The following is a 72,089-nucleotide window of genomic DNA, read 5'->3' on the forward strand; positions in this document are numbered from 1 at the left end:
CCTTGCAAGCGCATGGTTGTGAGTTCGATCCCAGGTACTGATAAATATAAATAATAAATAAAATAGTATCTTAGTTACTTTTTTCATCACTGAGACACAGTACCCAAAACTCAAGTTAAAGGTGGAAAGGTTTATTTGGCTCACACTTTGTAGAGGTTTCAGTCCATAGTTGGCTGTCTCCAAGGCGTGGTGGCATGGCAGAGGGACATCACAGAGGAGAAACAGTTCATGGCAGAGAGAAGATAGTAAAGTGGGGAAGCAGCAGGCGCGTGACAGCAGTCCTCTTTCTGTTCCTAATGTTCCCTCCAGGCTGCGGTCTTAGGGCAGGTAGCACTTGTACCAGGGTAAGCCTCCTCATTGTCCACACCCAGAACTATTCCAACCAAACCAATTAGTGAACTAATTCAGTAATCACACTCTTCCCCCCAGCATCACACACTCTAGATCCAGCCACTTTTGTAACAGCCCCACCTATGACCACATGAGGCTTCGGGGGACACTTAGACACAAGCTACAATCAATAGAAAAATCATCTTTCTATTTGCAGGAAGTCTACTAGTTGTACTCTAGTAAACCTCAAGCAAAAGAACCTGTGAACTCCGTCCTTCAACAGGAAGTATCTTGGGTTCATTCAGGTTCTATTATCAGTTGGCTATCTTAACATTTAGAAAAAGATGTCAGTTATGACAGTGCTTTGATCACCACAGTCTACTCACACTAACTATATTAGTTTCCTATGGCTGCTATAAAAAGTACCGCAGACTTGGTGACTTAGTATCAACAAAAATTTATTTTCTCACAGTTTGGTAGGCTAGAGATCAGAAAACAAGAATTCAACAGGACCACATTCTTGAGGAATTTCCAGGAAAAATTCTTTCCTTACTTCTTTTGTAGCATTCTGGTGGCTGCCATGACCTTGACTTGTAGGCTATTAACTCTGTATCTGCTTCTGTTGTTACTTGGTATCCTCTCTGTGTGTCTGTGTTTTCATGAGATGCCCAACAAATGTCAGTCAGTGAATTTAGGGTCAAAGCTATCTAGCATGATCTCATCTTAACTTGAGTATATTCCCAAAGACTGTTTCCAAATAAAGTCATGTTCTGAGATTCTAGGTGAGTGTGAATATGGGGAATCTATTCAACTATGTCAACTAATAAATGATTTTAAAAAGACATTCTTTAGTAACCAAATATCTTCTGAGAAGCTGTAATTTTTTTAATATATGTGCTGTGTTTGGAGTGCAAATAGAAATATCTCAAATCATCCATTTAAAGTTTCTGAGGAATATAGTATTCTGAATGATCTTAAGTGTGACTGCTATTCACAAATCATTTGTTTTGTTCAAGTAAACTCTGCTAACTTAAAAAAAAGCCTTGATTCTCAGTTGATTGAAATCCTCTGTAAGCATCAGATAATTTCTCTTGCTCTGGGTACAGCAATACAGAGTGTTGCTCTTCACTTCCTTTTATTCCCAGTCTTTCTTCCCTTTTAAATCTAAAGATAGTTCCTTTTAAAAAAAAAAAAAACATTTTAGGCTGCTGGATAAATCTACCATACTTTCCATATGTTCTCAAACTTTGAGAACATGTCCTCAATTTATGTCTTTCTTTTTAGGGTGTAGTAAACTTTTTATCCTATATTCTGTCATCCTGCTATACACAAACTCATATAAAACTTGATGGGTTCGGTTATCTAAAAGTATCATAATAAAACAAATGATATAGCATCATTATTTTAAGACAAAAAGCAAAAACGTGATTAAAATGCAAATTTGAAGAAAGCAACACTTATGATTTCATATAAACAGTGATAATCAAATATTTTATATTCAGAGATTGACTTGTTTCGTATAAAGGTCTTTTTTTTAATTACATAAATTTGAGGCTTGGGCTTGAAGCATAAAAATGTTGTATTTCCCCCAAATAAGAAATACTGTGAATTTTTCACTTTAGTATTCATTTTATGGAAGTCCAGATGTGCTAGTCTTCTATGTCTCAGGCCTAAATATGTTGCTTAAAGACATTTGAGCCCCTAAAATAGGCAGAATTTTGAGGAGAGGGCAGATAGCCACTGGAGATTGAACCAGGGGCCTTCCTACATCCTCTGAGGTCCATTCCCAGTCAATTTTTTAAATGTATTTCTTTTATTCATTTAATCTTGAGACAGCGTCTCACTAAATCACTGCATTGCCCAGGTTGGGCTTGTACTTGTGCTCCTCCTGCCTCAGTTTCCCACAGTCCATGAATACAAGTGTCATTGAGCCAAGTTTTAGAAGGAAATATTTGAAATCACACACAAGTGTTGGATTCCCACCTCAGATTCATGAAGTGGAAGTCTTGACTGGGTCAGCTCAGGTTTTCACTAAAGACTGGTAAGTGTACTGTAGCAGAAAATGCCTCCCCCACCAGTCAGCACACTTCAGTTTGTTAGTTGCCCAGATAGTAAGTAGTTCCTGTTCCAGAGCCAGCTGCTCCTGGAATGCATAACTGGCCACTATGATGTACATTGTATAAGCCAGTCCCCAACTGATGGGCCATTCTGCCTCTGTGCTTCCTGCTTGCTTATCCAGTATAAGCCCTAGAACACCACCAGTCAGGGCCTGATATTCTTGGAATGATCCTGATCAGTGCCGGTCGATTAAATAAATCTGCCTCCAAATCGTGGGTGTCGTTTTGGTGTTTCTGCTTGCCATTGAATACTGCACCGAAAATTAAGAAAGTAAAGCAACACAGCACATGGTGCTTGCCCTAAACATTCAGTCAGTTCCTCAGATTCTGTTTACAAATGACTATCAGATTCTAAGTAACAAATTACTATTTAAACTTAACATTAAAGATACTTTTGCATCTAACTTTAAAGCTGTGCTTGAATGTGATAGTAAGCAACTGGGTGTGCCTAGAAGGAATCTGCTAGGTAGCTTTCTTGCCTACAAAGACAAAACAATTATATTAGCCTATTCTATCTTAAAAGGATCTTACCTAGAAAGACTCCCTAGCTGATACCTTGTGAGGTTTTACAGGAAAAAAGGCAAATTCAACTAGCTTTGGCTAAAATGTAAAACATTTTTTAATCTTTAGTGTTTAATCATTAGTGACATCTGTATGCTAGGTACTATAGTACAGACCTCTAATTCTAGCTACTTGGGAAAATAAAATAAGAAGATTCCAAGTTCCAGCCCAGCCTGCGCAATTTAGTGACTTATCAAGGTCCTACCTCAAAGTTTAAAAAAAAATAAAAATAAAAAGGATGGGGATGTGGGGTCAGTCAGGGGATTGAACTTGGTCCCCTATACCAAGTTCAATCCCAAACACCACCACCAAAAAAAAAAAAAAAAAATTACAGATATTTCTAACTAGCTCTTCTAGAACCCATATTTCAGTAGCAAGACACTAATATATTACCAAACAACATTTTGAAAGATATCACTCATTAAAACTTGCTCTTAGACAAGGAGTATAGCTCAGTGGTAGAGTATTTTTCAAAGCTGCCAAAAGCCTTTGATTCAGTTTCCACTACTGCCAAAATAAAAGAAGTGTTCTTTCTAAAACTTTCGTTATTTGCATTTACTAATTACATTAAACCGTGTGGGTTGTAGCAAGTATAATACAACTGCACTGAAATAGTCTAGATTTCATTTCTACCTGCCCCCAAGTCAGAGTTTAATTTTCCAGTTTGCTAAATTGACACCATGCTTGCTACATGGCAGTATCTCTTACTTTTTTACTTATATAACATACAATTTAAGTCTATGAAAAAGTGTCAATACAATACAGCAAAAAGCTGGTTAGTACCTTTTTCTCTGTTAGACAAATCTACATCACTGAAAAACATTTTGTAATACAAGGGATAATCAAAATATACCGTGGGTGCTTAAATTTTTTAAAAATTCTATTTTAATGAAATACACATTACCATTAATCCCCCTCAAAGTACTCTCCCTTACTATGTTTTTAAATTTTTTATTAATACATATTTGAAGCACATAATGATTATATTTATGACGAAGAAACACATCTGAATTGTTTTTTATTTGCTTGTTTAGACTCAGTATTCTATTACATGTTGGTACCAGTATATATAAAATACCCTCGTGAAACAGAAATTCATGAAAATTTAGAGAGGCAGATGTTAAGGACCGATAAAAATAGAAATTTCTTATGGCACATGTTAAGAAAACAGAAGTTTTTTGTACAGGCTTCAATTTTCTTTTTTCTGAATAGTCATCAGTTGGTTAAAAATGGTCTGGGGAACTCCCAAAAATTCATTTGACTATAAAAAGGAACAGACTTTTCTACACTCTGAAGAGATTTGTACTTGAGGATACTTCGATCAGCAGAGGGTCATGCTGAGCATTCTTCAGGCAGAACTGTTTTAAGTCTGCTGCTGCCTAAGAAACCTTCACGCAGTTGAGCACAGCCTGTAGCAGGAGCTGCCGAACCACTTTCAACACAGCGAAAACGCTGGAAAACCCAGACACAGCACACTCTGGGGCCAGGCGGACTGGGGGACCAGGGTAGCGGGGTAAGGGTCAGCTGGACCAGGCGGCTAGGTAACACACTCTTAATGTCCCCTTCTCTTCCCTCCTGCTCCTCCCTCTATCTCTCAGTCCCCTTTCCATTTGCAAAAGATCCATCTCCCTGATTCTTATTATCTGTCTTTTATTTTGCTCTATTTCTCGCCACTTTTAAAAGCAGTTCCAGAAATCCTCTTTCGTATCCTTACAGAGTATGATTTTTTAAAATACAGTGGATGTCACCGCTGAGTGCCATCTAACAAAAAGGCAAGCTCATAAATATATCACGGTGTGTCCTCATCCACTTTATTCACCAGATCTGGTCCCATACAGTTTCTGGCTCTTCCCTTCAAATCACAGCCATGAAAATTAAATGTCTTGGGCTAGGGAAGACTGGAGGCAGCACTGGTTGGTACTCGCTTTCTGTGTCGCTCACAGCCCACATAACTAACTGGCATCCTCATGTGAGGGCCCATTTTCTCAGAAGCAAAAGAGCTTATTGCTATTTACACCTCTGGAACTGGAAAATTTGCCTTTCATCCAACCAAGTCAGTACATGTTTCAAGTAAAAACAGAGACTTTGAAATTATCATTGTATCTGCTCACAGCTCATGTAAAAGCATGCTGCTTTCACACTCCTTGTCTGTGCTCTTCAAAAAACTAAACTCGGATCAACCTACATCGTGTCAGTTTCCAACACGTGGAAATTTCTCATGGCTCAGTGTTTCACTGAGGAGGATGCTAGGAAGAGGAGAAGAGAGACACCCACAGGACAGGGAAACCTTCCCCTGGCAAGGGAAAAGTGTTGTTAAGCTTGTAGTCTCTTGGGTGTGTCTAGCAGACTTCAAGAGCATTCTCTGCAGGTGGCTGATGATATAGCTCAGTCAGTGATAAAGTGTGTTAGCTATGGTGGGTGAGGTTCTAGGTTCCATCCCCATCACCACAAACAAAATCAAAAAACAATTACTTGTAGGAAATCACGAAAAAAAGGGTCACCTGGTGACCTTTTTGTCACCGTCCCAATCTCGGTCACCTGCATCCAGGAACAACTTTTACTTTCAGTCCTAGAATCAGAGTCCTAGACACTCCTACACATACTTAGCAAGTTTTGGCCTCAACCTCCAGACTGAGTAGATACTCAGGTTGCCCTTAGTCTTTCTCACCAATTACTGCTCCCTTTCTCTATGTATTAAAACAATGCTACTTTCACTCAGAAGGGAAATTACAACACCAGGCCTTCCCCATTGGACAGGTCTGGAGCCCCAGGCAAAATCCTGCAATTAGGACAATTGATTTTTTTTTTTTTATTTAAGGAGAAAAGAAAAGAAAGAAAAAAAAAACAGTGAAGGTGTACAAGTTATACAGATTTACAGAAGAAAAAAATGCGCAGTAGGAAATCACTAGTTAATGGATTACATATTGCCATCTTAGAAATAATTGTTCAAGTCACAAAATTAAAGCTTGTAGAGTGGACATTCCAACAATGATACTGCAAACAGTTCTGTTCAATGATCCAATAAAACTCTGTGATATCATTTTCTATCTTATACATTTAAATATACATGCAGTTATATAGTTTAGAGCACTTTCTTTTCCTCTCTTTTGTACCGTGACTATTACACATTTTGGGTTTCATTGCTCCCACGGTTCTTATTGCTTTTTTGGAAGAGAGTAAAACCAAGTGTGACATAACAGAACAGAATCAGTCAAGTCAAAAGGGTGGACACAATAGATAATATAAAAACATAATACAAGGTGATCAACAATGGTTACCATAATGCCTCCCGCTATTTCTAATAGAATTGCCTATATCATTAGTTGTAATACAATTGAACAAAACCGTAAAGAATAAAACCAACAAAACCAAAACGTTGGAGATATTGAAGGTCTTCAAAAGTAGATAAAAGTCAACGAGAATGGGCGTTATAATGAATCTCATTATCTTCTCAGCTGATGCCTAAACTTTCGAACCTGATACTATCCAGCAAAACAGAATAGAGGAACCTCAGTCAAAAACAAGATGGTGAGAGTAATACAGGGCTTCAAATCGAGATAATAGAAAGTCAAAGTGGGTTACTATATTATATCCTGCTATATTTTTCCCTTTAATTAAATGGATAAAAATAAAAAAGTAAATAATGGAGTGGAGATTGAGAAAAAAGAGGGCATAACAGCAAAACAGGGCAGATCAAAACATAACCATTTAAACAGAATAGTGTTTCACCACCAGATAATCCTGACCCAAAAATAGTTACCATATTGACTCCCTCCCTGAAGTCCTTGAGTACAACTTCATATACTGTAGCATTAAGTATATCAAAACAATGTAAAACCATTTAAGAGAATGACAGCATTATAGAGCATTTAGAATCGACTAACAGAAAATGAACAATGGTCTCTGTATAATCTCCTTGTCTTTAAAAGGTTTTTACTTATACTATCGTACATAACAAAATCCAATAAGATACAACCTGTTTAGACCATTGGAGACAGAAGAACAAAAGCTAGATGAGACTTCAAAACAAGATGGTACTAAATCAGCATTACCTATTAAGATGTCATTTTCTCCAAAAAAAGCTGTTCCTATCATCCAATCTTCTCTGTCTCATTTCTGTTGAGCTCTTTTTCTGTCAGTAGCTGTCAGTTTGTCTTCTTCATTTTGTTCTCTGCTCCATTCATTGTGGCCTCCCCGCCACTATTTCTGGGTTCTTTGTATTTTTCTTTTTTTAGAATATCCTGCAATACTTTCTGTAGGGTTGAATTGGTGGTTGCAAATTCCCCCAGTTCCTCTTTATCCTGGAAGCACCTCGTTTTTCCATCAATTTCCAGGGACAGTTGTGCAGGATATCTCAATCTTGGCTGGAGATTATTATCTTTCAAAGCTTGAATTATTTCTCCCCATGCTCTTCGTGATTTGATGGTTTGTGAAGAGAAATCTGCTGTAATTCTGATGGGTATTCCCTTGTAAGTGATCTGTTTCTTGTCTCTGATGGATTTTAATATTCTGTTCTTGTATTGAATTTCTGGAATTTTTATTATTATATGCCTGCAAACAGTTCTGTTCAATGATTCAATAAAACTCTGTGATATCATTTTCTATCTTATACATTTAAATATACATGCAGTTTCTCTATTAGGGTTGTAGGTAGCTGGGGTCCTGTATGCCTCATACATCTGAGTATCTTTACCTTTTGCTAAATTAGGAAAATTCTCCTGGATTATTTCTGTGAGTAGCTTTTGTAGTTCACTTGTTTGTGTCCCTACTTCTTCTTTTATGTTCTTAATCCTTAAGTTATGGCTCCTCTTATCATCTTCTTGTCTTTGTATTATTGCTGTTTGTTTCTTTGTTATTTTTAAGAAGTTTTTCATTTCATTCTCCCATGTTTCAAGTCTGCCCTCCAATTCAGATAGTCTGTCCTTAGTTTCTTTCAAGCTGTTATGCCAGTCTTGGATAGACTTCTTAATTTCTTGATAGTCCCTTTGAACCTGCTTCACATACTCAATGCTTTCTCTGTTTTCTCCATCAAGCAATTCTCCCCTCTTTTTCTGTTCTTCCATTCCACCATCTGCTTTTTCCTGGGTGGTGCTTAGCATTTCTCTAACTATTCTGCATACTTCTAGCTTCAGGTCATTGATAACTTCATTCCTGAATTGGTCTATGAGGCTCTCTAGATGGCGCTTAATGTATATTGGTGCGGTGTCCATTATTGCCTGATTCTCAGGATTGGGGGCCAAGGAGCCTTTTTTGTTGCTTCCCTTCCCCATATTTTCTGTTCCTTATAAAATGCAATCTTACATAGGAGGCCCGGCTTCCCTGCCTGTCAGCCACAGCCTGATCAAATTGCGCTGGCTAGTTGTTCCCGCCCACCGCTGCGCCCCAGGGAGTCGCGGAGGAGGCAGCCTACGCGGGAGTCGGTCGCTCCTCCGGGCCACCGTCAGGCTCTGGGATCTGGGTTAGGCCAGCCTAGGGAGTCCGCCAGCAGCGTCACTCAGGCCAGGCACCTTTCACCAATCCCGTCTGAGAGGGGAATGTGCGGCTGCATTTGCCACCGCGCCCTGCTCTTACAGGACTGCCTGAGCCCAGAAAAACCTCCGCTGGAGTCAAACTGTGGTAGGGAGACAGTTTCTCGCTCACCTCGCCACCAGTCAGTTCACCTCCTTGTCCGCCCTGTTTCCGACTCCGTTCGCAGACTCCCGTTCCCAGAGCTCGGCGGGCGCGTCTCTCCTTGCCGAGCCGCTGTGGAGGCAGCCAGCCGCCGGATGGTGGGAAACCCAAATCGCGGTTTCCAATGGCGCGCAGTCGAGCCTCCACACCGAGACTTCTCTGTTCCTATTTTAGCGCCAGGACCGCATTCTAAGTTGGATTCTCTCAGCCCAGTTCGTTCCTGAGTCAGCAGAGCCCATCTCTACTGGTTCGTATCTCCTTAGTCCGCATCATTCCTGGCCTCTGAGCCGAGTTTTTCAGAGAGCCTTCAGTAGCTGCTGCTGTCTGTCCGCCATGTTCTCCGATCTCCGACAATTGATTTTTAACTGTGAGTCTTTCCTAGAGGAAAAGAATTTCTCTGTTAAGAAGTCTGCCTGGACTTGTGCATCTCCAAGACAGACACATATTTTCCTCATTACTGTTCTGTTGTGCAATTGTCCTCTTTTTTTATTAACATATTGATTTTCTTTACACTAATAGTTTTTACTCTTTTTACAAAATGTATTGTTAAAACAGAAAACACAAGAAGATGTGTATCCATGGAAGATGATAATGTCTCAGTAGGTACTGATAAAAAATAATACCAAATACGTAAGTAGCTTCTACAGTGTGCTAGACACTGCATGAAGTTCCTTCCAAGTGTTAATTGTCTGCACAACATGCAGCAACCCTGTGAGATGTGTTCCATTATCCTGCTTAGTTCATAAAAGGGGAAAACAAGCCAGAGACTGCCCTTAACTAGCACATCTTCGTTTCCTGTATAATATACCGTATTTCTGAGTTGGGCCCAATGACAGCAACATTCTGAAGCCACCATGGAAACCATGAAATCTCCCATTCTCAGATCTCAGAAATCTCCCATTCTCCAATAGACATAGCTGACCCCAAATATAAACGCAAGAATATTGGGTTACAATGCAGCTCCATAATATAGAACTTGCCTATTATGCATAAGGCTCTGGTATTAATCTCCAACACCTTATATATTTACTTTTACAAAAGGGCTTTTGATCAACTATTTTTTTCTAAACATCTTTAATATTGTACTTTTTATGAGAAAGTGTCCATATATATTTTTAAAGAAAGTGTCCATATATATAGGTTTGAACGGCAGGGATATAGCTCAGCAGCACAGTGCCTGCCTGGCAAGCACAAGGTTGTGAGTTCGATCTCTGATACCAACAAAACAAAACCATATAGATTTTAAAAGCTATTGGAGAAAAGATGATTAGGTTAAAGAAATTCAGTTTGTTATTTTCAGAAGAGTCTTATATAAAGTCCAAATAACTTTAATGTCTTCTAAGAATATACCTAATTTCCCTTAATAACAGAATAAGTATAATTTGTAATTTGTGTGTCATTTATTTTTATCATAATAGTCTCAATTGTTGTTTAATTACAAATTTAAGCATGAAAGAACAATACTGTAACCCACAAAAAAAAAAAGAAAAACAAAAAAAAAATACCTATATAATTGTCAAACCACATGAGATATTTATCTAAAAGAAAGTAGGGAGATTGTTTTTCCCTTCCCCACTTTCTAACTCAGGATTCCTAAAATCAGAAGAAAAAAGAAAGAAAGAAAGAAAGAAAGAAAGAAAGAAAGAAAGAAAGAAGGAAAACTGTTAACCTGTCTATTAGACTACCTGTACTTGGAGTATGGTTTTTTATTTTGTTTTGCTTCGTTTTTCAATTCTTCTCACTGTCACATACACTGACTATATCACAGTGTTCAAAATATACATGAACAATTTAAAGAATAATTATGACTGAACACTTAGGAAACTACCACCACTTGTGACTAGATTCCTGGCAGCGGATGTACATGGAAAAGAAACACACTGCTTACAACTTAGCCCATAAAGAGTTTCCAGATAGGACTCTTTCTCCCTTCATCTACTCTAAAGTGTCTGTATTACCAGCATTATAGCATCACCCCCACAACAGAACTATATTCTCTCAAAGTTGTGGAAATGGAAATCTGAGATCAAAATGTCAACAGATTTGATTTCTCCAAGTCCTCTCAGTTGACAGATCACTGACTGCCTTTTATCTATGTCCTCACAGGACTTTTGCTTTTGAGGACACACCCTGGAGTTTTTCTGTGCATCCCATTTCCTCTTCTGATAAGGATGCCAATCAAATTGGGTTAGCATCATTTTAACTCAAAAATACTTTAAAGATTATATCTCCAAACACCATATTCTGAAACACTACAAGTTAGTGTTTCAGCAGTGGAATTGGAGAAGACACAGTTCAGCCACCAACAGTAAACCTGACACCAATAACTGGTGAAGTCACTAGATGAAACGTTGGGAGAGGGAAAGGGCAGGAAGTTTCTCAACCAGTAATTGTAGCATTGGATTTATCATGAGCAAGAAATAAACTTTTAATTTTGTTAAGCCATTTATGTTTGGAGAATACAGAAGTTAGTCTACACTAGCCAGATATGGTGGTGCACACCTGTAATCCTGACTATTCAGAGGATTACAATTCAGAAGTCAGCTTGCACAAAACTTAATTAAAAGGGCTGAGGATGTAGCTCAGTACTTCCTAGATTAAAATAAAATAAAATAGTTTTCTATACTAACAAAATCAAGTGAAAGAATACTCAATCATCCATTACTCATTTCATCTAATAAATCAAGTTTTTTTTTTTTGAAGGTAGTAAAATACAACAGAACAAAGCCAATTGAGACAGTGTAGTGAAATTGGTACAGAAACTCAGCTGCTGGCTGGGATTAGTCCTGTGTGCCATCCTGACCCCCAGGAGACATTCAGGTCATCACTCCCAGTGGTCAAGGACCCGCCCAGCTCCCAGCCAAACTATACTAGCCTTGGGAGGTTTAACCACCCTACTGGATTACACCCAGTGACCTTCAATCAGGGGACTTGAGAGTACATGAAGTGAGTTCCAGGGAACTAGACTTTGCCCAGGAAGAGATTTAGACCATCATCCACAGTGGTTAGGCTCCTGCCCAGCTTCCCGGAACATGGCAGGTGGCATTGGAAGGCCCAAGGGCCTGACTGGACCACACTCAGCAACCGCCATTCAGTCCCAGGAGCCCAGGGCATAGGAAGACTATTTCCAACACACCCAGAGGAAGCTGTGTAACAACACGTGAAAAAAGAAATATAGGAAAATGAAAAAAAGAAAGACCAAAAGGCAATATCAAACCTCCAGCCCATCCCAAGAAAGCTTAGGACTCATTAAGACTCATGTATACAGAAGAAAATATAGTCATACACGTGAAACACCTGAAGTAATAACAACTAAAATAAAGAAGCAACTCCAGGAAGCTTTAAAGGAATTCAAACTAGAAATAATCTCCCGGGTAAAAGAATAAATGAAAAAAGTAATGAAAGAGATGCTGAACACATCTAAAGAAGACACAGTTAAAAATTAGAAGAACAAAACAAAAAATAGAGTCGCTAGATGAATAATATAAGAAACAAACAGAATACATGAAGCATATTCAATGAAATATACAGGAAATCAAAAATTCCATTGAAAATTGTCAAAAACAACTCAATGAAAGTAAAGACAAAATTTCAGACCTCGAAGACAAGATCACAGCTAGTGAACAAGAAAGGAAACATCTTTTCAAAATAACAAGGAATCAGGAAATAACAATTCAACAGGTACATGATGATGCAAAGAAAAACAACATATGACTGATAGGAATAAATGAAAAAGAAGGGGACAACACAAATGATATCAAGAGGATATTTATAGAAGTAATAGCTAAAATTTCTCAAACATGAGAATGGAACTGACATTAGGATTAGTGAGGCATATAGAACTCCAAATAGCCATAAAAAAATAAAACTACACCCAGACATATAATAATCACCATCCCAGAAATCAAACACAAGAATAGAATATTAGGGTGCTGTCTGAGGCGCAATGGGAATCCTCGTAGTCCTGTGCCATGGCTTCTCAGTTGGAATTCGAGGACTGACTGCTGATGCTAGGGTAGTAATAAACAGAGCCTGGGTGGAGTGCCAGAGCCATAAGCTTATGGTTGAGGATTCGGTCACCATGTAATATATAACTCACTTCATAGCAACTTTAAAGCAGAAATTACAGTCGAGACTTCCGGAAGAACATAGCGGATAGATAGCAGCAGCTACAGAAGCTCTCTGAGATACCCCGGTTAGAATCCCCGGTTAGAACGCTACAGTATGAGGAGTCCTAAGCAAGGGGAAATACACCCTGCCAACCCAGCAATGAACTAAGCTAAGAGAAACCACTGGAAATCCAATCCTGGTGCTATAAGAGGAACAGAGAAAATCTCAGTGCTGAAGCTAGAACCCGAGACACTGGAAGCCATGATTTGAATTTCCTATTGCCACTGCTGCATCCAAATCTGCAGGGCAGGGCAATAGATGTGCGAAAGCTCTGAGAGCAGGAATCTGCAAACAGAGTTGAGAGTGGGACTAGCAGGGAGCCCTGCATCGACCTGCGGTGAGTGAGTGGAACAGGACCCTTTCATAGAGTAGGAAGCTCCAGCAAAGGACATACTGGGACCAGGCAGACTTGCCAGAATAGGGCACTGCAGAGACTTCAGTCACATATTCCCCACTCAAGTGGGATTGGTGGGAAGTGCCTGCCTGCGTGACGCTGCTAAGACCTAGTAGGCTAGCCCAAACCAGGTCCCAGCACCTGGAGGTGCACCCTAGTGGTGAAGCCTTCGGTAGACTGACCTGGAGGGGCAGGCCCAGAAGAGGCTGCCCAGGTCTGTGTCTCCCTAGTAACTGCAGTGGGCGGGAACACCTAGCCGGCACAATTCAAACAAACTGTAACCGACAAAGAAAAAAATTGGGCCTCCTACATTCGCTTGCATGGAAGGAACAAAAAGTATGGGAAGAAGAAGCAACAAGAAAGGGTCCTCAATCCCCAATCCTGAGAACACTGATCCAGGAAAGGAAAATGCAAAGGAAGACAGAAAACATGCAATATCAGACACGGCACCAATAGACATAAAGCAATATCTCCAGAGCATCATAGACAAGTTTAAAAATGAAGTAGTTAATGAAATAAAGCAAGATATAAGTAGAATAGTTAGAGAAATGCTAAGCACTGCCCAAGAAAAAAACGTGCAATGGAAGAACAGAAAAAAAGGGCAGAATTGTTTGATGGAGAAAATAGAGAAAACATAGAATACATGAAGCAGGTTCAAAGACATTACCAGGAAACTAAAAACTCTATGGAAAACTGGCATAACAGCTTGAAAGAAACTAAGGATAGATTATCTGAATTGGAGGGCAGATTTGTAATATGGGAGCATGAAATGAAAAACTTCTTAAAAATATCAAAAAACAAACAGTGATAATACAAAGGCTAGAAGATAATAAGAGGATCTATAACCTAAGAATTAAGAACATAAAAGAAGAAGTAGGACACAAACAAATGGACTACAAAAGATATACACAGAAATAATCCAAGAGAATTTCCCTAAGTTAGCAAACGGTAAAGATACTCAGATGTATGAGGCATACAGGACTCCAGACACCTCCATCCCAAACAGAGCTACACCCAGGTATATAATAATCAAAATTCCAGAAATCCAATATAAGAACAGAATATTAAAAGCCATCAGAGACAAGAAACAGATCACTTACAAGGGAACACCCATCAGAATTATAGCAGACTTCTCGGCACAAACCATCAAATCACAAAGAGCGTGGGGGGAAATAATTCAAGCTTTGAAGGATAACAACCTCCAGCCAAGATTGATATATCCTGCACAACTGTCCCTAGAAATTGATGAAAAAACAAGGTGCTTCCAGGATAAAGAGGAACTAGGGGAATTTGCAACCACAATTCAACTCTACAGAGAATACTGTAGGACATTCTAAAAAAGGAAAATACCAAGATTCCAAAAACAGTGGCAAAGAGGCCACAATGAATGGAGCAGAAAGTGAAATGAAGAAGACAAACTGACAACAAACGACAGTAAAAGAGCTCAACAGAAATGGGGCAGAGAAGATTGGATGGTAGGAACAGTTATTTTGGAGAAAACGAGACATCATAATAGCTAGTGCTGATTTAATATCCTCTTGTTTTGAAGTCCCATCAAGCTTTTGTTCTTCTGTCTCCATCGGTCTTAACAGGTTGTATCTTATTGGATTTTATTATATATGATAATATAAGCAAAAACTTTTATAGACAAGGAGATTATACAGAAACCATTGTTCATTTTCTGATAGTTGGTTCTAAATACCCTGTAATAATGTCAGTCTCTTGAATGGGTTTACATTGTCTTGATATGTTTGGTGCTACAGTATATGAAGTTATACTCAAAGATTTCAAGGAAAGAGACATTATGGTAACTACTTTTATGTCGGGATGTCTTGTGGTCAAACATTATTTTGCTTAAATGGTTATGCTTTGACCTGCGCTGTTTTGTTATTGTGCCCTCTTTTATCTCAGTCTCCTTTTTTTAATTATTTACTTTTTTATTTTTTTTTCTTTTTAATTAAGGAAAAAATAAAAAAATAGCAAGATACATTATAGTAACCCACTTTGATTTCCTATTAACTTGATTTGAAATTCTGTATAGCCCTCACCATCTTGCTTTGATTGATTTTCCTCTATTCTGCTTTGCTTGATAGTACCAAGTTCGAAAGTATAGGCAACAACTGTAAAGACAATAAGATTCATTATGATGCCCACTCCAGTTGACTATTATCTTCTTTTAAAGCCCTGTAATGTCTCCAATGTTTTGGTTTTATTCCTTACTGTTTTGTTCAATTTTATTATAACTGATGATATAGCCAATTCTTTTTAAGATAGCAAGAGGCAGTATGGTAACCATTGTTGATCACCTAGTATTTTGTTTTTACATTATCTATTATGTTCATCCTTTTTGACTGACTCTGTTCTGTTATGTCACATTTGGTTTTACTGTCTTCAAAAAAAAGTAACAAGAACTGTAGCATAATAAAACCCAAAATGTGTAATTGTCATTGTACAAAAGAAATGAATAGAAAGTGCTCTAAAGAATATAACTGCATATATATTTAGTGTATAAGATAGGTAACCATATTACTGAGTTTTGTTGGATCATTGAACAAAACTGTTTCCAGTCTCACTGTTTGAAAGTCCACTTTATATGCTTTAATTTTATAACTTGAACAACTATTTCTAAGATAACAAAATGTAATCTATTAACCAGTGATTTCCTTTTGTCTATTTTTTCTGAAATTCTGTATAACTTGTACCCTATTTCTGTTTATTTTTTTCTTTTTCTCCTTAATTAAAAAAAAGGGGAAAAAAGAATAGAATATTAAAGGCTGTTAGAGAGAAAAGACAGATCACTATAAAGGAAAACCTATCAGAATCACAGCAGACTTCTCAGCACAACCAATTAAGTCAAGAAGAGCATGGAATGTCATATTTCAACTCCTAAAGGAAAATGATTTTCAACCTAGACTGATGTACCCTGCAAAACTGTCCTTCAAAATGGATGGAGAAATAAGATACTTCCATGACAAAGAACAGCTGAAGAACTTTATGATCACAAGCCAATCCTGCAAAGTATACTGAAAGTTTACATATGCATAGGAAAAAAACCACTAAGCAAGGTAGACAATTAAACAGAATGGAAAGATAAAGGTGCAACCACAGAAAGATAACAGGTCAACAATAAACCAATATTTAACAGTGATAACCATTAATGTAAATGGTCTCAATTCACCAATTAAATGAAATGGACTGGCAGAATGGATCAAGAAACAACATCCAACCATAGGCTGTCTACAAGAAACCCACCTAACCCAAAAGGAAACTCATACACTGAAAGTCAAAGGATGAAAAACAATACTTCATACAACAGGAACCCCCCCCCAAAAAAAAAAACAGGATAATGTGAACTTTGCAGACAATGTGAACTTCAAAGCAAGAATGATCTGAAGAGACAAAGAAGGTCATTACATACTGGTTAAGGGAAAACTTCAAGAGGAAGAGATAAATATCTTAAATATATATGTACCAAATTCTAGAGCACCGAGTTATACAAAGCAAGTATTAATAGAAATGAAAAATCAAACTAGCAATTACATGATTATAACAGGAGACCTTAATACACTATTGACACCAAGGGACAGATCAACCAGACAGAAAATCAGCAAAGGAATACCACACCTGTGAACAAATGAACTTGATAGAGTGTTCCATCCAACAACATCAGAATACACATTCTTCTCAGCAGCACATAGGACATTCTCTAAAACAGACCATATATAGGCTCATAGAACATATTTAAATAAATGCCAAAGAATTGAAATTATCCCATGTGTGTTATCTGCTTATAGTGCCATGAAACTAGAAATTAATGATAACAGACACTGCAAAAAACCCACAAACACATGGAAATTGAATAATTCACTCTTGAGCAGTGAGTCACAGAGGAAATTAAAGAATAAACAATACCTACACGCAAACAAAAGTACAAACACAACTTACGGGAATCTGTGGGATGCAATGAAAGCAGTCCTCAGGGGAAAATTCATTGCACTCAGTTCCCACATCAGGAAAACAGAAAAAAAAAATAAACAAATAAACAACCTGATGCTACATCTCAAACATCTAGAAAAAGAGGAGCAAGTCAAACCCAAAGCCAAAGGAAGGGAGGAAATTATAAAGATGAGAGCAGAAATTAATGCAATAGAGACTAAGAAAACAATCCAAAGAATCAATGAACCAAAGAGTTGGTTCTTTGAAAGAACAAATAAAATTGATAAGCCCCTTGACAACCTTATTTTAAAAAGGAAAGAAAAAGCTCAAATTCATGCAATAATGAAGGAAAAAGGTGAAATTACTATAGACTCTGTAAAAATACAGATCACCAACACCTATTTCAAAAACATCTACTCTCACAGACAGGTTCGATAACACAGAAGAAATGGACGGATTCCTAGAAACATATGAACTAACAAAGCTGGGTCAAGAAGATGTAAAACTGCTGAATAACCCACTTTCTATTAATAAAATTGACAATGCAATTAAGTTCTTACCTGCAAAGAAGAACCCAGGCCCAAACATATTCACTGTGGAATTCTACAAGAAATACAAAGAAGACTTAACGCTGACACACCTCAAACTCTTCAATGAAATCGAAAGGGAAGCAACCCTTCCTAAGTAATTCCTGGAAGTAAATATCACTCTAGTACCAAAACCTGACAAATACTCAACTAAAAAAAGAGAATTATAGGCCAATCTCCTTAATGAACACAGATGCAAAAATCCTCAATAAAATACTGGCAAACAGGATGCAGCAAATCATCAAGAAGATTATACACTATGACCAACTGGGATTCATCCCAGGCATGCAGGGTTGGTTCAACATACAGATATCAATAATTGTAATCCACCATATCAATAAAGTCAAAAGAAAGAATCAAATGATCATTTCTATAGATGCAGAAAGAGTTTTTGATGAAGTCCAACACTCATTCATGGTAAGAACCTTACAGGAAATTGAAATAGATGGTCTTTACTCAATATTATAAAGACCATCTATGACAAATCAACATCCAGCATCATATTAAATGGCCAAAAACTGAAGGCCTTTATGTTAAAATCGGGCACAAGAAAATGATGTCCCTTATCACCACTCCTATTCAACATAGTAATGGAAATACTAGCCAGAGCAATTAGACAAGAGAGAGAAATAAAAGGAGTAAAGATAAGAAAAGAATAAGTTAAATTATCATTATTTGTGGATGACATGATACTCTACATAGAAGACCCCCAAAACTCCATTGAAAGATTCCTAGATATAATAAATAAATTCACCAGTATAGCTGGACACAAAAATCAGTGCTCAAAGATCAATAGCATTTCTGTACACTAACAACAAAATCAGTGAGAGAGAAATAAGAGAAGCCACATCCTTCATACTAGCATCCAAAAAAGTGAAATACTTAGGAATTAATCTCACAAAAGAAGGAAAAGATCTATACAGGGAAAATTATAATACACTGAAAAAAAGAAATTGAAGATCTCAGAAAACAGAAAGACATCCCTTATTCATGGATAGGAAGAATGAATATTGTAAAAATGGCCATTCTTCCAAAACTGTTATACAAATTCAATGCAATCCCAATGAAAATATCATCAACATGCGTCAGAGGTCTACAGAAATCACTCCTCAAATTCATCTGGAACCAGAAGAGATCTAGAATAGCATAGGCAATTCTAAGCAGCAAAGGCAAGGCAGGAGGCATCACAACCCCTCACTTGAAGTTATACTACAAAGCTACTACAATAAAATCAACATGGTACTGGAATTAAAACAGATCTGAAGATCAATGGAATAGATTAGATGATACAACCACAACTAAAAACACACTCAACTACCTTATCTTTGATAAAGGGGCCAAATATGTTCACTGCAAGAATGACAGTCTCTTTAATAAATGGTGCTGGAAAAACTGGCTCTCCACATGCCAAAAACTAAAAATAGACCCATGCCTATCACCATGTACTAAACTAAAATCTAAATGGATCAAAGATCTGAATATTAAAACAGAAACACTAAATCTGTTGGAAGACCAAGTAGGTAAAAATCTTGAAGACATAGAGGTAGGTAGAGAATTCATGAACAGGAATCAAATCAAAAGGGAAATACTTCCCAGAATCAATAACTGGGATCACATCTTATTAAAAAGTTTCTGCATGTCAAAGGAAATCTCCAGCATAGTAAAAAGAAAACCCACAAACTGGGAAAAAAATCTTAGTGAACTGCCCCTCAGACAAAGGACTACCATCTAAAACACATACAGAATTTTAAAAAATCAGACCCCTGAAATTCAAAGACCCAATCCAAAAATGGGCATCTGAGATGAATACACAATTCTCAGATGAAGAAATACAAATGGCAAGTAAATACATGAAAAAATATTCATCATCCTTAGTCATTAGAGAAATGCAAATTAAAACAACACTGAGATTCCATCTCACTCCAGAAAGAATGGCCAGGATCAAGAAAACTACCAACAACAAATGCTTGGGAGGCTGTGGGGAAAAAGGAACTTTCCTGCACTGTTGGTGGGAGTGTAGACTGGTGCAACCATTGTGGAGGTCAGTCTGGAGATTTCTCAAAAAGCTGGGATTGGAAGTCCCATTTGTTCCAGCTATTCCACTTCTAGGCCTACTCCCCGAAGAACTGAAAGCATCATACCACAGTGATATATGTGCACCGATGTTTATAGCAGCACAATTTGTAATAGCCAGATCTTGGAAACAACCTAAGGATCCATCAACTGAAGAATGGATAAAAAAGTTGTGGTATTTTTATACAATGGAGTACTGCTCAGGTATCAAGAATGATCACATTGAGATATTCATAAATAAATGGACACAACCTGAGACTATACTCATAAGCAAAATAAATCAAGCTCACATGTATAAATATCATACAGTCTCCCTACTGTAAAAAATGGTAAGAGTGCCTAAGAGTTTATGGTATCATGATTCCTTATTACATTGCTTTGAAGCCTTATAATGTTTTCATTCATTAGTTGGGATGGTTTTATCCTGGTTTATTTGATTTTATTATCTGTGATAGTATGAACAGTTATTTTGAATAAAACAAGACATTATAATAGTCAGTGCTGATTTAATATCATCTTACTCTGAAATCCTACTATGTTTTTATTCTTCTGTTTCCATTGTTTCTATCATACTATATCTTAGTTGGATTTTATTATGTGTGATAGTATAAACAAATTTTCTATTGGAAATGAGATAATATTTTCCGTTCTCTGTTATTTGGTTCTGAATGCTCTATAATGCTTTCATTCTCTTAAATGGTTTTATACTGTTTTGGTATGTTTGGTTCTATCATATATGAAGTTATGATCAACAATTTCAAAGAAAGAGACATTATAGTAGTTACTGTTAATTATGGGTTGTCTTGTGGTAAAATGCTGTTTTGCTTGCATTGTTCTGATCTGATCTGTTTGTTATGTCCTCTTTTGGCTTAATCTCTTTAAAATAAAAAAAATTTTTAAAAGAAATTGGTACAGAACTTCACACCAGGATATCGGGAGGTACCATAGTATATCTTGTTATCATCACAGTAGTTGTTCATTCAATCAGGTATGGCAAAATCAAACCACAAACAGAACATTATAAAACCTATCAAAACAGAATATTGAATAGATCAAAACAATCATAACAAAACAAAACACTGAAAACAATATTTGCCTTCAAAGAGATGGTAGATGGAAATCCCTCATATTTGCTGAATTGCATACAGTCATCCTCCCATGAGACACTCAGACCCCTGACTCTCAGTTGCTAAGGGGGTGGGGTTGCGATGTTTGATTCTCAGCTCTCAGGCCAGTAGCCTCATGGGTGATGCTGACTGGTTCTCTTCCTGGCTCGCCCACCACTGTCTCGAGCCATGGCTCATAAATCAAGTTTTAACATACTAAATTCAGATTATAACAAAAGAGAACAGGTAAAGAGGAATGATTGTAAATTTTTATCCTCTGAGATTGACTTGGTGGTACTTTATGTTCTATAGTGAATTGACATGTTAATTAATGCTTCATGGTATAAACAATTTGAATTAAGATTTTTGGGTTTTATTTTTGTTTTTGAGACAGAGTCCCACTGTGTAGTTCAAGCTGACCTTGAACTCACTGTGTAGCCCAAGATGGCCTTGAACTCACAGCTTTGAATTGAGCCTCTCCAGTTGGGATTAGAAGTTTATGTGACCACCACGCCAGACTAAATTAAGTGTTCTTTACATCCAGTGAATAAATACTTCTGAGTCCTAAGAAGATTACAGAATCAACACCCTGTGTTTGGTATATTGATGAAGCCTGATTTTCTGACAGCTCTGTTTTCTCCTAGGTCTGTCTTCCTGGAACTCCTACAAACAGAGGCCGGGAAGCACCAATTATTCTTCTGCTCAGTAAATCAGGATTTTAAGGAAAGAGCAAAAGGAACTAAAAAGCCACCTTCCTGATCACCTAAATGTGCTCACTTGGTGAAAGGGATCGCACACAGTGAGCAGTGAGAAACACTGAGCAAAGACTCAGATTATAAGCAAGTGTGTCTCAGGGGCAACCTCCCAAGAAAGACCCAGTGTGGCAGGCTCCATGTACACTCACTCACAACTTCCTAGTGCTGAAGATGGACAGGGTCAGGGCTAGCTTCAACTCACCCATCTGGTCCACTAGTACACCTCTCTCCTGAACTCTCTTTGTTCTTTGAGCCCGTCAGGCCTTGGAAGTCTTTATCTAATTCTCCATGGTGGGAAAACTGACTCTGCCTGACCACCTATTCTTCCAAATCTTTTGCATCTTACACCTGACTGTTGGCTTTTGAAACTAACAGCCAAGACTTTGATTCTTGTTTCTCTGATGCTGCCATGACAATTCTCTCTTGAGACAACAGTTTGGTTTCCATCTGCCTCACAACAGAAGGTTCATGAAGCAGCAGGAATATCATACCCAGCAAAACCTTGATTAATACATCAAAGTGACTTCCTGCCACACTATCAAAATAAAGACCTGGAAAACCCTCATCCTCATTTTTATTTCTTTTGGGGGAGAAAGCAATTTGTAAAACTGAATGTTATGTAAGAAACCATTTACAGCTAAAGGCAATCTGTCCTCCTGTGGGACTCCTTGGCAAAGAAACAGATCAGATCGTGTGACCACACTGTACATGACAGAGAGGTTGCCTGCTATCAGGTGAAATTAAACTCTCCTCAGAGACAAATGAGGCTTAGGGGTTACCAGGTGGGTACCCGTGTTCTCTTACAAACAAAGTGTGGTCATGTGTGGTGGCTTTTCAAAGGCATATGTCATCTTGGGTGTTCAGGTCAGAGCAACAATTATGAAGAAGGGTTCTCCTGGGCTGATTACAAGGCAATATCAACCAAGGTTTAGAACTAAACATTTGACACAGAATTAAATATTAGCTAATCAAAGATGATCATTTTCCTGCTTCATAGAAAGTTCATCTAGCTGACAGTGGCCCAAGCCTGAACTTCAGCACTCTGGGAGGCTGAGGCAGGAGCATCAAAAGTTGAAGCCCAAGCAACTTACAGACACCCTGTCTCAGAATAAAAAATCTGCTGCAGGTGCATTAAAAAGGCCATGGGTTCAATCCCTAGTATCACAAAAGAAGTAGAAGAAAAAAGAAAAGGAGGGGAAGGAGAAAGAGGAGAGGGAGAGGGGAGGTGAGAGGGAGAAGAAGGGGAAGAGCAGGGGAGGGGCGCAGGAGGAAGGCTGAACTAGAGAAAAGTCAACCCACATCTGTTTGTTCTATTTCATTGGTTCTGGGGACCAACCCCAGGGCCTTGTGCATACTAAGTATGTTCGCAACCACTGAGCTACACACCTAGCTACCTCATGTATTGAAAGCATTGAAAAGTTAATATGCTATGACAGTAACTGATGAAGCTTCAAGACCAGAATACACTGAAAGGGACTTATAATTTCAAGACATTTTCCAATGGAGACATCAAGAAGCCACCAAGTAATCAACATTTGACCCCAGCTTGTAGAATCATTTAAGGTTGCTCAAATCCTTTGGTTTTTTTACCCTTCTTCTGCAGATAGAAGGCTTGAAAACAGACCTGAGAATTTGCTTCAGATTCAGAAGGAATAGGTTGGCACGAGCATACAAAAGCAATAGTGAGAGTGAGTGGTTTTTCACTGCTAGAGTATTAGGGAACGTGAGTGGGGACCAAAAGCTGCTGAAATAAACTTTCCCTTGAGCTGATTGGGTTAGTCAGTAGGCAAGAGGTTTGATTTAACCTTTTCCTGCGTTCAATTAATACAGAAGGTGACAAATCACAAGATTACCCTACAGCTGGGTATGTAGCTTAGTCAAGCACATGTCTAGCATGTATGAGGGCTTGGGTTCAATCCCCAAAACATAAAGAAAGAAAAAAGGGAGGAAATGGGGAGGGGAAAAAGGAAGGGAGGAGGAAGGCAAAAAAGGAAGCTGAGGCAGGAGGATCATTGCAAGTTCAAGACCAGCCTGGGCTACAAAGTGAGCTCAAAACCAATCTGAACTGCATAGCAGGATTTTGTCTCAAAAAGCCAAAAAAAAAAAAGTGTCTTTCTGATGTTCTTGGGCTTTATGGCAAAAGCTGCTGACAGCCATGACAGCCATGACCATGCCATCCCCCCTCACTACTGCTACAGTGATGGCTTATGCATAGTGGACCTACAGTATCAGCACAATGCAAACTCATGAAAAGGACAACAGCCTGGCAGAGCAAGGCTTCAACTGAGATGAAAAAGTGGATTCCAGCACCACAGCAGTGATAAAGACATGCTTTATTAATGCATGAATATGTGGGTGAAGTATGGCATGCTTGCAAGGCATTATGCACATAATGAGCAGCCCATCATGTATGATGCATTCCCCTTTGAGTCTAATATTCTCAAATAATGACAAAAGGAAGGTAAAGCTAAGTATGTCCATGATGATATGTATGAGCCCCAAATTAAGGTCATAAATGTTTAACACATTTAAATTTATTTAAATAAAGTATCAAAATTCAAAACAGATGGGAGAAGACCTGGGTGTGGTGTGCACAGCTGTAATCCCTGCACTTAGGTGACTGAGGCAGGAGAATCTCCACGAATTCTGGACTACTTAAGAAGTTCAAGGCCGGGGCTGGGGATTTAGCTCAGCGGCATAAGCACCTGCCTTGCAAGCAGGCGGTTGTGAGTTCGATCCCTGGTACCGAGAAAAAGAGAAAAAGAAAAAAAAAAATTAAAAAAGTTCAAGGCCAACCTGAACTACTCAGTGAAATCCTGTCTCAAAAAACCAAAACAAGAAAAAGAAATTATTAAATGAGAGTTGATTAACCTTCATAATTACATTACTCTTATAGGATTATATTAAAGTATCAAAATAGTTTCAAAATGTTGACAGTGATGGATGAATTTCTTCTCTTATTCTCTATGCCCTTCTGTATTTTGAACCTTTTAATATTAAAAATTTGAGAATAAATTTAAGGACTCAAGTAGGTGACAGCACTGGTCATATGCCAGGCTCTGAGTCCTGGAAATACAGCAGTGCATGACGAGCCGCAGCTGCTGCATTCTCTAGAGGGGATCAGACTACTAACAAATCAGCACCAAGTTGCAAGGAAGAATAAAGCAGGCTGGATACAGTGAGTGGTGGCAAAAAACAAGGGCACGATTTTCTTTTTCAGTAGTGAGGATTGAACACAGGGCTACATTTCCAGCTACACTGAGCCACATTTCTAGCTTTGTCCACCTTAAAAAAAAAAAAAAAAATGAGGTCTCCTTAAATTGCTCAGGGTGGGATCAAACTTTAATCTCCTGTATCAGCCTTCCAGAGTGCTGGTTTAGGTGTGCACCACCACACCTGGCTATGGGAGCACAATTTTAAAGTAGTCCTCAACGGTTTCTCAGATAAGATAAATGAAAGTCTGAAAAGGGGGCCATGGCAGAGCAAAAGACCAGTAGTAAGCTATTATCCAGCCCCAGTGAAAGATCATGATGGCTTGAGTAGAATGAACGGGAAGGATCATATTCTGTCCATATTTGGGAGATACAGCTGTCAGGATTTGCCAATGAAGTAAATGTGCAAGGTATAGTAAAGAGGTTTTCCCTGTCCCACTTTGCTTCAGAGGCCATCTAGCTGTAGTCCGGGTGGCATATGAAAGGCAGATGATGAAGCTTCACTTGGGGATCGAACTCACACAACCTCATACTTACCAGGCAGGTGCTTGTGCCGCTGAGCTTTCCCCAGCCCTAAAACTTCACTTCTGCAGCACCTTTGGCATGCCGTCCCACCCTTTCTCTTGTCTGGATTCACAAGGTCTTGGCATCTCCGTCACCATCTCCATTTCACTGAAAGAAAGTCCTAGACTAAGTAAAGCAGCCATGATCACAGCACTGGTGAGGGACAGAACAGAGCCTGACATGAGCCTTTTCCAATTTAGCTGGGTAGTTCTGGGGGCTGCTGACCCCCAGAGAACAGTGACCATGTGAGTTAGAATAGTGTTCTTCACCATACCTGGCTAAGCACCTAGCATACTGTGGGCCTTCAACAAATATTTTCTGAAGTCCCTGTGGGCAGCAGTATTGTGAAAATCTAGGGCACAGGCTTTGTTAACACAATCAAAAAGAGAAGAGAAGAGATAGAAAAAAATCCATTTTTTAACGCATGAGGATAATCACACTTGACCTTCATAATGGTTAGAAGAGTTAAATGAAATCATATTTGTAAAACTTTTAATATAAGAACTGACACATGTCAGGTAATTGTATTTAATCTATTATTTAAACAAGGATGCAGAGACTAATCTCTTCTCACTCTTCAGTGTCACTTCCTACCAAACCAGTTAGAAGACCCTGTAGCTTAAAATAGAACACTGGGGACATGGATTCCACTCACCACCCAGGGCAGGCCTGAGAGGCCTGCTGTGCTGGCTGAGGAGCACAGGCTGAGTCATCCCAGCTGCCAGGGGGGAAATTTTAACTCCCACGGGGCCATGTTTCTGACCAGATTCACAATAAACTCACAGCTAGCTCTCCTGTCTGTGGGGAGTTTAATGAGGAGCAAAAGACCTTGTGTGTTTCTGGGGTCTGCACAGTCAGCTGCAGATGCTCATCTTGTCTCAGACCCAATCGGCCTGGTGCCAAAGAGACATCTGGTTTTTACAGTCTACAAAGGAAAGTAGAGAGGCATGGGTTGTTAGATTTTTGTGGGTAGCTACATAATTAATTAATTAATTAAACAATTAAAATCATTTCCAAGTTTGACTAAAAAATTAACATACTTTTTAGTTGTCCTAATTTCCTCTTTATCCCCTCCACTGCCTCATCTAAGAAAACTCTTCAGTATTTATGAGCCATCCTACAAGGGCATCTCTGCCTACTGTCAGGAACTGGCTCACTGTTCAGATCCACATTGGTCTGTCTAGTCCTCAGCACCTCTGGCATGGCACTACCTTTCCCTTTGGCATCTCACTACCCACTTGGGAGCCTCCCTCTGCACTCCTTTGCAGTGCCTTTCTCTATCAACCTGATTGCAATGTGATATAGCAAATGTGGAAGACGGAAGCACCCCAGGAGCCAGCCAGCCACCTGGGTATAGCAAAAAGTTCCACCAAACCCTAAAGGAATGTCTTGTAATGTCCATCCAGAGGGTACTCATTAGTCTAACCAAGCCCTGACCTTGACACTGACACTGGCTCTGATGGGTATACCATATTGTTTATAAATAAGGGCACTAAAATCTGAAGTTCAGTGCCACAATGGAAGTGAAGGAATCATCTGTTGTTGGAGTTCCTGCCCAGCTGCTCTTCATGTTCTACTAGAAGCTTAAAATGTACAGTGTGTTGTGGCGGCAGTGGCAGAAGGGAATGGATCAAATCAATCACTCTGAGGAGTCAGAAGTCATGTCATGAGTTCCAGAACAGGAGCTTGAACCCAAGGCCCCAGGGGTGCTCTCTACCACTGAACTATACAACCAACCCAAAAATCTTACATTCTGAAATGGTTCTGGTAGTCACTCATTTGGTTGAGTAGAACCAATCAGGTTGAGTAGAACCAGGTTGACAGAGTTGCTGGACTTTATGGTGACCTTTGGGTCCTTAGAAGAAATTATTTGTGATATCCTGACAGACAACAAAGATAATTGACAGTGGTTTAGAAAAGACTGGGAACAATATGTGGCCTTTGCTGGAGCAACTTCTGAAGCAACTCACCAGGCTCACTACTTGAAGAGAAGTAGAGAAAGACATGGTCAGGGAGTTTAATTACTGTTTATTGTCTGTTTGGCAATCATGAACACCTTGGTTATTTTACACACAAAGTTCCACTCCTCCTGAGGATTTTTCTAAAAATATTGTTATTAACATCTCCTCTTCAAAGTGTATAGACAGAAATAATACTATATACAGTCTGCTATGGTGTGTGTCTAGATATCCCCTCAAAGCCTCATGCAGTCATAGGTGGGGATGTTCAGAGGTAGCTGGATCTAGAGGGTGTTATTCTGGGATCAATGGTGTGTGATTATTTTTTTTTTAATTTTATTTAAGGAGAAAAAGAAAAAAAGCAGAGAAAGGGTACAAGTTATACAGATTTACAGAAAAAAATAAACAGTAGGAAATCACTAGTTAATGGATTACATATTGTCATCTTAGAAATAGTTGTTCAAGTTACAAAATTAAAGCTTATAAAGTGGACATTCCAACAGTGAGACTGCAAACAATTCTGTTCAATGATCCAACTAAACTCAGTAATATCATTCTCTGTCTTATACACTTAAATATACATGCAGTTATATCATTTAGAGCACTTTCTTTTCCTCTCTTTTGTACAATGACAATTACACATTTTTGGGTTTTGTTGCTCCCACAGTTCTTATTACTTTTTTGGAAGAGAGTAGAACCAAATGTGACATAACAGAACAGAGTCGGTCAAATCAAAAGGGTGGACATAATAGATAATGTAAAAGCATAATACAAGGTGATCAACAATGGTTACCATAATGCCTCCTGCTATCTCTAATAGAATTGCCTATATCATCAGTTATAATAAAACTGAACAAAACAGTAAAGAACAAAACCGACAAAACCAAAACATTGGAGACATTACAGGTCTTCAAAAGTAGATAATAGTCAACCAGAATGGGCACCATAATGAATCCCACTATCTTCACAGCTGTTGCCTAAACTTTCAAACCTGGTACTATCAAGCAAAACAGAATAGAGGGACATCAGTCAAAACAAGATGGTGAGAGCAATACAGGGCTTTAAATCAAGATAATGGAGAGTCAAAGTGGGTTACTATAATATATCCTGCTATTTTTTAATTTATTTTTCCCTTAATTAAAAGAATAAAAATAAAAATAAATAATAAAATGGAGATTGAGATAAAAGAGGGCATAACAGCAAAACAGCGCAGATCAAAACATAACCATTTAAGCAGAATAGTGTTTCACCACAAGATAATCCCAACATAAAAGTAGTTACCATATTGTCTCTTTCCTTAAAATCTTTGAGTATAACTTCCTATACTGTAGCATCAAATATATCAAAACAATGTAAAACCATTTAAGAGATTGAAAGTATTACAGGGTATTTAGAATCAACTAACAGAAAATGAACAATGGTTTCTGTATAATCTCCTTGTCTATAAAAGTTTTTGCTTGTACTATCATACCTAATAAAATCCAATAAGATACAACCTGTTTAGACCAATGGAGACAGAAGAACAAAAGCTTGATGAGACTTCAAAACAAGATGATACTAAATCAGTATTACCTATTAAGACATCATTTTCTCCAAAATAGCTGTTCCTATCATCCAATCTTCTCTGCCTCATTTCTGTTGAGCCCTTTTTTGTCATTAGTTGTCAGTTTGTCTTCTTCATTTTGTTTTCTGCTCCATTCATTGTGGCCTCTCTGCCACTATTTCTGGATTCTTCGTATTTTTCTTTTTTAGAATATCCTGCATTATTCTCTGTAGAGTTGAATTTGTGGTTGCATATTCTCCTAGTTCCTCTTTATCCTGGAAGCACCTTGTTTTTCCATAAATTTCCAGGGATAGTTGTGCAGGATATATCAATCTTGACTGGAGATTATTATCTTTAAAAGCTTGAATTATTTCCCCCCACACTCTTCATGATTTGATGGTTTGTGCCGAGAAATCTGCTGTAATTCTGATGGGTGTTCCCTTGTAAGTGATCTATTTCTTGTCTCTGACAGCTTTAATATTCTGTTCTTATATTGGATTTCTGGAATTTTAATTATTATATGCCTAGGTGTTGCTCTGTTTGGGTTGTAGGTGGCTGGGGTCCTGTATGTTTCATACAACTGAGTATCTTTACCTTTTGCTAAATTAGGAAAATTCTCCTGGATTATTTCTGTGAGTAGCTTTTGTAGTTCATTTGTTTGTGTCCCTACTTCTTCTTTTATGTTCTTAATTCTTTTTTTTTTAATTTTATTTAAGGAGAAAAGAAAAAAAAGCAAGAAAGGGTACAAGTTATACAGATTTGCAGAAAAAAAAATGAACAGTAGGAAATCACTAGTTAATGGATTACATATTGTCATCTTAGAAATAATTGTTCAAGTCACAAAATTAAAGCTTGTAAAGTGGACATTCCATCAATGATACTGCAAACAGTTCTGTTCAATGATCCAATAAAACTCTGTGATATCATTTTCTATCTTATACACTTAAATATACATGCAGCTATATAGTATAGAGCACTTTCTTTTCCTCTCTTTTGTACAATGACTATTACACATTTTGGGTTTCATTGCTCCCATGGTTCTTATTACTTTTTTGGAAGAGAGTAAAACCAAATGTGATAGAACAGAACAGAATCGGTCAAGTCAAAAGGGTGGACATAATAGATAATATGAAAACATAATACAAGGTGATCAACAATGGTTACCATAATGCCTCCCGCTATCTCTAATAGAATTGCCTATATCGTTAGTTACAATACAATTGAACAATACAGTAAAGAATAAAACCGACAAAACCAAAACATTGGAGACATTGTAGGTCTTCAAAAATAGATAAAAGTCAACGAGAATGGGCGTTATAATGAATCTCATTATCTTCACAGCTGATGCCTAAATTTTCGAACCTGATACTATCCAGCAAAACAGGATAGGGGAACATCAGTTAAAAACCAGATGGTGAGAGTAATACAGGGCTTTAAATCGAGGTAATGGAAAGTCAAAGTGGGTTACTATAATATATCCTGCTATTTTTTCCTTTAATTAAAAGGATAAAAATAAAAAAGTAAATAATGGAGTGGAGATTGAGATAAAAGAGGGCATAACAACAAAACAGTACAGATCAAAACATAACCATTTAAGCAGAATAGTGTTTCACCACCAGATAATACTGACCTAAAAGTAGTTACCATATTATCTCTTTCCTTGAAATCCTTGAGTACAGCTTCGTATCCTGTAGCATTAAGTATATCAAAACAATGTAAAACCATTTAAGAGAATGACAGCATTACAGAGTATTTAGAATCGACTAACAGAAAATGAACAATGGTTTCTGTATAATCTCCTTGTCTTTAAAAGGTTTTTGCTTATACTATCGTACATTATGTTCTTAATTCTTAAGTTATAGATCCTCTTATCATCTTATCATCTTCGAGTCTTTGTATTATTGCTGTTTGTTACTTTATTATTTTTAAGAAGTTTTTCATTTCATGCTCCCATATTACAAATCTGCCCTCCAGTTCAGATAATCTGTCCTTAGTTTCTTTCAAGCTGTTATGCCAGTTTTCGATAGACTTTTTAGTTTCCTGGTAATCTCTTTGAACCTGCTTCACGTATTCTATGCTTTCTCTATTTTCTCCATCAAACAGTTCTCCCCTCTTTTTCTGTTCTTTCATTCCACCATCTGTTTTTTCTTGGGTGGTGCTTAGCATTTCTCTAACTATTCTGTTTATCTCTAGCTTCAGGTCATTAATAACTTCATTCCTGAACTTGTCTATGAGGCTCTGGAGATAGCACTATTGGTGCTGTGTCTGCTATTGCCTCTTTCTCAGGATTGGGGGTCGAGGACCCTTTCTTATTGCTGCCTCTTCCCATATTCCTTATTCCTTATATATGCAAGTGTATATAGGAGGCCCAGCTTCCTTCCCTGTTGGCCACCGTCTGATTCAATTGTGCCGGCTAGGTGTTCCCACCCACCGCAGCACACCAGGAAGTTGCAGACCAGGCAGCCTATGTGGGGCCCGCCCCTCCAGGTCACCTTCAGGCGCTGGGATCTGGGTTCTGCTAGCCTACTGGGTCTCATCCAGCAGCCTCACATAGGCTAGGCACTGCTCACCAATCCCGCTTGAGAAGGGAATATGTGACTGAAGTCACTGCAGCGCCCTGTTCCCGCAAGTCTGCCCGGTCCCAGACTTGTCCTCTGTTGGAGTCTCCTAGACCATGGAAGAGTCCCAGTTTCTCCCACTCACCGCAGGTCAATGCACAGCTCCCAGCCTGTCCTGCTTTCAACTCCATTCACCGATTCCCATTCTCAGAGCTTTCACTGGTCTCTCTCCCTGCCGAGCTGATGTAGACACAGCAGCGGCCGCGGGAAACCCAAGTCGCGGCTTCCAATGGCGCGGGCTCCAGCTTCCACACTGAGGCTTTTCTGTTCCTGTTATAGCACCAGGATTGCAATCCCAGTTGGTTTCTCTCAGCACAATTCGTTCTTGGGTCAGCAGGGCATATCTCCATTTGCTTATGATTCCTTACTCCGCACCATTCCTGAATTCTAAGCTGGGTCTTTCAGAGAGCCTTCGTAGCTGCTGCTATCTGTCCACCATGTTCTCCCCTGGCGTGTGATTATTAAACAGTGCACTGATTGGCTTGGCTTAGTTCTGGGTGTGGATAATGGGAAGTCCTCTCTGGGTGTGAGCACCACTCCTCAACGGGTAGGTAGCCTGGATAGAATATAAGGAACAGAAAGAGGGCCGCTGTGGTCACTTGTTTGTTGCTTGCTGCTTTTGCTGCCCTCTCCCTGCCAAGAACTCTTTCTCCTTTGTGATGTCTTCTGCCTCGTACTCTGTCTTGGAAACAGCTGATTATGGACTGAAGTTGAGGAAAGTATAATTTTACTTGATAAGAATATACAGATTCAAAGGATTAACAGGAAGTAACTGTTTTCACAAAAGTGATCTATATAGGAAAAAATATGAAATTTGGTTACTCAGCTTTAACATCATTTGCTTTTCTTTTCTTTTTTTTTTTTTTTTTTTAATCAGTGCTGGGGATTGAACTCACAACCACCTGCTTACAAGGCAGGTTCTTATGCCACTGAGCTGAATCCCCAGCCCCTGCTCTTCTTCAATATACAAGAAATTTTTAGATTCTTATAGCAAAGAACATATTTCCAAATCTAGATGTCTAAAAGGAATATTTTATTTTTATTAAACTTTGGGTAAGATCATAAAAGAAAAAAACTGATGCTCAGGTCCCTCTTTAGACCAACTGAATAACAACCTCCAGGATTAGGTCAGAGCATTTTAAATCTCTACAGGTGGTTCTGATGCTCAGCTAAGTAGAAATCCAGTTCAATGAGTCTTTAATATTATTAGGCATAGCTTCCCTTGCTAGCACAAATCCATTCTCCAGAAAAAGAAAGAAATAGAGAGAGAGAGAGAACTTTATACACAACTTCAGGAAAGTCACTAATATCCAAACATCCTAAAATTATCTGGTCCATCTTTATCTGCCATTGCTACCATCTCCCTCCCCCACCTTCCTACCCTGTAGTCATAGAACTGGGATTAAAAACAGGGCTTTAAAAAAAACAGCGGCTTAATGCCTGCTTGGCAAACATGAGGTTGTGAGTTCAATCCTGGCACACAAAAAAATGTGACATATTCAGTTATTTTTAATTTTTATTTTGAGATAGATTCATGCTGAGTCACCAAGCTTCCCTGGCTGGGCTCAAATTTGTGATTGTCTTTCCTCAGCCTCCCAGAGTGCTGGGATTACAGGCTTATGCCACCATATCTAGCTAACTTGTCTTTTCTTCAAGATTAATGATAAAAGAGACTGACAGCAGTTAAGGCCTCTGCTTTTATTGAGAACCATGAGGTACAAAGAAGCCAGGTCAATGTTTTTTCTCCTCTTGTGGTGAACACCAGCCAAAAACCATTTTCTCTGATCACAAATAACAAAAAAGACAATGATTCCCATTTATGTTATCAAATGAATTTAATGGTAGAACTCAGACAAATCATGGCCTCAAGGGAGCCACAGACTTGAACCAGAGACAGGGAGAGCGAGCAGCACAAAAACGGGCAATCCCTGCCCCCTTCCCAAACACAGGGAACAGTGTCCCTGCAGCATCCTGACCACTGTACACCACTTGGCATTGCCAAGGAAAGCCTCTGTCCTAGACGGAGAAAGGCTGGAACTGGCTCACAGGGTCACAGAGAAACATGAATCACATCCCCAGAGACACAGTGGAGGGGGAAGAGATTCAGTGCAACCAACTGGACCAGAACAGCTACTCTCCTATTTCTCCAACACCAGAAAGATCTGAGACTGAGTGAAACCCTACTTACCACTAACCATCCCACATGTTCAAACAAAGCCTTGTGCCAAGCCTAGCAACTGGACAGCTTTCCAAAGTTGTGAAGCAAAGTTCTTGAGGCAGAAATTAGGGACAGACAGAGGTCTGGGGCAAAGGGACAGAAAGTAGCACCTGGGACAGAAGGTTTCTGCTGCTATACAGAGTAACAGGCCCCTGGAAAGGAACATGGAGTTTCTCCTGCAGCAAAGAGAGCAGGACTGGGAGGTTCCCGGGAGAAGGCAACAGGGAACTAGATATTAGACAAACTACAGCACATCTCTTTCTCCCCAAATTACTTGAAGCTGTCAGATTTTAGAACAAAGAAAAAGGTCTGCAGTTAGTCACACCCTAAACAGTTTGCGACCAAGAGGTGCGTCCAGAAATATGACAGGCTCACTGCTCCCAGGAAGGAAATTAAGCAATTTGGGGGGCAGGGACCAGCGTGCCTGCCTGCAGTCAGACTACAAATAAAGCATAAAGGAAACTGTGGGTGCGCTGCTCTATAGCATAGCAATGTGAGGGGTTTTTGTTTGTTTCCTTGCTTATTTGTCTATTCTGGGTTTTCTTTGGCTTTTTTTACCTTTTCTTCTCTGATTTCTACTTCTTCATTAATATTATCTTTATTTCACTTTTTTTATTTTTAAGTCTTTATCCTTTATTCTGCTTGCTTGTTCTTCCCTTTTTAAAAATCATCTTTCCTCCATATTCTTTTTTGTCACTCTTCACTTTCCTTATCTTTTTATTTTACTGAATTTTCTCTCCACCTCTCTCATCTAGCATATATATATTTGCTATTTTTGTGCATTTTGCATATGTGCAAAAGAGGATAAGAATGTAACTTGAATGGTACTCTTCTGGACCATGCCATGGCAACCATTAACAGAACTGTGCTTAGAAGATCCAAACAAAACTAAACACAAATGTATTCACAGATTCCAACAGCTTCACAGCTACCCTCAGTCTCTAGTTACACTTCCTTCCCTTTGCATCTCTCCTTCCACCTCCACAAATATTCTCTCAAACTCCCACAACACTAGCCATTTACTCCAGCTACAAAAATAACTCCAACAGAGTCTGACTTCCTATCTATTTTTGACCTACTAACATTTCTCCTGTCTCCCTCTCTTCTTACAGACTTACCCCCATCGTTATCCCCTTCCCCTTTTCAAGTTTTGATGCTTAATATTGATGCATGGTTGTATCTGTGGATGCTGTTATGACCATGAGGAAATCTCTCCTCACAATACAATGTCTGAGTCTAACAGAATGAAATTGAATAGGTCAAAGTAGTAGACAATATTTCTTGACAAATAAAGTCAAGATCATGTCACTGGAAAACAAAGCCTACCTAAGTAGATTGTCATGCCAACAACAAAGTCTCTTCGCTCTGTTTGCCTTCAAACTTTTTTTCAAAGCACATACACAAATACAAATACGGAAGCATGTGTGTGCACATACACATGCAGAATATGAAGTAGGCAATAACATGCCTCCAAAGAATCCCAGCAGATCCAAAGGACAGCAATGGAGAGGAAATCAAACACCAAATAGCTGAACTGTATGAAATAATTAGAGAGGAAGTAAAGAAACTCAGCAACTTCAAACATAATACAACATACAGACTGTGAAGCTAACAAATTGACCAGTGTGTTTAAAGAAGGGTCAAATAAAAAATTAAGAAGGCTATCCAAACTGTTCAAAACATGAATGATAACTTGCAAATGAAACAGAGTCCAGAAACAGGAGTCAAACAGAAATCCCAGAAATAGGGCCAGGGATATGGCTCACTTGTACAAGTGCCTGTCTGGCAAGCTCAAGATCTTGAGTTTGAATCCTAGTATGAAAAAAACAAAAAAGAAATGTCAAAGATAAAATTCTATTGAGTACATAAATAGCAGAAATAGCCATTGTAAAGGAAAAGTGTCAGAGCTTAAGGACAGATCAAGGGCACAAGATCATATACTCAGAGATACCTTAAAAACAAGACAGCAAAGCCAATCAGACGCCCATTCGAACAACACGGCCATTCCCTCTTCCAGGCATGCCGACACTAAAGCAGTTCTGGAGAAGGCAACAAGTTCTATACAGAAGGATTTTGCAAGCAATCTAGCAAGTTCCAAATGCATCTGATTATAAATATCTGAATAACTGGGCAAGGGAAAAATTCAAAAGAAATAAAACACCACAAGAAGACACAATCTGGGCCAAGGATTTAGCTCAGCGGCATAGCGCCTTCCTTGCAAGCACAAGGTTGTGAGTTTGATCCCTGGTACCAAAAACAAAAACAAAAACAAAAAAATCCACAGTCTGGATGATGATTACTCAAGGCAATTTCCAGCTAAAGGAGTTAGAAGAAACACTTGCATTAGTAAAATCTTAATACTAGCGTTTTTCTGAAGGATTTCCAAATATTCGTGTGTTTTGTTGAGTTTAGGCTTAATGGACAGCTCAAAGCCAAGTCAAACTGTTGATATGTACAGTACTCAGGTACAATTTCAGAAGATGGAGCATAGTATGTTCTGGAGAGTAAATTAAAAATACAAAGAAACAACTACCTTGGAACTGAGAAATACACCTGAGTTCTAAAAATGTTTCTGGATGTGTCACCAGTTTTCATAAGAAGCAAAAACTGTTAAACAGCCTGTTGCACACAAAAAGATGCTCACCACAAATCGGGAAAACGTGTATTGAAACCATAAGAAGTAGCACTTTGTTATCACTACAATGGCTATAATTAAAAAGAAAAATAAACATTGGTGAAGATGTGAAGAAATTGCTCAGTAGCACACATCTATAATTCCAGCACTCTGAAACCTTCTTGAAATACCTTTTTGTGTTACCCTTAAGGGTTATCATGGTACATTGTTCAGCTGTGCCGTGATTTGATAGCCAAAGAACTTCAAAAAGACCATCACTGGCAAATCTAGATCTCTGCTGTAAAGAAAAGAAAAAGAACTTAATGAACACATTAAAATACCAAAAAGAGAAGGGAAAACTTTAGGCAACTTCTGGGTGAAGCTTTCATGATTACCTTAATGTTGATGTGGATAGAACTATATTCTGAAGGAAAATCCTTGACGTGTCAAGTTCTTATCCAGGGACAGGAAAAACAAAGAATTTTGAACACTACATCAGAGACCAATACAACACAAGCAGGGTTGACTAAGGATGGTTTTGAAAGCAATTAATTTTATTATGTAAAATTAACTTAATCAAAGATGTGGCTGTAAAAGCTTATCAATTCTGCTGACTTAAGTTCTGCTCAGCAGAACAAAACCAAGAAGCTAATCCAGGATGGCCAGATGTAAAATCTCAGAAGACATTGGCAAAATTTTGCAGAATGATACACAGTGCCTAGTAACTACATTGTCAACCAGAGGAGTGGCATCAACCAATGGTATATATGTTGATGACCTGGATTGCCAGAGTCCCACTTCCTGTTGCCTCAAAATTTGCAACACAAATACTTCTGAATACCCTTCTGAAGGAGTAATCGACTAATGCAAAATGCTTGTGTGAGCCAGCTTTCAGGTTCCTAAATAAGCATTAACATGTTGCAAAACCATCTGACAAAAAGGAGAAGCATTTGTGAAGTTTATGAATAAAGAATACTTGGGGGAAAAAAACAAGACAGCAAAGACAATTGAAACAACAACTACTAGATGGCACTAAGATTAATCTAAGACTAAGTGAAGTTAGAGAAAGATTAGAGAGCAGCACATATAGAATAAAAATGTTGTTTGTTGAAATCATAGTGGAACAGTTTCCAAGTATAGATAAAGTACTCAGTATACATTGAGGCAAACAGAAACTTCCAAAGTGATGATGAGAGAAATTTCCAGAGCCAGGGATATAGTGCAGCAATGCAGCACCTGTCTGAGAAGTGCTAGGTCCTGAGTTCAATTCCAGTTTCAAAAAAAAGCAATTTCCTGTCATCATAGTCACGATCCCAGCAGTCATTGGACAGAATCCTAAAAGCTGTTAGAGAAAAGCAAACAAGCACTTATAAAGGGAAACTCATTGGGGTACCCCAGACTTTCCAACACATACTTTGAAGGCCGAAGGAGCTTGGAATGAAGTGACTCAAGCCCTTGGTTTTCAACCAAGACCAATATATCCTGCAAAATCATCTTTCAAAATTGACAGAGAAATAAGGATATTCAATGACAAAGAACAGGCTGGGGATTTAGCTCAGCGGCATAAGCACGTGCCTTGCAAGCAGGCAGTCGTGAGTTTGATCCCCGGTACCGATAAAAAGGAAAAAGACAAAAAAAAAAAAAAAAAAAAAAAAAAAAACAATGACAAAGAACACTTTCAGAAATTCATGACCACCAACAAGCACTCAAAAAAACTCTTAAGGATATCCAAGGTAGAGAAAATGAAGCTACCAATGTGAAAAAGTCTGGTAGAATGAATACATCAAGCAAAGGTGAGCAGGTAAGCAAAAAGAGAAATATAAAGGAATCAACAGCAGAAAAATAATACAATGACAGGAATGAGTCAATATCTTTCAGTAATAACTGTCAATGTAAATATCCTCAACTTCTCCATTAAAAGATACAGATTTGTAGACCAAACAAAAAACAAGACTTGTCATACATGGTTATGCATAAAGACAGCATTAAGGAGGGAGGTTGAGGCCAGCATGGGTTATATGGTGAGTTCAAGTTTGAACTGTATAGCAAGACTTTGTTTAAAAAACATAAAGACCTAATAAATTACTCTCCAGGGCTGGAGATTTAGCTCAGTGGCACAAGCACCTGCCTTGCAAGCACACAGTCATGAGTTTGATCCCTGGTACCAAAAAACAAACAAACAAACAAACAAACAAAGAAAAGGGGATAAAAAGCACATCTAGTCCAAAAAGAAATTTGAACACTAAAAATCAAATGATGGAAATAGTATTCCATGCATTAGGACCATGAAAGCAAGTAGGGCTAGCAATCTTACTCTCAGACAAAATGTGCTTTAAGTTAAAACTGATCAGAAGAGGCAAAGGTCACTACACATTCATTAACAATTCAACAGTGAGAGAAAACAGTGGTAAATGTAAATGCAACAACTGCACTTAATAAACACTGCAGGATATAAAAGGTCAAATAAACATCAACACAAGGAGGGGCGGTTTAGTAATCCACTTTCTCAACTACATCAACGAATCAAAGAAATATCAGAGATAAGCCACATCCTCAGTTAGACTTAATAGATATCTAACAAGTGTGTTCTAACATACAATGACAGATTATGCATTTCTTCTGTAGCACATAGAAATTTCCCCCAAACAGACCACATGCGAGCCCATAAATCCTGTTTAAATAAATATAAAAGAATCAAAATTTTCCCATGTGTACTATTGGATTAAAACATATTGAAACTAGAAATCAAAAGAAACCACAGAAATTTTACAAAGACTTGGACATTTAATAACACACTTCGAAATATGCAATGAATCAGAGGAAATAAAGGAAGAAATTAAACAGTTCCTAGAATCAAATTATAATGCCAGCACAACATAACAGAACCTATGGGAAGCTAAGAGGAAAGTTTATTCCTGTGAGTGTTCACATTAGAAAAACAGAGTGAATGCTAATAAATAACCTCATGACATACATCATGATCCTAGAAAAACAGCAGTCCAAACCCAAACCTGATACAAGGAAGGAAATCAGAAAAATCATACCAGAAGTTGATGAAACTGACACTAAAAATAAATATTAACAATAAATGAATTGAACAGCTGCTTCTTTGAACAAACAGACAAACCCTTACCCAAACTTACCAAAAGAAGGAAAAGACTCATATCAATGCAATTAGAAATGTAAAAGACAAAATCACAGTGGACACTGCCAAAATCATACCACAGTGACACATGCACACCCATGTTTTGAGCAGTACAACTCATTACAGATAAATCTTGGAAGCAGCTAAAATATCCAATAGAGGAATGGATAAAGAAAGTGCTGTATTTGTACATAATGATGAACTACTCGGCCAACAAAAGATGTATTTGAGTCATTTGTAGAAAAATAGATAACTTCAGACTTTAATGTTCAGTAAACCACATCAGACACCCACATACTTACATACCACAGTATGATAAAACCAAAGTATAAATAACTTAAAGAGAAAAATAAAAGACACACAATAGGAAATTAGGAGAGTAATATTTTGCAAATAAGAAGGGGATCTAGAGGTAAAAGGAAAAGGAATAAAAATTAACATGCATTAAATACATGTACCCACTCCCTACAATGAATGTGAACATTATGTCCTGTAACTATGTACTAACAAAAAAGTCTTCACTCATAATATTTGCAAATGTGACCAGAATTGGAAATAAGGTTTTTGTAGATCCAAGCAAGTTAATATGAAGGCATTAAAGTGTCTCCTAACACACTGTGAATGATGGTCCTAAGGAAAGCCCATGGCCGTGTGAAGACTCAGACACACAAGGAGAAGTGGCAATGTGATTACAGAAGCACAGAAGGAAGTGATGCATCCATAAACCAGGAAAGCCCAAGCATTGCCAGCAACCACCTGAAACCAGAAATAACAAGGGATGACTCTTCCTTCCATGTTTCAGAAGGAACAGAGCACTGCTGACACTTTGATTTCACACACTGGTCTCCATAACTGTGAGAGAAGAAATTCCTCCTTTTTAAAACCACTCAGTTAGTGGCACTCTGAAAATTAATGTATGTCATAATTACTGCAAAAATACAAACAGCTTGCTGGGATGCAAAAGTCACAGAAGAGAGTTACTAGGGTCTGCACTGTAGGCGTTGTCTGACTTGGCAAAGAGATTTCCTCCGTGCCATCTCCCAGGCTCTTCCCAAGTCTGCTCTTTGCAAATATACTTGAATGTTTTGTTTCTTGTCAGTTTTCACTAATGGCACTCTATTACCTTTGGGCATCTATAACTGCCTCTGATGTCCATTTACCAACTGCTTATTTAAAGGCGAGAAAAATGTCTGTTTTGTTCATAGCTTATAGCATCCACTCATGAGTGAGTGTTTAAGGGAAGGAATGAATGTATTGGTATTTGCATGTTGTTTATTTTTATCTTGGTGGATTTCACTGCTGCATCTGGCCTTATTGACATCACCTTCCTCCTTTGACTTCAGTGAAGCCAAATATTCTGTGAACCATTTTTTTCTTTTCTCTGTCTCTCTGTTTCTCTCTGTCTCTCTCTCTCTCTTCCCCTTCAGCATCAAACCCATGGATGAGCCACCACTGAGCTACATCTTCACAGCATTTTGCTTTATTCTGAGATAGGGTCTCATCACATTTCCCAGGCTGCTTTGTGATTCTCCTTCCTCAGCCTCCTGAGTAGCTTGGAATGTGGGTGTACACCACACCACCTGGCCTTCCTTGGACAACTTCTGATTTTTCTTTCTTAATTCTCTTGTATAGGCCTCTCACTCCACACATTCTTCAAAATCTGTGTTTCCTGGATTCATTTTCATCTCTATCTGTACTCAATTCTTCTAGTTGTAAGGATTGCTAATATTCATATGATTCCCAAACCCATGACTAAGTTCTTTCCAGAAGCTTAGTTATATATTCACATAGCCTGGTAGTCATTTCTATTTGAGAGTCCAATATTTACTATTTCATAGTAAATATAAGTCAATCAACTTTACCTTTTTAAAAAAATCTTAAATCCAATCCCTCTTTTCCAACCTTAAACTGCCAACACTACAACCATCATCTCTTTACAAAAAATCTCTTTAGGTGCTGGGAGGTAGCTCAGTGGTAGAGCACTTGTCTATCATATAAGAGCACTGAGTTCAATTCCAGCACACAAAAACTCTTTAGTTTCTCAGATTTTAGAAGCATCCCCTCTACATACACAAAGCAAAATATCTAAAATATCATCTTTCCAGTTACTCTCAATTCACCCTTGCACAATAATGCTACTGAATAAAGTTCAAGTCCTTTGATCAACAAATCAGGCCCTGTTTATGTTTCTTTCCTTGAATATTAGCTCTACTGCTTCAAACATTAGGGCCACTGGCATCTAAATATCTCACATGTCTGTTCTTCTTACCATAGATTTGCTCATACTGGCTTCTGAATGAAATGTATTAGTCAATTTGTTATTTAACATTCATTTTAGTGATAGATTCTGGTAATCTTCAGAATGCCCAGTTCCTGTTTACATCCTGTCTGATCCCTTCCCCTTGAATGTGAGTTGGACCTAATGAATCATATCTACCAAACAAAATACAGTCAAAGTCACAGAATGTTACTTTCAGGTGACTTTCATCTTACTTGCTTCTCTCTCTCTGTCTCTGTCTTTCTGTCTCTTTCTGTCTCTGTCTCTCTGTCTGTCCTTCCCTCTCTCAGTTCTTTTTCAATGTTTGCTTTGATGAAGCAAAATGGAAGAGACCTAGCTGGCTGGCAAGAAATTGAGAACCAAGGCTGTCAGACCAACAACACTGCAGGAACTGAGTTCCTTCCAGCAAACACCAAAGAGCTCAGAAATGGATCCTCTTCCACTGTAGCTTTCAGATGGTACCGTGCTTTTGGTGATACTTGATTGTGGCCTTTTGAGAGACTCTAAAGCAGAAGATCCAGCTAATCCATGCCTGTAATCCTGATTCACAGAAACTATAGGATAATAAATACATGTTGGTGCAAGCTGTTAAATTTGGGGATAATATGTTACAGTAACATAGAACTAATGAAATCATCTGTGGCAGTATCTATTGCATGAAGACTTTTATACCTCCCCCAACTCACACACCCATGCACAGTGTGTCTCTTCAGAGTGCTCACCTACCAGAACCATACTGATTATCTGCCTTTGAGCTGGTGTCTCTACTAGATTTTCAGACATTTGGGACTACCCGTTTGAGGCTCTGTCTTCTTGGTTAGTCTATCCCATTCTCTCTAATACCAAATATTTCCCGTCACAAATGGTCAAAAATTGTTTTACGGATAAATAAATAAGTGAATACCTGAACTAATGCCATTTTTTTAAAGAACATCTGCTGAGTGTGGTGGTTCAAGCCTGTAATCCCAGCACTCAGGAAACTGAGGCAGGAGGATTACCGTGAATTCAAGACCACTTTAGGTTACCTAAGTGAGTTCAAGGTCAGCCTGCACTACATAGTGAGACCTTGTGTCAAATAAATAAATAAACAAACAAATAGAACTTACTTCATGCATGTAGGAAGTTATAATCAAGCTAGAGAACAGACATAAAATAGATTAATATAAGTGTGAATGAAATAAATGCTGGGTAATGATAAAAACATGCTGTGGGACCCTAAAAGATAGAATGTACTTTCAGATCTAAGCAATCTGAAAAGACTTCTCAGAGAAAAAGGACTTTGACATGGGCCATGAAGGGTAACATAGTTCAATGAAGCAAAAATGAGAAGAAAAGAAATCCAAAGTTGATGAACAGCATGAAGAAATCTAGCAGGGGGACAGGTGGAGGGGTAGGCAGGTGGAGATGTAAACTGGAAATCACTTAGCTTAGAGATGACTCTGAGGTCACCACACTTAGATAACATGGATGAAAGCAGAACTTTGTGAAACTGACATTTAAAAAGAAAAAAGGAAGAGGAACTTGCTAAGAAGAATAAGAAGACCCAAGGAGCACAGAGGCATGTGCTAACCCTTTGTGTGAGGTGAAGACAGAAGTGATGCTTAGAGAGTTAACAAGATGCAATACTCAAAGGAAAGAAAAAAAGAGATGTGGCAGTGAGAGCACTAGGAACCTTTAGAAAAACAGTAATTATTTTTAAAACGAGGATAGAAGAGGAAGACAGATTACAAGATAAAAAAATACAGTGTATTTGAGGAAGTCAACCAAGAGAACCAACCAATTTTTGTAAAACAGTCACAGTAATTTGGTTCATTGTTTATTGAGATTTCTGAGGCACTGCTGGTGGCTGTGATGGAGAAATAACTATGCAATAGTGAAAGCAACATATTTTTTCATCTGAAATTAAAAAAGAGCTGATCCTACCTGACCATTTCTCGTTTCCAGTGAACACCTTCTTGGTCAGTCCCTGTTTATTCTGGATGATTTGCAGCTGAACCATTTGGATGTGAACACCATCTCCTCAACACCAATGTCAAGCTGTAACTCAGGGGGCCACTTTCTTCATAGCTTCATTAGTGGAAACTTAATAATCCTAAGCAAAAAAAACTTCACAATATCCACTTTTTGTAAACTCTATAGTCTTTCAAAATATTTTTTAGCAACCATGTGTAAGAGATTCACTATCAGCCAACACCTGAGCTGAGATTTTTGCCTCCGTGAATACTTTCAGCCCCCTTCGAACTCTGTGATAGGGACAATCTTGAAGAATCACAAAGGAATCAACAACCCAAACATGGTGGCTCATGCTTATAATCCTAGCACTTGGGAGGCTGAGCCAAGAGGATCCCAGCAAATTTAAGGCTGGCTTGGTTACATAGTGAGTTCAAGGTCATTCTGAATTATACAGTGAGGCCCTGTCTCAAAAAATGGGAAAAAAACAAAACAAAACAAAAATTAAACAGTAGGGGGAAAAAGAAGCAGGACAGTTTCTTTGGATAGAGAGCCTTAGAGAGAAATCTGCCAAAGGTACATGGGGAAAAATTACATTACAGCCCTGTAAGGAGGTCTGAACTCAGAACATTTCTGAAACATGGGACTCTCAGTTTTCAACTTAGAACAGTCCCAGGCTAACCAGAACCAATGAACCTTCCGTAGGCTTGAAAGATGGCAGCACAGTACCAGTGCTGATGATACCTACTTGGGGGAGGGGGTGCGATTGCTGCTGATGGAAAAGCCCAGCCTAGGGACTTAGCAAGACCCTGTCATCTAATAAAGTTTTTTTAAAAAGTGAAAAGTGCTGGGGATGTGGTCTTAGGGTGAAGGCTCTGGGTTCAGTCCCTAATCCCACTAAAAACAAACAAGCAAACAAACAAAATGCTGCCACAAAGTGCCAGTGGTCCACTTGCAATCTCTTTATAAAGAGAATTCTAATATAAATGTAGGGCGATTGGATGGAAAATAAATGATACTAGAGTATGTTTCTAAATAGGTGTACACACTTTTTAATTTAGCTATCTTATTCTAAAAGGTAGTCCTTCTTCCAATTAATTTAAAATTTTTTCATACTGGCTGGGGACTTTCCAAGTCTCAGGGAAGGTCCCTGGCTCTCATGGCAGCTATGGAGTCATCTGTGAAGAATTAACCTGACTTCCTTATGTTTTTCTTAACTACATTTTGCAAGTTAAAGTTTTAGTCTTGAGTTGTTAATTCTCAGAAAGCTGTTCCTGCTGATATGATATCAATAAAACTTACAAAAGGAATAAAAGAGTCTTAATTCACATGTTTGCTATTGTTTCATTTTTTAAATAATTAGTGGTAATGATTTTCTTTCTTGGTACCTTCTGCCTGGACTTGGTGAAATGGGGAAGGTATGCTGGGGAAATGACAAAGCACACCAATTACTGTTTGACTGGCCCTCCTTAATCCCTTTCCTCCCCCTACAAACAGCTCCAGCAAGTCTGCCTCCGTGTATGTGGTCTGGCTTTAGCTGATAAAAGCCAATAAGCAGGGTACCTTTTGGAATTAATTCTATCCCTCTTCCACCACAAAAATCCCTCCTGGGGATAACGTTAGACGTTATCTTCCCTGGCTGACTCACTCTGGCTTCTTGAAATGATATGAGAAAGTTTATGGAGATCCCCTTTGTCCTTGAAAATTGAAAAGAAAATATGTGGGGTGAAGGTGGAGGGTGCAAATGGTTGCTGTGCTTATGAGTCTTTTTTTTTTTTATCACACATATTTAGCTTAAAATTAGAAAATCCAGAAGTGTACAGTACAGTTGCATTTAATGAAGTGCTCGGCTGAAAAATAAACCTGCCCTCTCTGAAACAGGCACTCTTCCTCCAGTCCCATAGTGGCAGAGTCATACTGTGGTAGTGAGACAAGACAGTCTTGAGGGCAGAAAGACCCAAGTTCAAATCTTCTGTCTTCCACTCACTTGCCAATACTTTGGAGAGACTGCTAATTCTGAGGTACCTTTGCTTCATTGACTATAAAATGAGAAAGAGAGCCAAACAGTCTTTCTGAACACGAGTGTTCTTAACATTAGGTAAAATAATAAATTTATGTTTCTAAAGAATCTTGCACATCATAGGTAACCAGTAAGTTGTATTTGTATCACAGAAGTTTTGCTCTTATGGATACAAACTCAAAATAGCAGTCCCAAACCCTATGGATAAATATAACTCTGCCTTCCCCAAACCAGAAAACAAAAGCAACCTAGATATGACCCCTGTCCTCCAAATTAAGAAAGGTTTATTCTCTCTCAGGGGAGAGGTCTCTAAAAGCCCCTGCTGAAAAATTGCCTTATCCAAAGTAAGCTTACCCAAATCCAAAACAAGTAGATAGAATCTTTATTTCCTATTTCTTGAGGTGATATTATAAAAATCAAGTCTAAGATGAAGATAAATGGTTTGCCATCAGGAGGAGTGTACAAATTAAAAGCACATGGCCCATCTGCTTTTAATTTATAAACTCTTAGTGACAGCAAAATTCAAGGGAAAGCTGCCCCTTCCTCTCCAGCTCCACTACCCAATCCTATCACGTGCCTTGACAGTTTTCATTTTAGTCTGGGCAAAGTCTTCCATAGTTTTGTAACAAACTAATCTCTAATCCTTCATATTGAAGGAAAAGCTAACTTTTCTGGGCACTGACAGAAATGCAGAAAAAATGCACATTCTCATCTCCTTTTCAGGATAGTTAGAAAGATATACTTCCTACAACTTTATCAGTAAACAAAGGCCAAGTATTTAGAATCATACAAACAGTAAATAGCAAAATGACAGGTCTGACTACAATGCCAGAAGCAAAACAGTTGTGGGGAGAATATCGTGTAGTTTCAACAATAGCTGAGTAAAGATGTGAAGTTGGAAATGGGCAGACTCATTTGTTCTATTAATAGATCAGCGTGAAAAGGCATGAAAAAAAGAAGTCTTTCCTCCAACAAGCAATGTCAAGGAGTAATTTGCATGGTCTGTGTTCTGTTCTGTTCTGTTCTGTTGCACGTGTTCAATTTCCAATTCCAAAAAGAATGGAGATGCTATGGCGATGGAAAGGAAGGGGCCAGAACAAGTCAACCATAACCAAGTAAAGGGATCTGAAGTCCCCATCTGCATTGTTTATCCTGTCTCCCAATTCTCTGCAGTGCTAAGGGTAACATATTTGGGAATAAGACCCTAAAAGAAGAAAGTGTAGGTGAGATAGAATATTTCACTTTAAATGTGTCACTAATTTTTGAAAATCCATAAAAGAGAATCTAAAGTTAGAGCCTATGTTGCATGCATGAAGGTTTGGTTCTTTAATCATGACCTATTACTAGAGAATGTTCAGCTGATTACACAGTAGGGTGTGTCCTGCGAGGTTATCAAATCTATTTTTAGCTGCATATAAATTGCTCTGCCAATGTCACCACCATCAGGAAAAGAGGCATGCACTGGGGATTTTCACTTCCAAGAAAATACTCACCATACAAGCAATTCTCAACCAATCTTCTCTAAGCCTTAGAATCACTATTTATAAATATAGGGAAAAGACGTTAGAAAATGGATTTCTTTTCTAAACATACTCCCTTGTCTCTTTTTGTCATATGCTCTTCAGTTCCTTCTTATACTTTCTGAAAGGAGCTCTTGAAAAGCTAACTGTTGAGGAGAGGCCTTAAGATTCTTTTGCCATATTTTCTGAAAAACCACAGATTGTCAGGATAACTTGGGTCTCTTGAATTTAGAATGACACTGGTTCAGAAGGTGTCTATGGCCACATAGCTTGACAAATAGGCACACTTGGCTTTGCCCTCAAAGTCCAACTTCAAGAGCCCAGAATAGGGTAGGTGTTGTGTCTTAACATCTCATCAATACTCCTGAGTTGATATTGACCTGGATTGTACCTTCGCTAAGACTTGAAGAGTTTGACAGATTTTCACCAATTATGCTATTCCTGCCCAGGGATATAGAAGCTGGGGCAGCATATTTAAAGTTGCAGTCTTCTAAACCTCAAGCCACAGAGCATAGGGCCTTTTGACTGAAGAAAAACATACTTCATAGAGACAGTTCATTTAACTTTTCAAATAGTAAAACTGTTAGCTTTTGTTGACCAAAAGATACAATTACTTGAGCATCTTGAGATATTTTTAATCTTAAAACATGGTTCTCAAGAATATGTACTTTTCTTCATATTTGCAAATTTGGGCTGTTACTTTAAAAAAAAGCATACAAGGTGTCTTCAGCAAAAAATTTTTTTTGTACAAAAATTTGTACAAAATTTTTTGTACAATTTTTTTTTTTTTGTACAAAGAATCAAACATGCAATCTTGCACTTGCCAGGCAGGGACTTATGCCACTGAGCTCAATTCCCAGCCCCACTCTTGCAAATTCTGAAGCCAACCTCCCTCTCAGGCAGTACAGTCCTTCCCCTCTGGGAAGAACAGGCTCGGTCCACTGTCCTCCACTCCAACTCTTCCTCTTAACTTCCACTTAAGTAACTCACATTCCACAAGGTCAGCCAGCTTCTTTTGAAGGTAAGGGTGGAGCAAAGATGTGGCTCCAACCTACAAACCAAGTTTCCTAGTTCTCACACTCAAACAGGAAGGCCATTTAGTTCCCCTACTTCTGCACATGACTAGCTTCGAATGAAGCAATCTTTGCTGCTCTAGTGCTGTGGGCAGAGGGAGAAGCCTGAGGTCACTAAATAGGAACTGCATGCAGCTCCTGCCCTCCCAAAGGGCAATGTGGACTAAATACCTCTAATTAGATCAAGAATCTCTAGGCTACTTTAAATCACTCTCCACTCAAGACCTATACTAGCATTAATTTTGTTTTTCATTACTTCTCTTCCTAATTAAAAGTGTAAGTCCCTTGACAACAGAAAACAGGCCAAGTACCCCGTATTTTCTGCTCCTAATATAACTTTGGATATTCAAAAGATGTCAGCTGATGTGAGTCAGTTAACATATTTTGGTTCAATGATGAACATTTAGTGGCTTAGATAAATAAGATGAATAAACACACCAAAGAATTGTGGTAAATTTTAATAATTCACTACAGTAATCAACTTTCACATGTACATACATATAAATACAGTTACAGACCATAAATACTCATGATAAAATATCATCCCCAAGGGGAAAAAAACACACACACAATCTTTGCAACAAATAACCTTAAAAAATACTAAAAAACAGCCAAACGCTGAGGTATAATTTTTTAAGCTAAAGTGACTAGCCTACATTCTTACTGTTAAGAACTCAAGTAGTTACACAACCTGTCTTATAACAAAAATGGAATACAGGTTTTCAAACTAAAAGTATTTTAATTATAAATACATAAAATAAATAATACTCTGAGTGAACTTTAACTATGACATTTCCTCTTTTAGGCTTTTTTTTAGTTTTACTTCAAATGATAAATTTTTTTTTTTATGGGGTAAAATGTTTCAATACATAGGCATTGTAGGATGATCAAACCAAAGTGATTAGTATGCTCACTGCCTCAAATGGGTATCATTTCTTGTGAGAACATTTCAAATCCTTTTAGGTTGTTGTGAAATATATAGCAACTACAGTCAATTGGCTATACAATAATACTTCAGAGATCATTTTCTAATTCAGTACCACATGACCAGTATTTTCCTTTCCCCATTTGCCAATCCTTCCCCCACAACTAACCAGGCTCTGGTAACTCTGTCAAGTTTGACTTATACTGATTGCCATATATATGAGATCATGTGGTATTTGTTTCTGGTATGGTAGGTTTATTTCACCTACTGTAAGGTCTTTTAGGTTATGACATTTCCTGTCTTTAAAAAAAGGGCTGAATAGTATATTATATTTATACATCATTCATTAAATCCACTCAAGCCCTATAGACAGATTGTTTTGATGTCTTAGCTATTACAAATAATACTGCAATGAACACAAGAGCAGTTCTCTCTCAGAATACTGCTTTAAGCATCTACCCAGCAGAGGAAAGGCTGGGTTGTACAGCTTTTAGTTATTCAAGTAACTTTCATAATGTTTTCTAATGTCTGTAGTAATTTACAGCAGTCAACAATGTACAAGTGTTCCTTTCCTTTCCTCCACATCCTCAAACACTTGTAACTGGTTTTTAAATGCCAGTTTAGCAGATATAAAGTGATACTCACTGTCATTTTCATTTGCATTTCTCTGAATCAATTTCTTCCTTGAGATTATGTTTAATAAGATGTTATTGCGTAGTTTGAATTTTATATCTATAGTCCATGAAACTAAATGAAAATCATCAAACTCTTATAAGTACCTACACATGAATTTATATAGGTAAGCACATATGTATTTATATACACATATGTATTTGAGATTTTTGTGTTTGATGCGAACTGTTTGATATTCTCTTTTTAAAAATATATTCCAATTATGAAAACATTTCTGATTGCATTTAAAATATCACTTTATATAGCATGTGTAATAACGTGTAAAAAGGCAAAAGATCACTTTATAAAGTATGTGTAACTAGTGTGAAAAAGCATTGTACAAATTCTTAGAAAATGTAGAAAATACTTAACATTTGTCTTACTTTTTAATTACATCAATTAAAAAGTTCCCTTTTTTCATTATTTTGTTCTATATAAAATCTCCAAGCTCTTAACAGTAACAAAAAAAAGCCAGGGAGAGCAGTGCACACCTGGTGAATTCAAGGCCAGTCTAGAATATACAGCAAGACCTTGTCTCAAAAAAATTTTTTTACTGGCACCAAGAAATCTTCCTCTATACTTTCATCCAATTTCTAAATTACTTTCTAGTTGTCCATACTTTGTAGTCAGTGCCCACAAGAATACGCTTAAAAATGAGCTGAACAGAAACAATACAATCTAAGTTTTAAAAAAATTATTTTACATTTTATGGTAGTTTATGAAACCCACATTCACTACAGCATTTGGTGTTATAAGAATGACATTTTTCCTCTACTAAGATTATATGTATAAACCAAATTCCAAACTATAGTTCTAGAGTTGTCACTGAAAAAAAAAAAAGCACTGAATTCTCTCTTCCTCCCTGCCTAATCATTTATCAACATCTTTCACACTACACCAGGCAAAAATCTACAGCAGAAATACTAGAATAATTCTCTAAGCAAAAAAAAAAATTAGCTAACTGGAGAGAATGACACATGACTATAATCTCAGCACACTGAGAGCCTGAGACAAGACTGCATATTTGAGGCCGGCATCCACAACTTAGTGAGACCCTTTCTCAAAATAAAAAATAAAAGGGCTACAGACGTAGATCAGTGCAAAGGTTCAGTGTTCAACGTGCACTATGAACAGAGTGGGAATATTAATTACATCACTCTGTTCCCTACCTTCAAAACCTTCACATTCCATCTTCCCTTTTCAAAAGCAGCCTGAAGCAAGAGAACATTCGTTCACATTTCTCTCTCTTACAAGGCAATCCTTCCTCTAATCAATAGGACTGGCTCCAAATGGGAATGCTCTTCTTTTGAAAGAAGCTCCTTCATGCAGAAGTTCCTGAAGCAGTCAGGTTACCAAACTGATGAGTTTGGAAATCAAATACATAAGTTTCTGCTGGAAATTCAGTTTATCTCCAATTCTTCTCAACTGAGCAGCACACTCGACTTCCAGCTCTAAAAAGGAAATCAAAATTAACATTCATAAAAGTCCTAAGTGTAAACAGCAAGAGGTAATATCCTCATCCTCGGAAACATGTTTTTAAATTTCAGCTTTATATGCACCCATTTTCCCAAAGACTATTTACAACACACACACACACACACACACACACACACACACACACACACACACTTTTAAGTATGTGAACATTTGCTTTCAAGTATTTTTTTTAAATCGTCCAGAAAGAGATAAGAACTCCTTCTCAAATACAAAAATATTTCCTGTATCCAACACTACAGGTGGTGCCATTAGCCAGCCTTCAACAGAGCCAGTAACTTTCTCTTCCTTTAAGACTGGCCAGGGAACAGATGTCTATTTCTAAATACTTGCGTTGTTTTCAAGTAGATTCGCTGTTTTCAGATAGTACTATTTCATGGCTCAAATTATACCTGCCTCCTTCATAGATAAAATCAAAAGCTTTCTTTTCTTACATTAAAGCAGTATTTTCTTATAAATTTTAATTATCCACAAAAATCCACTCAAAATATCTTGCTCATAACTTTGATTTCAGTATTTTGAAAGAAAACACAAGACTTTTGCTCCATCTTTTGTTCCATTTCAAGACAATGATAATGAAAATGATAATTAGACTATAAATTTAAGTTTGCTTTTTTTCTTTTAAAGACAAGCAAAGATCCTATTTGGGCTCAAAAAAATAAAAACCATAAATATATAATATATATTTAAACCTACATTTCAATCAAAAAGAACTAAATTAAATCTTTCTTAACAGGCCTGCATGGTAATCTAGGTCCCTGCTTGGATCCTCAGCACCTCCCAAAGAAATTATCAAGCCACAATTTTGGGAACCCTGAATTCTATGAAGAAAAATCTTTCCTTTCACCAAAAAAAAAAAAAAAAAAAAAAAGTGGGGAGCAAGAAATAGTTCTGGGTTTAACATGCTATTTGAGTATTTGAGGTCACTCATCTACACAGGTCAAGTGCTAATAATATTTTTTAAGGGCAGCTTTCTACCATGTTTTGTTACTTGGCAAATGATTAGGCGTTTCAAAACATGGTCAGAACCCCTGGATATTTGCAGTTTTTCCACCCCACGCTAAGGTCAGGGAAAGCAGATTGGTGTCAATTTAGCCTTGGTCACATTTGCAATGTACATTTCCTGTGCATGTGCCCCTGGCGGGGCTATAAAATGAAAGAGGGCCATTTAGGCTGATGTAATCACAGTATGATTCAAGTGATTTCCAGCCTGGGGCCTTTATTACTTTCCTTGTTAAAACCCCTTAGCAAGTGACTGTAGCCTTTGATATATTTTACAAAATAGGATGGGGAAGACCTGTGATGGGAGGAATAAAAACAAAGCCGGTTGATCACCTCCTCTTCGCGCATCCCCACCCCCACTCCTTTCTAAAAGGCCTGTTAAAATGTTGCCTAAGGAGAAAGACCTCCCAGGCTGGGCTTCTATAAACATCCATCGTAGTGTGGTGGGAAGAGAGAATCGCATCAAGATTAAACATTTTTGTTAGAGCTGGGGTTTGGCGGTCCTCAATTACCATTAATCCTCTAGGACATCTGGACCTCTCCCAGGTGAATGCAGAGATCGTCGAAGAGTGCGGGCATGGGGAAGCTCTAAGAGGCAATACACACCGTCCTTTGCTGTCAGTGACTGGCTCAGGGCCACACCTACACTTGCACTTTTTCTCCCGATGGTCCCAGGCAAGACAAGCAAAGGAAGGGAAGAGAGGAGCAATGGAAAAGGAGTATTCGGTCCAGACCAATGAGCGGCTGTAGGCCACATTTAAACCTAGGGATCACAGGTCCAAAGTTCTAAAAAAAACTGCCTAAACAGCTTCCTGCAAGTGTCGCACAGACCCGCAGCAGAGCTCAAACCTGACCTGACACTGACGTCTGGTGCGCTCTTGGGCGGCCTAGAGACCCCTCAGATTACCCCTGGCCCCGCGGCCCGCCCAGGACTCCGCACCCGCGCGCGCCCGTGCCGGATCCGGCTCCGAGCTCTTCCGCGCCTTCTTCCCAGCCATCTCTGCAAGCACCTCCAAGGCCTCCGTGGTGCAACCCAGGGAATTCAGTGTGTCTCCAACTCTCCTGAGCTGGGCAGCACACTCAACTTCTAGCTCTGAAAAGGAAACATCGAATGAACAGTGAACAGTGAAAACTGGAGGCAGTAAGTGAACGCCCCCCCCCCTTTCAAGTGACAAGCGCAGCATCCCAGAAACATCTCTCCTAACTTTAGCTTTTATGTGCACCTGTTTCCCAAATGTGAAGACGCCTTAAAGTAACAATATACACATTTTCTTTGGAATCTCTTTAAAACACACTTGAAGCAAGTGTTACCTTGCTTTAAAATACATTATGAACAGTACTTTCTCAGCCTTTAATAGCCCAGGAGATGTCCGGACCTCACCTTCAGGTTAGTCAGACGCAGAAAACAAGTTTATTTCACATTTTACTACTTTTTAGAATTTAGATACTATAACTATTATTTTAAGAAAAGTCAATCATGCTTCCCAACTAAACTTTGTCATAAATTAGTACAAAAATCCGGATATTGTAATTTTGTAAATACTTAAAGAGAGTAATTTAGGATCTTGTGGTCCTCAAGTCCATGACTATGAAGATTAAAAATAATAACGAATACAATTAAGGATATAGTGTTTTGTAAATAGGTCCCTATACTTAGGCTCAAAATGAATGAGACATGTAAATATACAGCAAAGCAAACTCTAAAACTTACATTTTAACCCATTTCTCTCTCTACAAGAGCTGAGTGAAAACTTTTCTAATCTCTGCTAAGAAACCTAATCACATAATACACAATTTTTAACGGGCTTCAGAGTCAAACGTTTTGAGTATTTACAAACTCAGTGAGAGATTAACATACAGTCCTTAGGAAATATCACTGAACATTTCGTATCTATGAGGAAAAATTATCCCCTTTAACAGCAGCATCAACAACAAAATGTCAGAAAATGGTTCTGGTTGCTTCACGTTGAGGGGACAGAGGTGGAACCCAAGGTTTTGCACATGTCAGGCAAAGATTCTTCCGCTAAACTGCATCTCCAGCCTTATTTGCTTTTTTTAAAAACTGCAGTTACACATCTGTAGATGTATTAATATCTAATTATGTTTGAGAGGACTTTTGTTGTCTCTTTCTGTCGGGAACTAGGTAAACTGGTCCGGAGAGGACTATATGCACAGTAGACTTCTGAAAATATGGTCGGAACCCTCGGACATCACAAAAGATGGGCACAACTTCATCCCAAACTATGGCCAGGACGAGCAGCCTGGTGCTCACTTAGCTACGGGTCACATTTCCGATATGCCACTTCCGTGCATGCCACACTGGCGGGACTATAAAATGAAAGAAAAAAGAGGGCCTGCTCTCTGATGTAATACCAATATGCCCGGGGCCCTCTTCCGCCCCCATTTTCTTAACAATGACTAAGGGAGAGCAGCCTACATTAGCACTTCTCCCGGTGGCCCCTGAAAGGAGCAATTAAGGAGGCCAAAAAATCAGAAGGAAACCAGCTTTCTGGTCTCGTCAAAACGCAGCTCCATCCTTATCTCAAGACGAACTGAGCGCCCTGCCTCGGTTGGCAGCCCCAGAAGCGCTCTCCGATGAACTTTTGGATGCGCTCGAAGGCACGCGCCAGGGCGCAAGGGTTCAGACCTGGGGGCTCTGCGCACTCGGACCTGAGCCCAGCAGGGTGCAGATGCGCGCCCAACGTGCAACCTCTACTCGGATCCCGCCGCGAATAGGCTTCCGTGGGCTGCAGCTGGTGGTTACCTGCCCGCGTGGAGTTCGGCTGCGCGCTCTTACACACCTTTCCAGGCATCTCTCTGGGCGCCCCTGCGATCTCTGCTGTACTATCGGGGGACGCAGTCCCAAGCTGAACACTCCGAGCTCCGGGAGAGCGCGAGTGCGGCAAGTCCTGGGGCGGCCGTAACCCTTTAAAGCACCCGAGTCACAAGGGGACTTCCCAGATGACGTAGGGACACTGGAGGCCGGCGCGCCCCGTCCCCGCCCCCGTCCCGGTCCCCCTGGAGGATGAAGTTGGTTTGCGCCGCGGACGCAGCTTTGCGCAACCTGCCCGGGCGTGTTCACAGACCTTCCAGGGTGCGCGCCAGGCGCGCGCGGGGCCGGACGCTACCGGATGCCAAGTCAATAAGTGGGGGGTCAGGACCCAAGATCGGTTCGAGGTTTTGCGAACCCTCCAAGTCAAATCGGCTGTAATGGGGGGGGGGGGTGTTAGGTGCGCGGAGGAGGTTTTCCGAGAAGTTCAGTTGATGACGGGGAGTGGCCAAACGCCTCGTCCTTATCAGAAATTAACCATTAGGGACTTGTGTAAACAAACCCCGAAAAGAGAAAAAGAAAACTTTTCAAATTCAGAAGTATGGATATTTGCAGGGAAGTGAACTTTAATGACAGTAGAGAAGGTGTCAGACGCCACTCGAGGAAAGTACTGGGTCGGGAGCAACTTAAACTTTGGAAATGTGCAGTTGCTGCAGAACTGAAGGCCTGACGTGAGACAGCACTGCGGCGTTCGGGAAGAGTGCGGGGCTGCCCCGCCCCGAATCTGGCCTGGACGTAAGCCGCGCATAGTGCTTGTCTGTGTCGCTATTGCTTGTTCTGGATGTTTAATAAAGAATGAGTTAGGCCTGGGATATAGTTTGGTGGCACAGTGCCTGCCTGGCAAGCGCAAGGTCTTGAGTTAGATTCCCAGTACCCAAAAAAAAAAAAAAAAAAAAAAAAAAAAGAACCACCATATAAGAAAACATGCGAATTTTTTGTGGAGAAAAGGTTGAGATATCAGAGAACGTCAAATGATTTATGCAGTGTTTGCGTGGTGCTTGAATAACCACTATTATTTAGACGAATACTGAATTTGGAATTGTTAACAGGTACGGAGCCACATAATGCCAAGGACTGTGCCTTAAATTTTTTCATTCCATCCTCAAGTCTCCCCCACCCCAAGCTGATTCTTATCATCAGGGCCAGTTTACAGGTGCAGCTGCTGAGGTTTACAGAGCTTAAATTGCCCAAGTTCACGTAAACAGAGAGCAATGCCCTGCCGCAGAAAGCCTGATACCTGATAAGGCCTTCCTAACATAGTATCTTAGAAAATGCGTGTTTTTACTGTTCTATTTAAGGCATAACTTCAAATTGGTTCCTGACAAGTGAACGGACTTTCTAGAAATTTTTGTGAAAGTTCACGGTGTTAATCTGCAAAATGTCTTGTAAAAATTTTAATTGGGTCTCAGCACTTAGAAACAGAGATTGCATTAAAAGCCTGGCTTTCCAGCATGCCTCAGAAAATCAGCGGCTCTAGCAACCCAGGACGCACTTTCCAAAAGTGCAGAGTAGGCTGCAAATCTGGTGCGAGCCAGGAGGGGCTGGGGCTCCTGTTCACCTACACTTCCTGCTGTTAGCTTTTCTCGTTTACATTATCGGTCCCCAGTAGGTATTTGAGCCTGTTTGTTTATCTTAAATCACTGAATCAACACAAACCAGCAAATATTTATTTATGGCTTGGCCCTGCTAAAGGTATAGACAATAAATACAGGTCAAAACTACTCTCAAATGTAGTTGTTTTTATTTTTGAGTACGGTAAATACCTAAGGACGAGTGAACCAAAAACACAGAGGAGTTATCTCCACATGACACAGAGAGCCACGTGGTGATATGGCCCTCAAAACGACTTCCACCCTCTCAAGGTTCATCTTGACTTCCTTAATGCGTGAAGACACCTTTAATTTCTTGACTGTGTAGACTAGTAAACTTCTGTTCAAACCTTGCACCCTGAAATGCAATGCATTTCATGAGAGAGTAAAGCAAATTATAACATTGTTTGCCTACAAAGGATGTGTCAATCCAGTCTGCTAACATTATCATAATAAAAGGTTGTTGACCTGGACTGGATACAAACCTTTCAGGGAATTGCAAATTCAACTTGTTGGAAAGAATAGGAAACAAGTTGGGGGAGGTGAGTTTCAGAAATGAGTCCAAGCAGCTAGATGAAAAAAGACCTTTTAAGAATATGAAATGGTCCATAAATTCGCGTTTGTATCTAACATTCTCTAAAGGAAATAGAAACAAAATAGAAAGAGCTTCTCTTATCTTTCCCTCTCTCTGGAAAAACAATGGATCGTTTAATGTTGGGCTTACAAAAAATAAACATAGGGGGATTTTAGCCATTGGAGCCAATAAAATAATAAATAAAAATTGATCCTGAGGTTCTATAATTTCCTACAGTGTTAAAAAAAAAAAAAGACAGGATGATAATTTTAAAATCTATTATCAGGTAATTCATTTGCATGAACCAACTTCAAAGATGACAGTGCAAGTTTGTGTTGTCACTTAGAGTTTTATATGTTATATAACCTAATATAAACATAGCTATCACAACAACAAACATGACTATTAGTAAAATAGTCATTCCTATGTTTCAAGCAGAAAATGGAATTTGACAACTAATCAAGATGATATGAGATATAAAATGATATTTAGAAAAAGCCTGTAATATGCAAACTAGGTCTAATTCCATTTGTTCTAATAAAGAGAGTTTTTTTTCCCATCTACCATGTTTGTTAACAGCAAATTTGTCTGATGCTTGATCAATTAAATCTCTAGGATAGGACAGACAGTGCAATGTGCTAGGCTCTGGAAAGACCATTCCCTGCCTCCAGTAGCACCTAGGATGGAAAGACTCACAGTATTCCTGTCAATAAGAATCACCCAAGAACCTGGTTAAAGACACATCTGGTTTTGGAGCTCAGATTGGATTGAGATTCTGCATCTTTAGTGAACTCTGGTGATCCTGATGCTTCTTGTCTGTGGACGATTTTTGAGTAATAATCCTAGAGACGGGCACAATAGAGCACTGGCAAGTGCTGAACCAGGGAAATTGTGTAAAGTTATGGTTCAGTTCTGAGCCAGCGCCTAGATAGGGCAATTGTAGCAGACAATAGACTGACTGGGCAGGCAGCCAAAAGGCAGTTCCAGTACTGAAATAAGAATTAGTCACGCAGTGAAGCTGAACCCATGTAACAGGACTAGACCAAGCTGCAGTATGTAGCAGAGGTGAGAAGCTACAGGAGTTTAGATACTGTTGTGGGCGAACTGGCAGGAAGCCAGTAAAAAGGTTTAAGCAGAGATAGGTGGTGTGATCAGATTCTAGAAAGTTTACTGTGGCTGCATTGTGACATTAGTTGGGCTGAGACCTGAGACAATGTGACTTTGTGAAGACAGATAAATGGCAGTTTCCGTATAAGGTGATAGTGCCAGCTGAGTCTGACCTTGTTTTACTAAAATGCTCATAATGGGGCAGATTTAGCTCAGCGTGTAAATGCGTGCCTTGCAATTGGGAGGTTGTCAGTTCAAACCCTGGTACCAAAAAAATAAAATAAAATGCTCATATATCTTGAATAGGGTAAAACCACAAATTCTATTGGAGCCCATCATGATCTTTTTCATCATAAAAGTAATACTTTATACTGTACTAGCTTTCCAGCACTGCAGTAACAGAGTGCCACAAATTGGGTGCTTTAAAACAATAGAAAAATTTTCTTTCACGGTTCTGGAAACTAGAAGTCTAAAATCAAGGTGTCAGTTGAACCACGTTCTCTCTCTCAAGTCCCGAAGAGGACAGTTTTTCTTTGTCTTCTGATGGCTGCCTACATTCCTTGGCATCCTTGAACTGTATGTCAAGAATGTGTTCCTGGGGTTGTGGGTTTAGCTCCATGGTGTAAGCGCCTGCCTGGCTAGTGCAAGGTTGTGAGTTCGATCCCCAGCTCAAATTAAAAAAAAAAAAAAAGTAATAATAATAATAATGTGTCCCTGCAGTGTGGGCCTCAGCCTTCTCAAGGCCTTCATGTGGCTTTTGCCAACTCTCCCTATTTTTGTAGGATTGGGAATTGAACCCAGAGGTTCTCTACCACTGAGCGACATCCCCAATCTCACCCTCTTATTGTTATTTATTTTGAGACAAGGTCAAAATTGCCCAGACTGCTTTGAACTTGCCACCCTCCAGCCTCAGCCTTGCTAGTAGCTGGGATTACAAAATACGCCATCATACCTGCCTTCTCTCTTCAACTAAGGTCTCTGGTCTCTAAATGAGGACTCACCCAAACCATCCACATTAACTTGATTATATCTGCAAAGACCCTATTTCTCAGTAAGGTCTTATTCTCAGCTCAGGGAAGTTTGGACTTCATTTCTTATCCTCTCTCTCTCTCTCTCTCTCTCTTTCTCTCTCTCTCAAACTCTTTTTTGAAAGTAACAATTTAAAAAAAAAGCCTTTATCACTTACCTTTAAAATTTTGTTTTGTTTGTTTTGGTTTTTTGCTGTATTTTGTTTTTTGGTTGTTGTTTGGTTTTTTGTTTTTTGGGTTTTTTTGAGACAAGGTCTTGCTATGTGGTCTAGGCTGTCCTTGAACTTACAGTTCTCATGCCTCAGTTTCCTGAGCGCTGGGATTACAGGAATTCTATGCCTCACTGCTTCCTTTGTTTTTTGAGACGGCGTCTCTCTATGTAGTTTAGGCTGGTAACAAAATAGAGATCCTCCTGCCTCAACCTCACCTCCCAAGAAGTATGCCCTGTTCTACGTGTTTAAAGAGAGAGGAAAAAAAAGATTTTGTAAACTAAAAGCTCCTTGGTAAACCTGATCAGGGGCTGAAAGAAATCTTTTAAAAACAGGATAAGAAACAAAGTGTCTTCCCAGAGAACCAACGTTCAGAACACCTGCCCCCAGAATGCATGAGTATCCTACAGATCTTAGTTGGAGGGTAGAAAGTAACCCCACCGTCTTCTACCTCTGCTGAGGACTGCCCACTGAAAAGACCAAACAAGTTTTCAATAAATATTTTGAAGAAACTAGAAAATAAATTTATATTGACACAACAAATAAACATGTTATAAAGTGTGAATGGAGAAAATGTAAATCTTTGCATCTTAACAAAACCATTGTAGGAATTTTGCTGTATATATTTAGTCTTATCTCCTATATTTCTAAATATAGCTGCATGCACGGCATATAAAATTTTGCAAACTATTATTTCTCATTTAATATTATATAAAAAGCAATTTGGGGTGGGAATGTATTTCAGGGATAGATCACTTGCCTAGCATGTCTGTCCCCTAAGTTCAATATGCAATAAAATACACACACACTTTTTAAAAGCAATTTGCCTATGTTTGTGCCATTATTTTCTTTGCTTCACAACACTGCAGTCAAATGAACAGCTCATAACTTATTTGGCCTTTCACCTTTTGCTAAAGCTCGGGGTTTGACTCTTTCTTTGCCACCTTCCACTTCCTTTCTCTTAATTTACAAATTAATTTTAGTTTAACTCCTTGGAAGCCAGATATTCCTAGCTTTATTTATGCTCTTGATATGAGATGACTTTTCTCTCCTTGCTGAGACAAAATACCCAACACTCAAAGTCAAATGGGGAAAGGTTTATTTGGTTTACAGTTTGTAGAGGTTTCAGTCCATAATCGGCTGGCTCCAAGGCAGGGTGGCTTGGAAGAGGGGGATGGCAAGGTAGACCAATTCATGGAAAACAGAAAACAGCAAAAGCAAGCAAGCAAGGAACTTTAGCAGCATGGGCAGGTAGCAGTCACGCCTTCAATCCTAATGCCCTTGAGCCTAGCATTGCACCATGAATTAATCCCAGCATCACACACTCTAGATCCAGCCACCTCTGAAAAAGCCCTGCCAGTTATTGCATGATCTTCAGGGAGAACCTCTAGTTGCAAGTCATAACAAGACACTAACTTTGTCTTGCTTTTTATTGCTTCCACTTTTCTCACTGGACAGTTGTGTACATTCAATCCTCAGCTTCTATTTTTCATTTTATTGTTTCTGGTTTCAAATTTTATATTTTTCTTGATAGTACATACAATGACCATCAAGAATTTTTTTATTATTTTTTTAACTGCAAAGATTCCAGAAGCAAAATAGTGGTATATTTCAAAAACTTCCAGTGAGGAGCTAGGAGTATGTCTCAGTGGCAGAATGTTTGCCTAGCCCATACAAGGCCCTGGGTTAGATCCCTACAAATGGAAAACCAAACATCTACTAGTGGAGTGATGGGAGTAAGTTGCAACTGCCTGAGTATTTAAAGTACCTTAATTATCCATTTCAAACAAGAAAACAAATCCAATTAGCTTAGAAGAAAAGCATTAGTAAATGCTGTGTTTATCAGAACTCTGAATGCTTGGTAATAAAAAGATGTTTATATCAGTATTAAATAACTGCTAGTGGTTCAATTCATTTTTTATCACTACATTTGCAATAAATAATGTTTACATTCCTTGTTTGGAGTTGCTACACATAGTAATACATGTTAGTTGCTTTTATGATCCCATTTCCCCTCCCCGCTTCTCCCTATCTCCATTTGTTGATCTCCTTCCTCTACTTCCTATTATCTTTTATTTTGCTCTTTATTTATAATTTAGGTTTCTCATATAGGAGAAACCATGCAATATTCAAACTTCTATGTCTGACTTATTTCACTTAAATTATGTTCTCAAATGCATTTGTTTACATCCCAAATACCTCATTTATCTTCCTTTATGGCAGAATAATACTCCACTCTGTGTAAATACCACATTTTCCTTATCCATTTATCTGTTGATAAATATATACACTGTTTCCATGATCTAGCTATTATAAATAGTGCTGCTACAACCATGAGTATGGGTGTATCACTATAATAGGATTACTTTAACCCTTTGGGGAAGATACCTAGATAGGGGATAGCTGGGTCAAATGGAATTTATAGCTTTGTTTTTTGAAGACTCTTCACACCAATTTCCATAGTGGTTGTACAAGTTTACATTCCCACCAAGTAGAAGTGGTAGTAGAAGAGTTCCTTTTCCCCCACATGCTCACTGGCATTTGTTATTAGATTTGGGGGGGGGGGATCAAACTCACAACCTCACGCTTGCCAGGCAGGAACTTAAAGCCACTGAGCTAAATCTCCAGCCGCTGTTATTGGATGTTTTGATGATAGCCATTCTTTCTGTGGGAAGATGGTATCTCAGTATGATTTTAATTTGCATTTCTCTAAATGATCACCAATATTGAGCATTTCTTCATGTATATATTGGCCATTTGTATTTCTGTGTCTACTCATTTCACTGGCCCACTTTATGATTGAATCTTTTACTTGGAAGAGGTTCTAACTTTTTCTTTTTTATTACATATTCTAAATGTTAATCCTCTGCCTAAAGAATAGCTGGCAACAATTTTTCCCATTCTGTAAGTTTCTTTCCACTTGTTAGGTGATTTTTTGTTTTTGTTTTTTGTTTGTTTTGTGTTATTTTGTTGGCTGTGCAAGTTTTTAATTTAATATAATCTGATTTGATGATTCTTGCTACTATTTCCTGTGCAACTGGAAAGTACTTGCGGATACCTATGACTTTAAAGTTTTACCCATTTTATCTTCCAAAAGATTAAATTTTTTTTAACGTTTAGATCTTTGATCCACATTTAGTTTAATACATGGTGAGAGATATGGGCCTAGATTCATGTTACTGCACCAAGACACCTGGCTTTCCGACATTATTTATTAAAGAGGCTATCTTTCCACCAGTGTATGTTTTTTGCCCTTATAATTCATTTTTGTAGGAGTAGAAAACAATGATTGTCCATGGTAGCCTCAGAATTAATTGATGAACTCATGCAAAACACAGACCTGACCTCAGATAAAGTCATCTCACTTTTACAAGCTGTTCAGCTTATATTGACATACTAATGCAGAGCATAAAAAGGCATTAAAGAAATGATGTCTGCCTCAGAGAGCATACAGTCGCTTAAAGAAAGGATATGTGAGGGGCTGGGGATTTAGCTCAGTGGCATAAGCTCCTGCCTTATAAGCAGGTGGTCGTGAGTTCAATCCCCAGTACTGATAAAAAAGAAAAAGACAAAAAAAAAAAAAAAAAAAAAGAAAGGACATGTGAGTTAACAAATAGAAAATGGCTTATAACTTAAAAGAAGTTATGCAATACATGAAATACTTTTACAAAAGAAATTAACTTATAATTTATGAACACTAACAAATAAAGCTGGACTCGGGATCTATGCCTTAATCCTAGCTGCTCGTAAGGCTAAAGCAGGAAGATCCTTTCAGCCCAAGAATTTTAGGGCATCTGGACAGCCTAGCAACAACTCACATCAAAAGGGGGGAAAAGGTATCAAATAAACCTCAAAATTTACTTTTAGGGGCTGGGGATTTAGCTCAGTGGCATAGGCGCTTGGTCATGAGTTTGATCCCCAGCACCCCCCCCCCCAATTACTTTTAAAGATGTAAGAAAATCTACTAACGTGCAGGCTTATATTTTATGTACTGTGTATGTGCTTTTCTGTTTCAGTGTTCTGTTCCAAAATTTATATAATCTATATAGGAGAAAAACATTTTAAAGGGGCTGGGGATTTAGCTCAGCGGCATAAGCTCCTGCCTTGTAAGCAGGTGGTCGTGAGTTCAATCCCCGGTACTGATAAAAAGGAAAAAGACAAAAAAAAAAAAAAAAAAACATTTTAAAGGCCTATTAATTGTCCTCTAGAATAGAAAGAAGCCTGAGCCTCCTGTCAACAGTAAAAACATGCACTGGAAAATGCAATTGACCCTTAGCTCTCTAGCTTTGGGAAAAGGCAGAGCTGAAATTGGTGATAGACCTGACCTGCATGTAGCTTCAGGGGCAAGACACAGATGAAAGCAAGAAGGGGGGAGAAAGGAATTGGATGATGCTTTGTGAGTCTGGGAGCCTGCAGTGTTACCACTGCTATGCAAAATTATGATCCCGCTGTGTGGATAATCGGTGACTACATCCTTCAGTAGGAAATAAATCATTCCAGCAGATAGACTTGGAGACCGAGGGAGGCTGTTCTTTTTAACAGCATTTACACTTATTTAATCCACCAGTAGAACCCAGAGCATGGACAAAGGGTCACTGGTAACAGTATCTGATAACTTTGACACAGTGGAGGAGACCCACTCCTCCAACACTGCATCCTGGCCTTCTTCCTCACTCACAGAGCACCTTCCCCCTTCCAGGCCTGCGCCCTCACTGCTGCCTTTGCCTGGGATGCTCTTTCCCCTGATCTCCACGTCTGCACACTTCTGATCACTCACAACTCAGAACAATACCTTCTGAGAAGGACCTTTCTGGACAGTCCTGTTTAAAATTGCTCATCCCTGCTCTTCAAGTGACTACCTACCATAAAATCTAGTTAATGAACTGGCTAACTTGTGTGCTGTCTACTTTCTTTTTTAAATTAAGCCCATAGAAGCTCTGGTATGCTATTGTCAGTGCTTAGAATAACTGTGCCAGGCACAGACAGGGTCTTACTGTGTAGTCCAGGCTGACCTCAAACTCAGCAATCCTCCTGTGAGGATTCTCAGACTCCCAAGTGCGGAATACAGGCATGCACCACCATTCCTGGCCATCACAGAACATGTTAAACACTTTTGACTTTTTTTTGGTACCGATCGAACTCACGACCTAGAGCTTGCCAGGCAGGCCTTTATGCTGCTGAGCTAAATCCCCAGCAGACTTTCGACTTTAAAACAGTTTCTGCTTGTGAGATTCTTTCCTAAGGCAAGGGACTAGGAAGTGGCCAGGAGGAAATGAGCCATTCTCTTCCCCAAGCTGTCCACCTGGAGAAGAAGACAGACATGGAAAAAGGAGAGAAAAATGGCAGAAGAATGTAAACCAGCAGCTATATGACTCCAACGCTCCTGGCAGAAAAAGCAAAACCTGAGAAAGAACTATTAGATATCGTAAGAGATTTCAGCCAGGCATTGGTGGCACAGGCCTAGAATTCCAGCAGTTTGGGAGACTGAGGCAGGAGGATCACAAATTCAAGGCCAGCCTGGGGCAATTTATTTCACTCTGGTATTATCACAAAAGTTCACCTGGATGCCTTTGTAGCCCCCATAAGACTCAAATGCCTTTACACTCATTCCCTTGTTGAGGGATTTAAAGCAATCTCTGCTGCCACTAAGGGTCCGTGGTCCACCTTTGCATGTCAGGAACTGACTTCTAGATAAGCCACACTCCTGGAGGGCAGGAGCTCTCTTTCCTACTCACAGCTACCTTTATTCCAAACCAGCTTAACTACTTCTATTACCCCCATTATTTTATTTGCTTTATTACTTCCACTTTAATTTCTTTTTTTTTTTCTATCGGTACCAAGGATCAAACTAATGACTGCTTGCAAGGCAGGCGCTTATGCCACTGAGCTAAATCCCCAGCCCCTCAACTTTAATTTCTTTGAAAATAATAATCACCTGAAATGAGTCAACTCTCAAAAGTATTACCATATGCAGACAAAAGTCAGATTTGTGGAAGACATTCAGATAACTATTTCCCATGTTATTTGTATGCCAGGTTCACCACTTACTGGATATGTGAATTTAGGCAAAGTATGTGACTGCTCTGAGCCTATTTCCTAATTTGGAAAGGTAGAATAATAATTCCTTCCTTTTAGGGCTTTTTGATAAAGGAAAAAATTACTAAAAGCATGTTGGCCCTGGGAGTGCCTGTCACATAAGCAGACTGAAGCCCAGGGGGAATTCTCCTGCAGCTCCCACATCTGGTCCCGGGCATGCCGACAGGGAGGGGAACACAGCAAATAAACTTTGGTGATTCCATCCTCACAGTGTTCAGAATAAATTTAGAGATGGGTGTGCCCTCATCCCAAGCAAGCATAGAAGGCTTGCTGAGAAGCCTCACAAGCCACTATACTGATGCAGAAACAAGACAGACCAAATTGCAGCCATGTTTCTGTGACTATAAAGAAGGTCAGGTTTTTGACGGTCTCAGAGAAAGGAAAAAGGTAACAGGCAGAAAAAGGAAACTAAAAAAAAAAAAACGAGAGGAAATGAATCACTTCCTGGGCCTTAGTCCCCAAGTCGTGAACAGGCTGGGAACAGTGTGGAGGTGGGGTAGCTGGTCAGCAGCACGAAGTGATTTGTTTTAAAAATGTCTCTTGAGTAGCCAGGCATGGTGGTGCACACCTATAATCCCAGCACTCTAGGAGGCTGAGGCAGGAGGACTGCCAAGTTTTGAGCACAACCTAGGCTATTTATGGCTCCAGAACTTGCCTCAAAATAAAAGTTCTAAAAAGCCCTGTGTTCAATTCCCAGTACCAAAAGAAAAAATAAAGTCTCTTGGGAAACATGCAAAAGCAAGTATCTAAATTTTTCTTAATGAACAGAATTTTGGATAAAAAGGAGCAAACTCTTCCAGGGAAACATCAGAGTTTCACTCTTTACTTTCATGGCCCCAAGAATTCTGTACCATGGAGTTCTGTGCCAACAGCCACCCTGGCTGGTCTGCAGACCTGCCCCTGCCTGCGGTTTTTGGGAGGAAGAGAAGCACAGATGCAAATTGCTCTCAGTTTGCACAGTGCCACTGTCAGACACTCACTTTACTTCCTTAACATAAAACAAAATCTAGTTTTAGAATCGGAAATCCAGACCTACTCCCAACTCAACTACTTGAAACTCAGTATGTTTTTAAGCAAAGGATTTACTTTCTTAGACCCTTTATTGCATTTGCTAGCTGCTTGTCTTAACACTATACCTATCTCCTTAGTTTGGGAGGAGTTTGATCATTTTTATCAGAGTAAATACAGAACTACAGTATAAACTGTAATACACATAGGCGATTTCTTAGTGGTATGAGGACAGTCATTCAATCTTTAAATTGCCCAGGCTGGGCTCTGACTTTCAATCTCCCTAGCAATCCTGCTGCACGACTTAGCAAAGATTTACTCGAAAGAAATTTTTTTAAAGGTCTGGGGATGTAATTCAGCATAAGGACTCTGGGTTCAATCTCCAGTACCACAGAAGAAAGAAAAGAAGAAGAAGAAGGAGAAGAGGAAGGAGGAGGAGAAGAGGCAGAAGGCAGGAGTGGGAGGGGAAATGATTGATGGATCTCTCTTTGGCAACCTTTGAATCTTTTAAAATGTGTTTAATTGATTAAATAATAAGCAAATAAACGAGGCATGATGATGCACACCTGTAATCCCTGCACTTGGGGGGCTGAGGCAGGAGGAGTCAGCCTGGGCTACATAATAGTTCAAGCCTGAACTACCTGGAGAGACCATGTCTCAAAGACAAAAAAAAAAAAGCAAATAAAATTCAAAAGTATGTGGACCAAGAAATTTCTCTTCCATGGCCAGAAATTTAGCTTAGCTGTATAAATGCTTGCCTGGAAAGTGTGAGGTCATGAGTTTGATCCCTGATACCAAAAAAGAAAGAAAAAAAGAAAAAGAAAGAAATGTCTTTTCCAGATATAGATGAAATAAAAATGAATGTACCTGTTTGCCAGGAGACACCTACAAGAATGTACATAACAAATTAATGTAGCTGAGGCAGCCAGTTTCCAGGAGCACAAAGCAAGAGGGAAATAAACAAAGTACATCTGCATGGTCAACAGAGAATACATAGCTCAAACCGAAATCTATTCACAGTTCTATTTCATGATGGTGTTTCGGAGTAACTGAATTTTAGTGCAGTAGAGTACAATGGTAACAATGCCAAAAATCAGGCAGGATCTCACAGCAGAACATAAAAATGTCATTTTCAGCATGTGGAAGTTTCTTCTTCACAAGTATCTATAATATGCAAATATATCACCAAGATACAAAGAACAAATAGGGTTGAGGATTTAGCTCAGCGGCATAAGTGCCTGCCTGGCAAGGGAGAGGTCGTGAGTTCAATCCCCAGTACCGCAAAAAAAAAAAAAAAAAAGAATGTACATAACAACACCATTTGTAGTAGTCCCAAACTAGAAGCTGTCTAAATGGGTAGATGTAGAATGAATAAATACATTGCAATCTGTTCCTACAATAAAATACTATATAGCAACTGCAGTAAGTGATCTACAGCCACAAGTACCAATCTAAATGAATATGGCAAGCAATGTAGAGACAAGTAAGCCAGTTATGATTATGTACTATATTGTTTCACCCATATAAAATTCAGTCATTCTAAACATTGGTAACTAAAGGTCATAGGTAGGCTTTGGGGGTATGGATAAAACTCATTTCTTGATCTGGGTAATATTTGGGTAGATGTGTTCAGTTTGAAAATGTACCACACTCTTCTCTGTGTCAACTCAAGGTTAAATAAATAGATAAATAAGCAGATAAGAAAGATTGGATGGGGATAGGAGCCATCCTAATAGATCCTGCAAAAGAAATAAAATAAATTTTTATCTGAACTTTTTCAGGTATCTGTAAATGGTACTTATTTCATTTGATCTCTCTGTGGCAGATTAACAAATTCTGAGTCTAGCATTTGTTAGGGCAGCAGGAATTTAAAACACAGAGCATTCGAGTGTGGTGGCACATGCCTGTAATCCCAACATTTGAGAGGCTGTGAAGGGAGGATTATCCAGAGTTGGAGGTCAGCCTGGACTGCATAACAAGATCTTGTCTCAAAAGACAAAAACAAACTAATAAATAAATAGAACAAAAATATGCTATTAAAATCAGAGGTGAATTGATCTTCCTGAGTATATTATTGGGGCAGGAGATGGGAAAGACTGACTAAGAAAGTACCTGTGACCTGTTAATTACAAAATCCCAGGAAACAGCAGAGCAGGTCCCATAGCCCTGTGTGTGGATTTCTGGAGAATCAATCAGGTTTTTGATAGGACAGCTGGGACCCGAGGCCTCCTTCAGAAACAGGAAATTTAAAAAGGTAGTTGGAAATATGTAGTTGGCCTTATGCTTCTCATCCTGTGGACTACTTCATTAACCAAACTCAGCCTGCAGAGCCCGTTTCTTTGCCTGTCTGTAGTAAATGTAAAACCTTGCTACCTTTTGTAACTTGTTACCTGCTACCAATTCTTTGGTCAGGACAGAAATAACCACCTCTAGAAGGAGGTTCCACTACCCCAAAACCCCGTAACACTATCAAGCAATGGGACAATGAAATAAAGATATGAAGCCTAATCCTAATTGGCAACCAGATCAAGATCTTCAAAGGAAGGCACAAATGCAATAATACGTATTAGATTTCAGGAGGTCAGTCTGAGAATAAAAGATATTTTTTATTTCTTATAATTGGCAAATGTATGTAAAACACAAATTGATTAACTTGAATCTCCAGGGTGATTAGATGAAAGCAATACATCTAAAGGCTGTATCATCAGGGGCTGGGGATTTAGCTCAGCGGCATAAGTGCCTGCCTTGCAAGGCAGTCATGAGTTCGATCCCCGGTACTGATAAAAAGGAAAAAAAGACAAAAAAAATAAATAAAATAAAGGCTGTATCATAGGACCTCAGAATCTCAGGGCTTAGGTGTACAGACAGCGGAGCTGGCAGATGGTAGACCCAGAGTTTGAATGCAAATCTCTGAAGTACAACATCCAAGCACCTTGACCCTTTCTCAGTTACTGGACAGCATGTAGCTTTCTTCCTCAAGTCTTTACATTTATTTTCCCCAGAGCCTGAAAAGATTGACCCCTCTCATCCTCCACATTGCTGCTGAAATACCCCTCAGTATCCCTCTGAAATAATTCTCCCTCTGATTTCTGTTCCTTATTTTCTTTCTTCATCACACACAAAAGTTTTACTTGCTTCATTTTCTGATTTGGAATTCATTTGCTGTTCTCCCCAGGTGAACTATAAACTCTTCGAGGTGAAGGTCACATTCATGGTACCTGCAGGTCTTTTCTCCTTTATTTGGCATGCAGGAGATGCTTAACCTAATGGCTGAGTTAAATAAGTCAGTCCTGATCAGCGCCAGGAGAACAGGAAAGGTCTGAGCACTTGGAAGTCCAGGGAGTAGCAGCTGCAGCCTAACTGTACCATTTGCCTCTGTGTGATCTCCAACACAAAGCACCCCCTGTGAAATGAAAGTTTCCACTGATTACTCTCTCAATGTTCTTCCTTTTAATTCCCACTTGCTAAATTCAGCCAGTTCACAATGTGTGAATGACTGGCGGCTTACCACTGCTCCCAGAGGGGGTTACATTTTTAAAAGATAATGTTCAGAATCTCTATGTGAGGCTATCAGGCAGCAGGAGAAATAAAAACAGTGGGATTGATAATTCTGTGTGGAAAGCATTTAACCCTGGTTTCCTCCTCTATGAGTCACCTCCTCTAATGGTTCCTGCTTTTCTCAACTTCTTCCTCTCACCTTTCAACTCAGACTTCAAAAGCAGCCGATTTTTTTTTTTTCAAAATGACTCCCCAGGCCCTCTCCCCAGCTGCTGCATTAAGAATGACCGTGGGGCTCCAGCAGCTTTCACCATTAGAGAGCTCTCGGTGGGCTCCAGGAAGGCAGCCGCTCCACAGATGTACCCAGTGGGGCCAGAAATTTCAGAATCGTGAGTTTCTGTTTCCAGCTGTAGGACTCTCCCCAGCAGCCAGACCTTACATCGTTGAATATGAGGCAATAACCATCTCTCCCTAAGCCTCCAGTTATTCATTTTATTACCCCTAGAACTCAAAATGTCCAACTGGGAAAATTAGTGTGTGCACAGCAGGGACAAAGATTAGTTCAAAAGAACAGAGAGGAAGCATGCTACCGTAATAACAGCATAAAATAGGATTGGCCCTGGTTTTCCAGAAGAGCTCTGCGCACAATCTTTTCTTCAGGTGTTTTGATATAGTAGTAGTTATAAAACCTGCAAAGCGGATTCTCTTTTCTGTTCTTACCCACACACCTACATCACTAATCTGAACCCTCCAGAACTTATGTCAAGGGCTCGGTCTTTTGCTTGGCAGATCCTAGCTCCTTATGAAAGCCAGGGTCCCGTGTGCTCTCTACAGGGCCCCACCCTTGTTTTCCCTTGTGGCTATCACTTTCCTTCCCAGCTGGCTGATAGCTTTCTTTGATGCCTGAGTCATAACTAACCCCAAGGGCTGTTGCTCTCCAGCCCTGCTGGGCATGTCCACCCACATTAAGAAAGAGAGAGAGGAAAATCCCATATACAGAACACATTTGCATACCTTGGCAGAGTTTGTCTTATATATTTCTGCCTCCAGACAGAAACAAAACTCCATTTCTGGGGTGATCTAACTTACTGCTGAACTCTTTACTCAAGCGGACGTCAGAGACCAAGAAATTTTGCATCATCCAGACACTTGCTAGAAACACAGAATCTGAGGCCTTACCCTAACCATATTAGTCAGATCTTGCCCTTTAGCAAGATTCACAAATGGTTTCTAGTTATTGAAGGGTTCTAGAAAGGCTGTCTGGTTACTGTCCTCTCTTGCTATTAACTTTTAAACCGAGTGCCGTACAGTCTAAGAGAATCTATGTGGTCTTGTAGGATCTGTATATCACACCAGGGTCAGGTCATGTACAGAGCAGTTAGAAACAACAAAATGCATTATGATCTCCATACATGTAGTAGTTTAAAACAAACAAACAGACAAACAAAAAAACCTCTGATACCTTGTTGGGATACAGAGAACTATTTTGGGGGCTGGGGATTTAGCTCAGTGGCATAAGCACCTGCCTTGTAAGCAGGCAGTCGTGAGTTTGATCCCCGGTACAGATAAAAAAAAAAAAAAAAAAGACAGAGAACTATTTTCTTAATGATTCGTTTGGTCTGTTTGTAAAAGGAAGATTCTGAAT

At 39.0% G+C, this 72,089-nt stretch overlaps 1 protein-coding gene and 1 pseudogene across 2 annotated transcripts; both read right to left on the reverse strand.

The window, feature by feature from the left end:
- Positions 1-4,269: 4,269 nt before the first annotated feature.
- On the reverse strand, positions 4,270-43,848 carry LOC100727416 (guanine nucleotide-binding protein G(I)/G(S)/G(O) subunit gamma-5B-like; annotated as a pseudogene).
- Positions 43,849-48,854: 5,006 nt separating this feature from the next.
- On the reverse strand, positions 48,855-55,509 carry Pmaip1 (phorbol-12-myristate-13-acetate-induced protein 1). Of its 2 annotated transcripts, none has more exons than XM_013157070.3 (3): positions 55,270-55,509; positions 53,446-53,598; positions 48,855-51,460 (listed from the first exon to the last, which is right to left on the reverse strand). In XM_013157070.3, exons 1-3 carry the CDS (start codon positions 55,316-55,318, stop codon positions 51,354-51,356), a joined length of 309 nt encoding a protein of 102 aa, XP_013012524.1. In that variant the 5' UTR covers positions 55,319-55,509; the 3' UTR covers positions 48,855-51,353. The 2 variants fall into 2 exon arrangements, with proteins under 2 accessions (XP_013012524.1, XP_013012525.1); XM_013157071.3 differs by having other exon boundaries at positions 55,307-55,504.
- Positions 55,510-72,089: the final 16,580 nt, after the last annotated feature.

Source organism: Cavia porcellus, unplaced genomic scaffold (genome assembly GCF_034190915.1).
Source record: "Cavia porcellus strain 051 isolate PalLab524CR breed Dunkin Hartley unplaced genomic scaffold, mCavPor4.1 scaffold_20, whole genome shotgun sequence".
Lineage (NCBI taxonomy): Eukaryota > Metazoa > Chordata > Mammalia > Rodentia > Caviidae > Cavia > Cavia porcellus.

Excerpts from the sequence above, each read along its gene's own strand:
- Pmaip1 (XM_013157070.3), bottom strand. The coding sequence starts at position 55,318 with ATGCCTGGAAAGGTGTGTAAGAGCGCGCAGCCGAACTCCACGCGGGCA. Across the intron at positions 53,599-55,269 it reads GCCGAACTCCACGCGGGCAG|AGCTAGAAGTTGAGTGTGCT; the intron begins GTAACCACCAGC and ends TTTCCTTTTCAG. Across the intron at positions 51,461-53,445 it reads TCCGGCACGGGCGCGCGCGG|AGCTGGAAGTCGAGTGTGCT; the intron begins GTGCGGAGTCCT and ends TTTCCTTTTTAG.